Raw genomic sequence first — 72,089 nt, forward strand, 5'->3', positions numbered from 1 at the left:
ATCTCTACTCAAGGCCAGCCTGGTCTACAGATCGAGTTCTAGGACAGCCAGGGCTATATAATGAGACCCTGTCTTGAAAATGCAGATACATACCCAGGGCTGCATAGTGAAACCTGTCTTGAAAAACCAGATAGACAGACCTACTGACTGACCAACCCACCCTACGGAATAGTTAAAATTTCCACTGCCGGGCTGGAGAGATGGCTCAGTGGTTAAGAGCACTGACTGCTCTTCTAGAGGTCCTGAGTTCAAATCCCAGCAACCACATGGTGGCTCACAACCATCTGTAATGAGATCTGATGCCTTCTTCTGGTGTGTTTGAAGAGATATACAGTGTATATATATAATAAATAAATCTTTAAAATTTCCACTGCCAAAAGGCAGTTATGGGTAATTATGTAGTAAATATACCAATACTCCAAAGACAGATTTTCCTCAACTTTTTTTTTTTTTTTCGGGGCTGGGGACCGAACCCAAGGCCTTGCGCTTCCTAGGCAAGCGCTCTACCACTGAGCTAAATCCCCAACCCCTCAACTTTTTAAGAAGAAATTTTCTGGCTAAATAATTAAAAAACCTGTTAATATATTATTAGAATTACTATGGTTATATAGTTATATAACTCAAGTTAGATTAAAAACAATTCACAAAATTTCCAGTATTTTTTTTACACTGGAGTGTAACTAGCATGGAAACAAGGAAACAAGTGCAGATGTGTACTTATTTTTGAGACTACCAAGAAATTCTCTATAAAAGCTGAAGTATAACATAGTACCAAATTTTCATAAAGTACATTGGGTAGAACATTCTAAGGTTTACTATAGGTTTATTACAATTTAATTTACAAAATACATAAGATAAAAATAAGAAAGTTCATTTCACGTATTCTCATCGGTCTCAAAAGCCCTGAAGTTTGCTGAAATAGAAAAATAAAAGCAGTGAGCAACTGCTCCTTTCTTGCTACTTAGTTGAAGTTATGTTTAAAGAGGTCAGTTAATGCATTCACAGTGTTAAAATTCAAGAGGAAACACTAAAAATGTGTCTCATAGCCAGCTTATTCTCCTAAAGAGATTTCTTTATAAAAGTCTGATCAAAAAAGGAAAGATTGCTCCAAGCCAATGCTCAAAAAAGCAAGCATAAGAAACAGAAGCCGAGTGTGATGTGACCCATTCCAGAGGCTGAGGTAAGACTGCAAGTTCAGGCAAGCCTGTGCTACCCTCAGAAATAAAAGAGCTGGGGATAGAGGTAAAATTCTTCCCTAGTACATTCAAGACCCTGAGTTCACTCTATAGCAGAATGAGATGGGGAACTTAGCGAGTTGGGTGGTCGGGTGGAGACATTTTGAGAGCTCTGGGCCAGAGAGTCTGCCTAGATGAGACCCCCCTGCTGGTACCATGTGGCCTGTCAGTGCCCAGTGTGGTGTGGGATGGTGTTCATTTTTTGATATTTCCCACTATAGGGTGGGGTGGGGGTTATGCTTTAAAAACACATACTCCAAAACCTGGGTATAGTGGCACATGCCTATAATCCCAGCTACACAGTAAGACCCTGTCTCCAAAAGAAAGTAGTTTAGGAGCTGGAGAGGTGGCTTAAAACTCTGATGTTTTTGCAGAGGACCAGAGTTCAATTCCCAGCACCCACATCGGGCAGCACACAACTGCCTGTAACTCCAGCTCCAGGACTCTGATGCTGCTTCTGGCACCACTCTTACCTGGTGATCATTTTGTTCTAAGACCTTTGAATCCCACCACTACATACATCCAGCTTCTCTCTCTACTCTGCTGCCCGTTTACCTATGCTTTGAATAGGAAGCATCTTCATGTGTTATCCCTGTGGGAACAAGGCCATCTACACAGCCAGCCAGAGAAGAAAGTCCTTGTCAACATAAACAGCAACCAAGACCAGACACACAAGGAAAATCTAAACCTATCTGTCAAATGTGACGTTCAGCAATACAGACCCAAGAGAAAACCGCAGCTGTGTTTGATGGGCAGGCTTACCTGTCTTCTACTGTCTTACTGGAAGGGTAAAAAACTTTAAATGCAAATCCACTTCTTGGAAAGGAGCCCTTTGAAGACAAAAATACCCATAAGTGACTATTGTATAGAATAATTCCTATTTCTAGAATCACACCTACCTACCTTCCTTCCTTCCTTCCTTTTCTTTTTCTCAAGACAGGATTTGACTGTATAGCCCTGGCTGTCCAGGTACTAGCTCTGTAGATCAGGCTGGCCTCTGCCTTCCAAGAGCTGGGATTAAAGGTGTATGCCACCATAGTCACGCAGAATCACATTTCTTAGTTATAAATTATAAGGCGTGGCGGTAAAATAGAGTAGATGCTAGAGTGTTCTTTATAGAGAAGTTACTATAAAATGTCACAATCTAGTAATTTTTTAAGTTGACATATGCCAACAAATGTCACTGGGAATGATTCAGCATGGTTCTCAGTGTGGAATCAAGTAGTACTATAAAATACTGAACATGCATAGAAGGCGGACTCCTGTTTTAGGAGTCTTCCCTGCCATTCCCTTGAATAACGGGCTGGCAGAATCCCAGTCTGTCCCCCAGTGCCACTGAGCGGTAACTACACCGACTGTCCATGATGAAGAAGCTCTAGGGTTACCACAGAGGCTTTCCTTTTCAGTCATATTTCCAGACTAAAGCAGCTTGAATATTTCAGGGTTCTAGATAAAAATGAAATAGTAAACCACAGCTATCATTTATCATGCTTGGATTCTGGACATTTGAGCTGTTTCTACAAGTCACAATTTTCAAAAGACAAGCAACATCATCAACAAGGCTAAAGAAACTGTTACGGGACCTGAAAGCAATCCCCAAGGAGGAGCTGCAGAGTACATGGCTTCGCTACTTTGAAAAGGAAAGATACTTGTTTGGTTTTACAGTTTGGTATGCTTGTTACTTAAAAACTTACAATACGTTATGATGACATATTGAGAGTTTAAAAATCTCCTATGTATACCAAACTGTATCAGTGTCTGACTATACATTTGATTGAAACAATGACTTTAATCTCTATGAAGTCATGGGAATGTGCTACAGGGTCAAAGAGGTTTAATCCATAAGGAACTTGATGCTGAGCCGTCTTTGGGACACACATGGTGGAAGGGAGAGAACGGATTCTCACTTGATACACAGGCCCCCAAAGGAGACAACTTTTAAAATTAGAGAAAAGAAAGAAAACTTATCCTCTTGACCGCCCACAACATCCTTACAGGGTTTATGCAGAGGCACTCGGTGTTGGTCACGGTGAACGGATCGTACTTGTCTGCAATGACCAGCAGATCGGGCACCGGGTACACTCTCAAAGTGTAGTCATATGCCCAGTAGACGGGGGACACGTAAAGAGGGAGAGGAGCCAGATGTCCCTGAGATAAGACAGTCTTTACGAACTGCAACAGAACACAACAAAGTAAAACAGCTCATCTGTGAAGGGAGAGTGACACAAGTAGTTTTACATTATTGGTTTCCATGAAGACCTAGAATATTTACAAATCAAGGAAGCCTTGAATCAACCATCAATAAACATTCTCTTAGAATGAAATTATCATTTATCGTAACACTGACCCTCCTTTGAGTCAGCTGTGCATATAACAAACTCTACTAATTCAGATCCAAAAGAAGAGCACACAGGCTGAGGCAGGAGATTGACTGCCATCAATCTGAGGACAGCCTGAGCTACAGTGTGAGATCTTGTCTCAAAAACAATTTTTTCAGTTAATAACAATTTGATAGTGCTGGACATGACAGTACATGCCTGTTGCCTAGCTACAGAGGAGGCTAAGAGCGTGTTTGAATAAAAGTGATTTACTTCACTTTCAAACATCTCAGTGACAATTGAAAATTTGGGAACTTTGAATTTACAAAATAAACACTGCATATCCTCCTGATGTTAACACACCATACAAAATATGTAATAAACACAAGAAATATGAACATCTTATAAAAATTATACACATATTCAGAAGTAAAATCTGAGAGCTTTAAGGGAAAACGGGAAGTTTAAACAAGGTTCCTGCTTGGTCTGGCCTACAGCTGTTCTCTAGGTTCTTCAGTAGAAAGCCACAAGTCCTGATATGCAGACAAAACCCAATTACTACCTCAAACCACAAGGAAACATCAAAATGTAAGCACAACAGAGCTTAATAAATGTTCATAAAATGCAAATTTTAAAATGGTTCAGTAAATACAAAAAACAAAAAACAAAACAAAAAAAAAACAAAAAAAAAAAAACAACCCAGAAGAGCTGAAGAGATGGGCTGCCATGAGACCAGAGTTCAGATCCCGCCCCCATGCTAGGCTGCCTGCCCACATGTGTAACTCAGCTCCATGGGACACAGTGCCCTCTTCTGTCCTCTGTGGGCACCTGCACATACACGTGCACAGACATTCTCAAAGATACACACACGCTTAAAACAATATATTTTAAAACCAGACCCGGGGCTGGAGCACTGGCTCAGTGGTTCCCTGTGGCTCTTGCATAAAACCTGGGTTTGATTCCCAGCACCTACATGGAGGCTCCCAACGGTCTGTAATTCCAGTCCCAAGGGATCCAATGCTCTCTTCTGACCTCCACAGGCATCAGGCACACATGGTGCACATACACACATGCAGGGAAAATACCCTTATACACAAATTAATGAAATAACTATAAAACAAAGTAGTTTATCAAAGAAGTCTACTTACATGGGTAGGAATATCCAAACTGCTGCTAGGAAAGCGGACACAGTTTCTACACATTTTATTCACTAAGTCTTCACGGAAGATAATTATTTCTTGTGTACAATACTGAATTCTGAAAGAAAGCGGGTTAAATATCTGACCTTGGGGGAAAATAGATAATTTTAAAGGCAAAGTAATGCAGTATCAAGGAACCCCGCTGGACTTCTCAATGGTCAGTATAGCAGAGACTCAGTCCATCTTTTTTTTTTTTCTTTTTTCTTTTTTCTTTTTTTTGGAGCTGGGGACCGAACCCAGGGCCTTGTGCTTGCTAGGCAAGCGCTCTACCACTGAGCTAAATCCCCAACCCCGACTCAGTCCATCTTATCTTTCCCCAATCTAGTCTTATTTACTAGTTCTCTCCGCCACCGACTCCCCCTCTCTGTTGTCTGTCTCTGGTTTTCTGTCTCTGTTTAAGTATGCGCATGCACAGTGTTAGGGTCTGAACCAAGCCCTTACATTTCCCATGGAAGCAGCTCTACCAGTGCACTGTGCTCCCAGCCCTTCACTCAGTGTTTGATATGTGCCCGACATGATGCAATTGAAGAGTGAACAGAAGAAAAAGAGATTCACTTTGCGTATCTGACAAGGGAGGAGAGCAGAGAAATTAAACAGATGTGATACTGATGTTGGGGAAAAGAGAAAGGTTAAGAGAGATCACACTTGGGAAGGAAGGCTAGGGTACAAAGACAGGATAAAGCAGGGAAGGCTCCTCAGGCAGAGTGAGTGACCTGAGCACCGGTTTGAGTGGACCAGCAGCTAAGATGTGTGGAAGAGGGAGGGGCTCTGTAGGCAGAGGGAAGGGGCACAACACAGGACTAAGACTGGAGCACGCCTTGCAGGCTTGGGGTACAGACACTGTGTGAGGGAAGCAATTAGGAAGTCAAAGCAGTAACGGCACACCTGCAGTCAGGACGTGACTGTCACTGCCAGGGTCTGGCTGTTAGTAGCAGGGGCCCCATCCTTCAAGACAGGAGAGCAACATGATATGCTTTCTTGTGTAAAGAACAGATTACACAGGGGAAGGACAAGAAGCCAGAGACCAGCAGCTAGAGGCTGCTGAGCCAGACTAGAGAAGATCTCAGGTCACAGTGGTGAGAGGTCACCAGATTCAGCTTTTATTCAGAAGATGACAGGGCTACCTCAAAAACCGTGTGTAGGGGAAACCTCTTTGGTTATGGCCTGAGCAATTACAAAGACAGGGGTGCCACGAAATGAGATGGGGTCAGCCCCAGAACAGGTGAGAGATGGGGTTCGGGGCAGGATCAGAGTGTTCATTCATCTACAGGACATCCGGACAGACAGGACACTGGACATCTGGACCCACAAGTATGGCATGTGTGAGGAAGTTGACGATACCGTTGCCAACACAGAGACCATAAAGTCACTACTGGTTAAGAATTTGAATATAGTTAAAATAGTTTTCAAAGCTTGAGGAATCTAAAATGAAATTTAATTTTTAGATCTACACTATAGCAGTCAAATTTCATAAATTAGAAGAGTAGTTTTTAAATGAACTGAAAAGTTTATCACCAAATGATATTTTTGGGTGACTCACCTGCAAGGGTTAGTAGTGAAAACGGAAAATGGGACCCTTTGTCTGAATTCTTGTGTGATGCTTTCAGCAAGGGGCGGCCTAGAAAAACAGCGTGATGTAGGGTGTATTTATAATTTTACACAGTTCTCTTGACTGTCAAAATGAAATGTGAACAAAGATTACCTTGGTAAAATGGAACCAAATCCAGGATCCTCCGGGCCAGGCACAAACACAAAACGGCTACTGCATAACAATTCAACACCAGCCATTAGAATAGCAACATGCAAGTACTGCATAACAATTCAACACCAGCCATTAGAAGTAGCAACATGCAACACCGCCAGAAGCCAAAACTAAGTAGTTGCTTCAACTGAACCATGGGTGTTTTGTTTGAGTAGAGGTCTTGCTATGTAGTCCAGGCTGGCCTTAAATCTGCAATCCTCTTGCCTCTGTCTTCTCAGCACTGCGGTGCCACAATGCCTAGCTAGTTTTTATTTTTTTTTATGCATTTTAATAAACTGTTAAAAGTCTCCAACCTGGGGTTGGGGATTTAGCTCAGTGGTAGAGCATTTGCCTAGCAAGCGCAAGGCCCTAGGTTCGGTCCCCAGCTCCGAAAAAAAGAAAAAAAAAAGTCTCCAACCCAAAACTTTCTATTAATTACAGTGTGGTGTGACCACACACAAGCATGCAAGCACGCAAACACGCACCCACCCACGCATGCGGGCCTGTGTCTGCTATGGCGCACATGTGAAATTCAGAGGAGATCTTGTGGGAGTTGATTTTCTCCTTCACGTGGATGTCAGGAATCAAGCTCAGTGATGAGGCTTGGAGGTGAGCACCTGTGCCCATGGAGCCATCCTGCTAGTCTGGATCAATCTGTCTTTACAGAGGCTCGTGAGGCCTCCTCCGGATAAGCAGCATCACCAAAAACTACGGATAAAGCTATCACTCTCCTTTCTACATCCTGTTTCTCTGTAAACCCAGAGAGTAGTGTAACACACATGGTGAGAGGATTACCCTAGGCTCTCAGGGCTCTCAATCGTTCTCTGTCTCCCTCTTTCTAAGATTTATTTATTTGCTTTCTGTATGAGTGTCCTGTCTGCATGTACACCTGAGTGCCAGAAGATGGCATCAGATCACACTATAGATGGCTGTGAGCTACCAGGCAGTTGCCGGGGATTGAACTCGGATCTCTGGATGAGCAACCAGTTCTTACCTGCTGAGCCATCTCTCCAGCCCACTGACCTTTTCTTTTCTAAAGGCAATTTCTTTGTAATCATTGATATAAACCTCATGGCTTATTTTTTAAAAACACAAAACTATTTTGGATTTAAAAAAAAAAAAGGTGGTCATAGAGACTTTTACCTTTGGTGGATACTTGGGTATTCACATATTATGTCTGCCAAAGATTTTAGGGAATCTGAAAATTATAAAAGACAGTTAATCTAATTTGTGATGTTCATAAAGTTACAGTTGATTAAATACAACCCTAGATCTTTAATAAAATTAAAAATATTATATATAATTTATCAATATAGTTCATATAAATATAGAAACACTCAATTTTTTGTTTTGTTTTTTAAGGCAGGGTTTCTCTGTGTAACCCTGGCTGTCCTGGAACGTATACAGTAAATTGCAGGCTGGTCAGAAACTCAGAGTTCCTCCTGCCTCTGCCACCTAAGTGCTGGGATCGAAGCCATGCACCACCACGGCCAGGATTGGAAACACTCTTAGTAGCAAGATCCTCAATACCTTTCAAAGCCTGGACTTGATTTTTTCCATATGGTGCAGATGAAAAGTTACCGCACAGAATAAAGCAGGTCGGAGGTGCAGGGGAATAACCTAGGGAACAGAAGAACATTACTTTTCAGGGCTGAGAATTTCGTGTTATTTATTTATTTGATTATTACTGAGACAGGATCATATTATGTAGCCCCAGACAGGCTAGAATTCATAGAGATTCACCTGCCTCTGTTTTCCAAGTGATGGGACTAAAGGCAGGTATCAGTCTGGCTGGCTTTAACTATGAAAGCTTCAGTTTGGCTTCGTTTTCCTTTTAAAACAAGGTCTTCCTATGTTGCTCAGATTGACCTCTAATCATGGCTCAATAAATCCCCTATCTAAGATTCCCACAGAGGCCCTCCACGGCAACGTGACATTTAGTTTTAGAACACAATCCCTCAGAACGTTCAAGATAGAAAAAATAGTAATAAGTACCAGAAAACATTACGTGAAGCTTCTCCAGCACTTGCACTTGATCCAACCAAACATCGGACACAATCACAAACATGGCGTCCTTGTTCTCCTCTTCCAGCTGTCTCAGTTTTGCAGAAGCCTTCACTGACGCGTTAGAAGGCCCTCCAAAAAAATTAATATTTCCATAGTACGCCCTATGTAATTATAACACAGTTATCGCCTATACCATAGTCTGTTCATGGAGAAAGCAGAAACACACCAGCTATAGCAACCATGCAACAACACAGTATTCCAGAGATGAATTATGTTGCCTGCAAATTATTTAAAACACACACGCATGAAAACTGTCTGTAGAGGAATATTCAGTTTGCATGCTTCAAAAGCTGTCCTCAGAGCACAGCAGCCACTTCCATTTTAATCAGATCAGCTGTGACTAACTCCAGGAGTGTCAAGGGACCTCCACAGGTCAGGCCTTCAGGCAGTCTTCACAGACTGGGGATGGGGCCGGTTAATAGAACCTCACTGGAGATGCCAGCCCTCTGTCACTGCTGTGTCATCCTGCCCCGCTACAGTCTTGGGAGGTGCCAGCTCATACAGGAGTTAACTGGGGAGGAACAGGAAGAATGGATCCACCCATGCTGTCCTGTCTCGTCCATGCTTGAGTGAGACTTTTAAGTGATGTCACCTGTGATACTGTGAGCTCAGTAAAACCACTGTCCTACCAGGTAGATTTGAGTAGAACTGTTACTTTGCTCTGCCACTGACCCCATCTGGGGTGAATAGGCGTTTGTTCAAGTCTGCTCAAGAAGGGTTAAAGCAACAGTATACTGTGGTGCCAAAGGAACAATTTACATCTGTCCTCGCTTGCTTCCCTACTGGGCCTCAGGCTGGAGCTCCGTGCAACCTCCCCTTCTGTATGAACAAGAGGGCAGTGTGTTACCATCTACCTCACTCGGCTGGAGCCACGGATGCCTGGCAGCACTGCACATTTACAGAGATTTGGACTCCAGAAATGACGAGGGAGGACCTACCATGTACATAGGGACATAAATATAGATCTATACAGCATAGACTCATGACATTTTTGTCTTTATGCCTTTATATTCTATTTTTTTCTTTTCACTTTAAGATATATTTGTGTGTGTGTGTGTGTGTGTGTGTGTGTGTGTGTGTGAGAGAGAGAGAGAGAGAGAGAGGAGGAAGAGAGGAGAGAGAGAGAGGAGGGAGAGAGAGAAGAGAGAGAGAGAGAGAGAGAGAGAGAGAGAGAGAGGGGAGGGGGAGAGAGAGAGGAGAGAGAGAGGGAGAGAGAGAGAGGGAGAGGAGGAGAGAGGGGAGAGAGAGAGAGAGAGAGAGAGAGAGTCAGAGAGAGAGAGAGAAGGGAGAGAGAGAGAGAGAGAGAGAGAGAGAGAGAGAGAGAGAGAGAGAGAGAGAGAAAGTATGCCACACTTGTGAGCATTGGTGTCTGTAAATCTGTGTCCACCCGAGGAGGCCACAAGAGGGCATCGGATCTGCTAAAGCAAGTGAGTTTCCATTGCTTTTTCTCATCTGACACCTTGCAGTGACTGATAAGTTATGTTCATTGCTGCCAATATACAAATTCAAATTCCTGTGTCGTTGAAAGCAGGCACTTTAATACCTTGTGGTGCTAGAGGGCTCAGTGGGAGGAAATCCGAAGGCATTGGCATGAAACACTTGATCTTCAAACCAACCTAAACAAACCAACCAGGTAACAAATCATTACTACCTGCTCAATTATCCTTTTTTGAAAAAGCAAATTCATGTCACATAAAGCAATGAACTAAACTACAAAAATCACCGATCACCCTGAGCTATCTAACTCCAGAGCTATAAACAGTGCAAATTTTATAAGGAAAATGACATTAAACAAGTGTACCAAATCCCAACAAACTCATATTTTAGGGTGGGTAGGGTGCTGGGGGGGGTTCATAGCACAAGCTGAAGAACAGAGAACAGCTACTCAGATGGGGCCTGATTGTGTGTGTGACCCTATATGAAGTGCAGAAGAGTTTTCCAGTTTTACAAGTGCGTGTCAGAGGTTTTCAGTATTCACAGCTTTCTCCCCTGTCTGATCTCAAGGTGCTTTCCCCAGCCCTGAAAGTTCCTCAGCCTGGTTCTGAAGAGTCACCTTCTCACAAGGTCACGTTCTCATGGTGAATACCCTCTGGAATTCCATCTTAAGGTGTCTTCCCCAAGTAGGGACAGTTTTACTGTCAAGCAGGGACGTGAAAAGGGCAAGCACACTCACCTTCGGCCAGCACAAAGCATGCCTCAGTGTATAAGCCGCTGTGGAACTGGTACAGAGCAGCTGAGGAACAATCCAAGTCTATGCCCAGAACGGTAAGAAGGTCGGTAGACAGTCTGAGCCCTAAGGGATCTCTAGCTTTTCACTGATTTACATTTCTCTTAGGGGCTTATGTTGAAGGGAGGAAGTCTTTTTAATTGGAGGGAAAAGTTGAGACATGTAGCCCAGGCTGGCCTCAAAACTCCTAAAACTTCTGCCTCTGCTTCCCAAATGCTAGAATTACAAGTATGGACCCCCGTGCCTGGCCTCAAAAGGACTCTTAATAATAAACTGCAGTGTTCTGAGCTGCCATGAGGGTGCTGGGAATTTAACTCAGATCCTACAGCAGCCAGTGCTCTTAACTGTTGAGCCATCTCTCCAGCCCCATCTCACCCCTTTTTTGGGAGACAGGGTCTCGCTATGTAGCCTGGCTGGCCTGGAGCTCACTATACAGACAAAGTTGACCTTAAATTTACAGAGATCCACCTCTGCCCCTCTGCCCCTCTGCCCCTCTGCCCCTCTGCCCCTCTGCCCCCCAGGCCCCCTGCCCCTTCCCCTGCCTCTGCCCCCGGAGCGCTGGGATTAGAAGTGTGTACCATCCTGGACAGTGTGTATCTAGACAGAATTTTTTTTTTAAGGATATAGCTTTACTAAGGTCCAGCTGTACTGTTCCAGTAGGGTCTTCCAGGAAAAACTTCCCCTAAAACACAATCAAATGAAATATGCTCACATTTGTATAAAAACGAATACTATTACAAATGATTAACATAGTACCTAGTGTGACAACAGGATACATTAGAGAGAAGTGGATCTGCAGATATGACTAATTTCTAGTCCACACTTTTCTGTCTATTTACTGGCAACCTCAGACTAACCACTTACCTGAGACTGGCAGACATTAGGGAACAACTGTTGCAAACCACAGGGTGTCGAGGAAGGCCCCGGCTGGTTACCATTCAGCCTCACCAGGTGCCTTAGGCTAAGAGAATGACCAGAACCTCCAGGCCACCAGGATGTGGTCAGCAGATTGCTTACTTGGAAACCCAGAGTCAGTTCAGGCAGAGGTCAGTGGGGCCGTACCTGGAGGCTATGCAAATCCACACCTGGACAGCCTTCCCACTAACACCGCAGCACCTGGAGCCAGGCGATGGGGTTATTACTGATCATGCTCTCTATGAAAAAGCATTGCCACAGCAACGCATCGCCAGCTCCCGTCCAAAAGCAAAAGACAAAGCCCGCCAATCTTCACTTACCTCTTTCAACTGGGTTATCATTCCAAGGACAATCACGTCACCAACTTTACTCGTACTACCCAGCAAAGTTTCTATTGTTTTAAGCTAAAATAAAACAGAAGAAAAACTTAAAGACTAAAAGCATATTCCAATTTTCTTAAAAGTAAGCATTGAGTATGTACAGCTGCTTTGGCACAGGAAGATTAACCAGCAAGTTTAATTTTAGCCTACGAAAAGCTAGAGTGAGCAGAAATGTAACAAAGACAACATGGGTTCTCATGCCTAAGGAGGCAGGAGGGCTGTGTCTGAGGTCAGCCTGTGAGGTCCAGGACAGACGGGATGGTCTATTAGTGTCTCCTCTTTGTGTGCCCCCACTGAACATTAACTTTTGTTAGTTTCTGGTTTTTGAAACGGAGTCCCATGAAGCCCAGGCCAGCTTTGGACTCACTACAGCACTGAGGATGAGCCTCAGTTCACTCTCCTGCCTCCACCTGCGTGCTGGGATCGCAGGTCCGCACCACCACTCTCAAGCACTAGTCTGAACACTATCCTGTACTGCTGCTCCAGTCTCTAACAGACTCCTCAGCATAATGAATTCTGACCTACCAAGGAAGAGAACCTAATGAACACTGAATGGGGGAGGGGGCCCCTTCAAAATCCATTTAGAGCCACAGGAAAACAGGGAGGCACAGACAGCAGGAGCAAGGGCCATCCCTAAGTGGGATCCTGAGTGTTAGAGAAGAAGACAGACAGACTGACAGTGGCCAGGCAGACTGTTGGAAACTAAAACGACAGTGCTGTCTAGGACTCACCGTGGAAGTTGCACGGGGCGGGGGGGGGGGGGACAGCTTCTCCACTCAACTTCAACAACTCGAGGGCCCATCTGCGTCCTCACATTCACTCTATTGTCTCTTCGGTACATGGGGTGGGGGTGCGGGGTGCAGTATTGAAACCAAAGTTCCTTTAAGTTCTCCCTACAATGGCTATGGCGTGGCACATTTTAGCCCAACTGGTCTGTGCTGCGTGGTGATCAAAAACAGGACAGGAAACAACCAACATTCTGAGCAAGGGCGCGGAGGGTGAGAAGCCACTCAGAAAGCCATGCAGGACTTGGTTTGGAGGCCGGAGACTATGGGTGCTTCCCGGCCCCAGGCACCAAAGTTGGAGCAGTAACTTCCTCTGAAGCGCTACGGAGCCCACATTAGGCACGGCCTCACCAGCAACCATGTAGCGGTGCCTACAAACCAGCTGAATGGGTTCGCAGGCTATTTTCACTTAAATTTCAATGAATTACCCAGGCACAGTGGTGCATGCTTTAATCACAGCACTGAGAGACAGAGGTTTGCCTGTGTTTGGGCCAACCCCGTCTATATAGCAAGTTCCAGGCCAGCCAGGGAACATACTGAGATCTTGTCTCAAGCAAAAAATGAAAAAAAAGTTTTTTGACTGAATTAAAAGTAGCCAGGCAGGTGGGACGAGTCACTGGGGAAAATCATTGCCACCAAACATAATGACAAGGTCCCACACGGTGGAACCAAGAACTAACTCTGACTTCCACATGTGTCACATCACACAAGTACACACTAAAGTAAGTGTACAAAGGAGCAGCCACGAATTGCATTGGTAGATACACCCCTAATTGATTAAGACAACGTGCAAACCTGGAATTTGCTTCCACTTTCGTCGGGGTGTGAGCCTATCACCGGAGGAGTGAACAGTTCATGTCTGTGCGTCCTCTGGAACAAAGAGATCCTTATGAATTACTGAACTAGACATTTAAAAGAAAGATTCTTTACAACACAGAAGACAAGCAACGCCTCCAAGCTCTCACAGTTGGTTATTCTCCACACATCTGAAAACCAGTATTAATAAAACAGCGTGCAAATCCCTGGAGATTCCCCCACTGCAAACCCGGGGCCCAGCTCCAACGCCAACAACCACAGACCTATGGCAGCTCCATATTAGTTCGTTTCTCATCTAACCCTGCAACCCTGTCTGACATAAGAGCTTGAGGAGGGTTTAACTAGGCTCCGGGGTGAGAGCCAGAGTCACGCTAGCCATGAATACTGAAGGAATGGCTGGCCCGGCTGTTTAGCTTGCTGCCTTGCTTTGCTTGTATTCAGACTGACGGATGGTGCTGCCCACGCTGGAGTGGGGATGATAAATCCCTTCATGCCCCTCGAAGTACCCTCACAAACACACCCAGCAGTATTCTCAGCCATGTCTTGCTCCAGTCAGACTCACAGTCACAAGTAACCACCAGTCTGCAACCAAGCCTCAGAAAGCACCCAATCTCGTCAAGACTGACTACCACCCACCACCCCACACAAAGTTTAGTGTGAGTGTGCACAAGGTCGACTGCTAGATGAGGAGCAAGGGACTAGCTAGGACTGTCTGTCCCCTCCCATCACTCACGAACTCTGGGCAGGCGGACGCCCCTTTCCCCTCTGAAGACAGCCCAGGCCCGAAAGATGAAAGCAGAGCCCCATGGGCTGACGCAAGGGTGAGCGAGTGAGAGATGGTCAAGCCTCTACCAGGACCCCAGGACAACAGCACTGTCTGGCTGTTGCCATGGCTACCAGTGGCCATTTCCATCACCCCATAAGGAGAACGTTTTGAAAGGATAATCCTTTTTGCAAAAAAGGTGCACTAGAACCCAAACCTGGCAACACACCAAGGCCAACATGGCTCCCATCTTTTGTCCCCGATGCAGGCGGTGACAAGGTCTAATAAAAGGATAATAATAATAACAACAATAGTAATAATTTTTAAACACTGAGATACAGAAAAGACAGGAGCTTTATGACGTTTATTGTATGAGTAACTAGATCCAGCCAGGCATAAAACCACAGCCCTCTAGTCTTCCTGGTGGCCAAACTGATACATTCCTTCTTCGGTTTAGTCACTTTTGAGTAGTTTTTCACAATCTTAAATTGAAAAAAAAAAAAATGCTTAGCTGAAGAGCTGGAGACACGGCGGCTCAGCTTGGGAATGCTTGCCTGGGGTGCACAAAGCTCTCTCTCAGTTCCGCCCCTAGCACCAGAGGACTTCTGGCCATGGTGGCACATGCCTGTAATCCCAGCACTGCAGAGGCAGAGCAGGAAAATCAGAAGTTCAAGGTCACCCTAAACAGTGAATCTGGGCTAGCCCAAGAAGCTAGAGACACTCTCTGAAAATAAATCTGAAGTAGAATAATGACAGACTCAAATTTGTTTCAGGAAAATAAATACAGTGAAAATGTGAGCAGACTTCAGTTCACATCCGATCTCACAGCTGAGGAACACAAAAGGAAGGGCTAAGTGACTCATTCGAAACACCGTAGGCCGAAATCTATGAGGAGGGCCTGGGGCAGGAAGATCTGGAGTTGGGCTGAGGGAACTTAAGGCCAACGTTACTCACACAAGCAACAGCATGTCTCAGACACGAGTGGGAGGAAAAAAGTGATTGACAGCTAATTGATCACATCTCTGTTAAGAGCAGGAGGCAAACGTTGCAGAGTAAAAACAAACAGAAACCTGTGGTAGGCGGGTCAGTTTGCATAATTGGGTTTCACAGTAAGTTACACTGTTACACAGTAGTTACACTGCTCAGTGGGCTTGGTAAGAAACAAACTGCATCCAACCGGAGACCAAGAGAGGCTGCAGGTGGTAAGCAGCACAACCGTGGTTGTAAGTTGGCAGAACAAATACTGTAAAAACGGCTGTACTACCAAAAACAACATGTACATTCAATACAGTCCCCATCAAAATTCCAATGCCATTCTGGATAGAAACAGAAACAAACAAAAATAAAACCTACAATTCTTATGAAAGCACAAAAGCCCTGACGAGCAAAAGCAATCCTGAGCGAGAACAGTCCCCGATTTCAAGCTATGCTACAGAGCCATAGTAACAAAACCTGCCTGGTACCGGGACAAAAACACACGCCAACCGACAGACCAGAACCCAGGACCCAGAAATAACACAAAGTCACAGCCACCAAATTTTCAAAAGGTGCCAGAAATACACATTGGGGAAAGGAGAGACTCTCTGACAAATGGTGCTGGGAACCTGGGTTCCCACACACAGAACGAAGCCTGGTTTGTGTCTCATCCTGTACAAAGAGTCAGTTCACAATGACTCAAAGACCTTAGTCTAAGAGATGAGCCTTTGAAACTACCAAGAGGAAGCAGGAAAAAAAAAACCACTTCAAGACAGAGACCGAGTTGACAGCTTACTGGGTAGGATGCCAACAGCTCAGGTTACAGTAACCAGATCCAGGAAATGGGACTGTGTCAAAATTAAAGGCTTGGGAGATGGCCGGTGGGTAAGCAGCTGCACAGGCAAGGAGACCTGAGTTCAGATCCCCAGTACCTACCGGAAAAGCTCAGCGTGGCTGTGCACACCAGTAACCCCAATGCTGAGGAAATGGTGGAAATGGACACAGTGGGACCGCTGGGACATGCTGGCCACTACCCCAGCTGGAAAGCAAGCTCCAGATTCAGCGAGAGACACTCGACAGAGAATAAGAGAGACGGCAGAGGAGGACAATGAATGTCCTCTAGGTTTTGCCTGTAGGTGCATGGGGACACACCCTATGCTTGCGTACACACTCAGACAAACACACAAACAAAAAAACACATTCAGAAATAACCAACATCCGCCAAGCGGTGGTGGTGCACACGTTTAATCCCAGCGCTCAGGAGGCAGAGGCGGGCAGATCTCTATGAGATAGAAGCCAACCCGGTCTACAGAGTGAGTTCCAAGCCTGAGCTCAATCCCTGGAACCTATGGAAAAGTGGAAGGGACAACCTACTCCCAAAAGTTGTCCTCCACAAAAGGGCAACGGCATGTGTGGTCCCCAAACATCATACACACAGAGATAGAAATAAATGAAAGTTTAGAAAGGAGAAATGTAAATAAAGCAACATGAGGTTGTGTCTCACCCCAGCTAGGTTGGCTATGGAGAAACCTGAAATAGAGATGACCCCACAGTGACGAGTGCTTCCTGCTCTCCCAGAGGACCTGGCTTCATTTCCCAGCATTCACTAGGTGTTGAGATTTGCTCTTCTGCTATGCATTATTATAATGCTGACACTGGCCTCACGATCTGGTTGCCCGCAGGGACAAGGAGATTCTCATATGGATCCAAGTGACACTATGTAACCTTGTCCCCCAAGTTATGCCTGATTGGTGAACATGCCTACAGCCTAGAGGTGGGCAGCAGAGAATAGGTAGTTTTGGTTCCCAGGCTGGGGGTCTGAGCAGAGACCACGAAGAGAAAAAGGGAGCAGGTGGAGAGAGAAGACAACACCATGGGTCGGGGAGTCATGGAAAAATGGCCATGGGGCTGGCTAATTGGAGTTAAGAGCAGCCCAGAGGAAACACAGTAAGTTATAACTTGGGGTTATGGATGGGGAAGTAAATGCCAATAGCTTAGAGGGTAGATATCTGCCCAGCTCTAGTGAGTTACGGACTTATTATAGATATAAAGGTTGTGTGTCTTTTATCTGGGAACTGAATGGTCAAAGGCAGAATAGAAAACCCCGGTTGAGATTAAGTATTTACTACAACACATAGGCAGCTTACAGCTTCCTCCAACACCTGCTGCAGAAGAGCCAACACGAGCTTCCGACCACTGAGAATATCTACATACATAACGCAGACACCCACAGAGAGACACACGTACACAAATAAAAGTCTTTTTAAAAAGAAACAAATTTCAGTGGTAATGCTAGATAGGAGGAGATGCACAGACACACCCGATGCACTGTGGATGAGAACATCACTCCAGCAACGGAGGGAATCAGTGTGGAGGCTTGACACACAGTAAACTAGAACAAGCTGGGGATGTGGCTCAATGCGAATCAGGCTGGCCTTGGTCCACAGACAGACAGACAGACAGTCATGTGCACACGCACACACACACACACACACACCCCATGTGATCATGCTGCATGAGTCCTGGCATACACTGGAAGGCAGCAAAGCCAGCAGACACACGCAATGGAATATTATTCGGCCACAAAGAACAAACAAACCTCCTCAGATGTGCGGACAGAGCTGGAGAGCATCCTACACTAAATAAACAATCTTGGGAAGGAGGAATCACTGTATGTTCACTCTCACACTCAGAAAGACAAGAAAGTAGACAAGGGATCATGACGGAGAGAAGACGAGAGTGACTGACGGGAAGAGAGGTGAGATCAAAGTACACGTTCATAATGAAACATTTTGTACAATAATAAAAAAAGAAGGAAAGCTTCAAAATGATAGAGGGATTTGAGAGGGGTCTTCCAGAACTGGGGCGTTCACAGTGGGTTTCTGGAGTCAGAAGTACAGCCAGCAGTATAAGCAAAGGGACAGAAACAGAAGAGCAAACAGTTTCCATCTGCCTCCAGCCAAACAGAGCCAAGTACAGAGGAGGCCAAACGTGAATGATGGGAGATCTCAAGCACAGGCCTAAGTATTCCACTCCACAGCCGCAGCCGTCCTCAAAGATGCCCATGCACAGCCATGACAGGGTCAGAGCTGCAGCTCAGGACGACTGCGCGTGACAGAAGCTGCAGAGAACAGGAGTTCTCAGACCTCCTGTGCTCCCACCACACGCCACCACCCCAGGCACCCCTGATCTGAACTCTTGCCTTGCTGGGTCCACCTTCCTTTCTCTCCGGGTCTTTTACTCACAGCCCCAGTTGTTCACTCACTGCGGATGCCTGGTTCACCCTTCTCGGCCCTTCTCCAGATCTCTGCCCTCTGCCCCTGACCTGCATTGATGTATCCACTCTTGACTATGTTGTTGCAGATGACTGGAACACAATCTGCCATAAATCCCTCACCTTATCTGTTTTTGTGGTACTGGGGATTGAGCCTAGGGTCCAATGCATGCCAGGCAAGCCCTGTACCACTGAGCTGTATCCACAGGACTTCCTGATTTCTGTTTTGACACAGGGCCTCCTTATATGCCCAGGCTACTACTGAACTCATTTTATAGTTTGCATAGAACTCCCTGAAACCCTCCCTGGTTCTTCTATTGAATACACTGTATAACTTTAGAGCGCAACAAAATTCCCCCTTGCTTGAAGGGCATGTAGTGTGGGCTTTGGAGAGATGAGCAGACTGAGTCTGAATCCTATCCCAACTCTCTCCATGTGACCTCTCTAGCCTTCAGAATCCTCACTTGTAGAACAGGTTGAGCATCCATGAGTCTATTCGCACTGGTGGACTAGGGAGGTGAATAAATAATGCATGCAAGGTGCTAAACAACGCCTGGCACTTCAACAGAAAGTATTAAGTTCTGGACACGCTCTTCAATATCAGTTAAGGGAAAGGTATTTCATATCTCTGTTCTCTAATACGGTGTCAACCCCAGATCCTGTGAGGGGTCTACAGAAGGACCTTCTTTCCTTTTTCCTTCCTTCCTTCCTTCTTTGGACAGCGTCCTATTACATAGTCCCAATGCTGGCCTGGAACTGGCAGCTATCTCCTACCTCTGCAATCTCACGGATTTGGGATTATACCTATGAGCCACCTAACCCAGCCTTGCATGACCAACTTTAATATATAAAAGTGAATCCTTTAAATAGCCTTGAGATTTCCCAAAGCTCTTTTCCCTCCCCAATTTATTGATGTCCTCCCATTCCCAACTTACCTGGTGTAAAATGGTGTATCGTTCACGGTACAGCTCGGCTTTGTCTCTTGCTGTTCCAAATATGGTTGGTGCAGCATGGTTAGTCATTGATAGACTAGAAAAAAATATATATATATAAAACACAATGTATATGTTTATATAATATATGTAACATAATATACTTTGTGAAAAAATATACAATTGAAATTAATTTAATCGATAAATAAAAAGATGGCCCAGTGGATAAGTACAGTTGTTGCTCTTGCAGAGGGCCTGAGTTTAATTCTCTGGACTCATATGGTAGCTAAAAACAGTCTGTAACCCCAACTCCAGGGGATCCTCTTCTGAACTCCAGGAACACCAGGTACACACATGGTACATACTCAAACATGTAGGCAAACACTCATACACATAAAGTAAATCTTAAAGTCATTTTATATCAATAAATGAAACATGGTACACTTACGGAAGAAACTTTTTTCTTTCTGAATTATATATAAAATGTGGAATATCAAAAGCTCCAATGATATTGAAAATATGTTCTCTGAAAAAACAACCCATAAAACAGTTCTGAACTTTAATTAAACTCAAATATTATAAGCATAATTCATATTATAATCTTTTGTACATAATACCTTGCCCATTTTCCTCAAGCCATGTATCAATTTTTTTTTATTGTGTCACAAATAATAAGAGGATCACGTTTTTAGCGTGACATTCTACTTTCGAGAGATACAAAGGAACGAGGAGTGATGATGCCTCCCCCCCCCAACTGGCACCCCCACCCTACCTCCACTCTCACCTCCCACACCTCCCACTCCACCCGACTCCTACACTCCCTACACTAGAAAGACGAAAGCAGGAAAATCAAAATCCCAAGGCCAGCCTAGCCAGTCTCAAACAACCAACCAGTCAATTATACTTTTGATGTTCAATTTAATTCATTTACAGCACACAGACTATTTAATCAGACTGACTAGAAACACACTATGTCAATAATATACAAATACTATAATCTTACTAGAAAACACAGTGAAGACAAATCACTTGATAATGAGATTTATAACATAGGCTGTCACTGCAAATGAAACATGTAATGACAACTTGTACTGTAGAAGTATTGAGCACTAATTGTTTTCCCATGAAAGTAAGCACTTAGTAACCCTCCACAGGAAGATGTCCGTTTTACCCACGCACATAGTCTCATCAACAGACTGACTGCACTCCTGGACAGCTGCTTCCACTACAGATCGTTCGATCATGTTTGACGACACTGAAAAAGGAAGTTCAAAATAAAACAGGCATGAAGACTCAGGTATGGTAGTTCCCACCTAGAAGCCTAGCACTTAGAATCTACAGGAAGGAAAATCAAGAGTTCAGGTCTATCCCAGGCTACATAGGGAATCTGAGGCCAACTTAAGCTACATGAAACCTTGTCCCAAACCAAGGGATAAAAATTAGTTCTTTGGTTGTATATAGTAGCATACAGCAGTAATCCCAGCACTTTTGTGAAACATATCTCTCTCTCTCTCTCTCTCTTCTCTCTCTCAGTTCTAAGCTAGCCTGGGTTATAAAGCTACATTCTATTCAAAACAAACAAAACAAAAACAACAAATAGAAAGATGGCCCAGGGTCTAAAAGCACCTGTTCTATTCCAATTTTTAGAGATAGGGTTTCAATATGTGGCCACAGCTGGCCTCAAACTCTTAGACCAGGCTGGCCTCACAGAGATCTACCTGCTTCTGCCTCTGCTAGGATTAAAGATGTACCACCACACCAGGCAAAAAACAAACATCTTTATTTGTATAGCAATTCTGAAAATAATAAACACATAAAAAAAAAAAAGCAATTGTAGGATTTTTGCAATAGGTCAAATATCTTTTATTTGAAAATGTTTAACAAAAGAAGAGGTTTGGATTTTTGACTTTTGAAGATTTTTAGAATAATTGTATACTATACATAAATGACATTTTGTAGGGATGGGACCTTTAAGTCCAAATATTTATTATTTATTATTCATGTGTATTTATGTGCGTCAGCATAAATTTTTGTGCACAGCATTCGTGAAGGAGCCCACAGAAGCCAGAAGAAAACATTCAATCCCCTAAATTGAGTTACAGGAGGTTGTGAGCCACCATGTGAGCGCTGGGAACTGAGTCTGGGTCCTCTACAAGGACAGTCAGTGCTCTTAAACACTGAGCCACCCCTCTAGTCCATGAAATTCTTTTCTGGGTTTTTTTTTTTTTTTAAAGATTTATTTATTTATGTATATAAGTAGCTGTCCTCAGACACACCAGAAGAGGGCATCAGGTCCCATTACAGATGGTTTTGAGCCACCATGTAGTTTCTGGGAGTTGAACTCAGAACCTTAGGAAGAGCAGTCAGTGATCTCAACCACTGAGCCATCTCTCCAGCTCTTGATGAACTTTTTTAAAACAGGGCCTCCAAACACAGTTCAGGCTGGCCTCCAGAGTGACTTTAGTACAAACACTTGCCAAAGGCTTGGCTTTTTTATGCTTTATGTATACTTTACACACAGCCTTAAGGAAGGTTCTTGTTACAATACTGTGACTCGTCATAAAAGGTCAAGTGAGAAACTGACCTGAAGACTTGGGAGCATTTCTGATTTTGGATTCCAAGTTTAGTTAAACCCATATACAGAAACTATTAGGTCAGAAAAATCATAAAGGCCACGTGTCGATACCTTATTTTCCTATGGTCAAATACAGTCATAATACCTTATTATCTAATAATGTGCCTCTGTTTTCTAAAGATTGTTTAGGAATATAAACTCAGTTAGCTTCAGTGAGGTTGGAGAAATATAACTTAATCGAGACTACTGTGTTTCACTGTAACGAGAGAAAGAGTAAATAAATGACAGCTCTCTTTAACTGCAGACTTGGTAAATCTACGGACAGTGTCTTTAGTATTTTATAAACTGTATTCCATTAGACAGGTGCTCCACAGCACTGAGATCTACATGCCTGCTTTTTCTGTTTGTTCGGTTTGTGTTTATTGAGATGGTCTCACTGTGTAGCCCTGGCTGGCCTTGAACTCACTATGTAGACCAAGCTAGACTCAAACCCAGAGAGATCTGCCGTCTCTCCAGTGCTAGGATCAGGGTGTACTACACACCCAGCAATATACCCATTTCTTATTGATGGGGAGAAGGACTTTGAGTACCAGCCCAGGGACACAGCCAAACAGGCTAAAGAGTAACACAAACTCAGGCCGGATCAGAAAGTGTCACTGTCTTCAGGAAGAATACCATGTGTGATTTGAAATTAATATATGATGATTAATAATAATCATGACTTCCTAAGCTTTTATTGGAAAGGAATTTATATAGAGTATGTTTAAAATCCCACCTTTAGAAGTGAGAGGAGAACTAATTCTCCTCTGTATCATGGACCACATGACTTTCTACATCACTGAAGATGCTAGCATCCACACCACAAAGAGCTAAAACTCCTGCTGGCAGTGGAAACATTGGTTCATTTCTCATTGCTAGGCCAGTGCCTGTGGTAGCAGACGAAGTATTTAACTGACAGACCAGGAAATGTAGGCCTTCTTTCTTTTCTCTTATTCCCCCAAATACTTAAGAGTATCCAACCTGACAAGCCAGTCACAGGTTTAAAGAGCAAAAGAGACCATTGGGGATCAGACAAGGACCAACAACATGACTCGGCAGGTAAAAGCACTTGCCACAGAATTCTGGTGACATGAATCTGATCCTCAGACCCACATGGTAAAGGAAAGAACCCGCTCCAAAGTTGTTCAACCTCCACATATGTATCGAGGCACATGTGTATACACACACGCAAAATAATAACAACAACAACAACAATAATAAAATTCTTTAAAGGGCAAGAGCAAATTCAACAGTTAAATATAGAAAAGGTGCAGTGACAACTCCACCTCCCCAAGATACTGAATTACAAAAGGAATAGAATATCCTGAGGTCACAACTGAACTGACCCCTTGGGAAAAGATACTACTGTGTGTAGATGTCAGAGCTCTGGACTATGTTAATAATAGAGCCTCAGTTTCCTTTTAGATCTAAATCAGGACACAAAGCTACACAAAGCTCTAACAATCTAAGCATCTTCAGAAAAGGTTACTTACAGGGCTGCTTTTCAACTGCATCGATGATCTTTTCTAGGTTCTCCTCGAGCTCCAATTCAGTGACAGACTGGAGAGCTTCAGTGAGATACTTAGTGGCTTCACTAGTGAGAGGGAAAAAAAAAATGATGAGACCATGAATTTCTCAGCATTCAGAACGTGCCCATTTCCTTCTCCCTTCAAGTGGTTCTCATTTTGCCTACAGTTTCTGAATAAAACCACCCTTCCATCCCTGTGTAATAAAACTGGTGGTGGTAAACTTTTATTCAAATCTTATAAAACTCAAGCTTTATTAAAAATCTAACATCACAAAAAATTCAGTTCTCCCTCTAACACTGAAGTGTCAATGCTTGAAACAGTTAATTAAAAAATAAGTGTACAAGTAAAATAATATATCCCGGCAACCGATCATCGTAAAATACCTTTTTAAAGTATCTACATGAGCTGGACATTTGAGATGATCCTATTATAACTGGAGTGTATGAGACTCAAAGCTGAAACTCTGATTTAAGTTTTTGTTTGTTTTTCTAGACCGAGCTTCTGTGTAGCCCTGGCTGTCCTGGAACTTACAGAGATTCACCTGCCTCTGCCCCCGGAGTGCTGAGATTAATGTTGTGCTGGATTCCTGGCCTACAGTAAATGCAGGCCAAACCATGAGTGCAGTTTTAGTCTCTAACCACAGGGTAATCTGTTACACTGGATAACACACTGTCTTCCCACAGGAAAGCTCTATGGTGTTTTATTCCACACACGGTGCTTTGAAGCTAAAAGATTTTTGAGTCTATGTCTCACTGAGTCAATTAATGAGCTTCCGACGGCTTAATAATAGTACATTTTAAGTGAAAGGAAAAGCTATTTCAATTAATCCTCTCTTCAAATGTCAAGGATAACCAAATTAAATTCATCACTTCTCCCCTACCCGCCCCTCCGGGTATACCCAGGCTGGCTTTTGGACACTACTGGGCAAAACATAAAGTTCACAGTTACGAAAACAAAACACTTAAATTGTCTCAAAAAGGTATACAGACCTCAGCAGGTACTTAAACGTAAAGTGTATTATAAAATATAAATTGTAATAAGAGAGCTCTTAGATATATGTTCATTCTTCAAGACTAAACAGGCACACTATCGCCAGGAAAACCTCCTTTTGGGGCAAATAATTGTAAGCTAGGAAATCTAAAAGAAAAAAACTAAAAACATTTCTCCAAGCAATACGAATCCCACAGAGTGACGGGTTGAGAGACTCATACTCTAGAATATAAATCGCCAGCAGACATGCATATGGATTCACCCAGGTCTCTCCTTTGACAAATCTGTAACTTTCAGAAGTAACATTGTAATGACTCGCATCCTGCAGAGGCGGGGACCTACGCCGATCAGAAGCCAGCAAACCCACATCTCCGCTCAGTTCCGCGCCGCAGCGCAGCTCCGCCCAGACTGGAAGGAACATTTGCACCCGGCGCCAGGGTCGCAGAAAACTAGGGAGGCTCTACAGCCTCGGATGCACCAGATCGACCTCGCCTCTTACGACAGAATGTTCTAGATAGGGCATTGCGGCGGGACAGGTTGCCTCTCGAGACTCACCTCCTGAGCAGCAAGCCCCGAAGCTTGAAAGCTGAGACCGTGCGGCTCCGCAGCCGCTCGGGCGCCATGTTTGTGATTTGGCGCCACCGTCGAAGCCCCGCCCTCCCCGGGAGTGGACACGCCCGCTGCCCCGCCCTCGCCACGCCCTGGCCTTATTCTTGGACTAGTGAAGTGGAGTTTTGTCCCTTCAAACTGCAGGGGCCAAGGTGGAATCTCAGATCCTAGGTCTGAAACATGAAGCTACCCGCGCGCCCACCCTACCCAGGGACTGAAGCAAGAGTGGTCTGGGTGGGAACAAGCTTCCTTTATCCCAAATGCATTTTTGAATACTCAGCTCCCCACACTCTGCTACCCTCTTCTACTTCTCTGACTCTACCAAGCTTCCTTCCTGCACCTAGAATCTTAGCTTCGAGGCCATGAGAGTTGTAGAGCAGGCTTGTTTACCGGTTCTACACAAGCTCTGGAAATATTGTGTCTTCACCGTTTTCCCCAGCAGGTAGGTACTGTCCATCACGCTCATCCAACCACAGTTTTAGTTGAGGGCCTCTCCACAACCTTCTGCCATCAATTAACAGTGCTCCACTTTTTTCATGACATCTTTTTTTTTTTAAACGGGTAGAGTAACAAACCAAAGATTATGAATGGTTGGCTTGAGGTGAATTATCAGTGAGGTGGAGCCGCACTTAAATCGTTATTCTAAGTCCTACAAGCCGACTCAGTAGAGCACATTTTAAAATGTTTGCTCTTGCTGAGAGTGATGGCACATGCCTTTAATCCAAAAACTCAGAAGGCAGAGGCAGGGGATCTCTGTTAACACCCAGGCAACTTATTCTACAGACTGAGTTTCAGTCCAGTCACCGGATCACAGTGAGACCTTATATATAAATACATATATATATACATACATACATACATACATACATACATACTTGTTCTGGTGAGACAAATAAACAATTGACTGTTTATAAGTGAGCATGCAACTTTATAGGATACAAGGAAGCTCTGGGCATAGGGTCACAGGTCTGTAATCTCAGCACTCAGAAGGGGGAGGTTGACCGACCAGGAGGTAAAGGCCATCCTTGAGGTCACAAGTTCAAAGCCTAAGATACCTGAGGCTTAGTGGGAGGGGAGAGGCAAATAAGAAAAGCACAAATGGTTCTACACAGGTATATGCAATTATCTCTGGGGCAAATAGTTAAGATCTTTTTGAAAAACAAAACAGTAAAGAGAAAACATATGTATATTTGCTTGATTTTACATTTCAAAACTTTCGAAAAGTTAAACTAGACAAAAAAAATCCCAACTGTAGTGCTTTGAATGAGAAACGCCCCCATAGGCTCTGGTGTTTAAACACTTGGTTCCCAGTTGGTGGCACTGTTTGGAGAGATTCTGGTGGTGCAGTTGTGCTGGACTAGGTGTGGTGTTTTGAATTAGTTTAGCCAAGGGAGAGGCACTATTAGAAGGTGTGGCCTTGTTGGAGTATAGGTGTGGCCTTTTGAAGGAAGTGTGTCACTGTATGGGTGGGCAATGAGACCCTTCTCCTAGCTGCCTGGAAGCTGGTCTTCTCCTATTTACCTTTAGAACTAGATGTAGAATCCTCAGCTCCTACTGTACCATGTCTGCCTGGACATTGCCATGCTCCCGCCTTGATGATAACAGACTGAACCTCTGAGCCTGTAAGCCAGCCCAATTAAATGTTGTCCTTTATAAGATTTGCCTCGATCATGGTGTCTGTTCTCAGCAGTGAAACCCTAAGTACAATTTGAGATTGCATAACTTCACCCCACTTCCAGCTCATTTTCTCTGGTGTTTGCATTTGAAGATGGGAGCTCTTAGCTTCCTGTTTCTGCCATGTGTTGCCATGATTCAGTGAGTAAACTGAGGACCTGAGTCTAATCCCCAGAGTCTACATAAATCCAGGTATGCTGCTAAGAATCTGTAATCCCAACCTTCTTACAGCCAAATAAAAGATGGAGAGAGTAGGACTTTTGGAAGCTCGTGGACCAGCAGCAGTGAACAACTAAAAGACCCTGTCTGAATCAAATGGAAGTCACACACACACACACACACACACACACACACACACACACACACACACACACACTTAAAAGGATTAAACTTGTCCTGGGTGGCAATTATGCCCACCTCTCTCAGGAGTGTACTTTATGAATTGCTCTACTGCAAGAGGACATTCTGGGGTGAACATATTACTGGGACACACTCTGCAGGCCAGCATTGGAGAGCTTACTGAGAGTGCAAACTGTAAAGGCAGTCATATGTGGTTGGGTGAGACGGAAGCCTGTAAAGTTGCCTATCTTGATTTGCTCTATGAATTTCAAATAGTACAGGTGACCTAGAGGGTTACAGTAAAATCACAGAAACCTTTAAACAGCTAGACAGGGTAAAGATAGATTACCCTTTCAAAAACCAGATGGTTGGGAGTCGGGAGGGAGTGTGGGGGCTGTGAAAAAACAAGAGGACTCCTGGAGAGTTAGAGTGGATTCTGGAAAATTGAGTAAAGAAGTGACCAGTGTACCTCATATCACTCTTTCAACACAGCAGTTAATAAGTGATGCATCTCTCGATATGGCTAATAACCTTTTCCAGTAGTCCTTGAGCATGAATATCCCAAGACTAATTTACATTCACTGGTATGAAGGACAGTTCACCTCCAGACACCTCCACCAAGGTTACCACCTCAGGCACAGTAAAGACAGATTACCACAGCACGGAGGTGTCAGGGGATAGTGACCCAGAATCTTGCTTGGTTATCGTGCCTATTTCCACTAAAAAGGTCATTATATAGATGAAGTGGTGCAAAATGGGGTGTTTTACAGCGTTTTAGAAACATTTGAGAGGCTGGAAGATAGCTCAGCTGATAAAGTGCCGGCCACTCAAACACGAGGACCTGAGTTCAGATCTCTAGCACCCACATAAAAGTTGGGCATGGTGACATACCTGTAGTTTTAGCACTGGGGTGAGGCAGAGACAGATGGATTCCCAGAACTGGCTGGACACACACATGCTGACTCATGCACACACTCACATGCATATTTGCCCGAGGCCAGCTCCAGCATTTCTGTTCTTTTTTTTTTCTTTTTTCTTTTTTCTTTTTTTTGGAGCTGGGGACCGAACCCAGGGCCTTGCAATTTCTAGGCAAGCGCTCTACCACTGAGCTAAATCCCCAACCCCTTCTGTTCTCTTATAAAGGTAGCTGAGTGGAAAGAGTGTAGGTCAGGGAGTGTGCAAGACTTGGTCTTGCAAGATATCAGGGTTGCTTCTATTATAATAATAATGTTTGTTTATCTTAATTTAAGTTGCTTTTGCAACAGTAGCAGGGCCTACCTGTCTGAGTTCCTCTAAAGCCAGAAACTGCAAGTCTCTAGCATTTAGTGCCTCATCATAAAACAGCAGGAGGTTAAGCAAAGTAGCCTTTGTTCATATCTCCATGGCTCAGACTGTGAGCTTATACAACTCCCAGTCTGCTAGTGAAAGTCACAGGAAGAGAAGAGGACACTTTGATAATCTTTATTTCTAAATTCTTCTTCTCCAAAGATTCTCTCCAAAAAAATTCTCTCTCCACTCTTTGTCCTCAGGACTTATACATCTTTCAGAATACATGAGCACATGGTAAAAAGTCCACCTTGAGTTTACATATAAATTCAAATCATGAATTAAATACGGAGTTTACAACAGAGATGTTTACACATGTTCCCTTTAAGACTAGACATTCATTTTCTGTCACTAGCTTTACAGGTTCATGGAAAGTTCTTGTAAGTTATCATTGAAGTTTTGTATAGACAAACCCAGTCAACATTTTGTCTTCTGTCCTTACACCCACAATGAATCATTAGTTCTCTTTTATGACCTTTGGTCAATTGCTGTGCAGCCTCTTGAAATGTGTTCTAAATTGTCTATACCTGCTTTCTATCTCAGAAGCAACTTAACTCATGACATGTGGAGACTGACAGAGTTCTCACTGCAGTTTTCATATCAGAGAAGGCTTTAATAGCAACCCTATTATAAAGTATTTAATAATTACTAATATAATTTTAGGAATTCTTATAGGATTATCATTAAGCAATAAGAAATCATCTATTTGTCTATATAGCATCACTACAAGACAACATATTGTCATTGATCTGCAGAAATCTGCTCAAAAGGGTGGGTGGATACCTAGTGACTGTTATATATATTTAATAATAATAGAAAAGGCATATTAATAGTAGGAATCTAACCTGTAGTCTCTTCAGCCTTGCCCAGAAGGGCTCATCTAGCATGCTTTTACAGTCCATGGTGAAACCACCTTAGGAAGATAACCTGCTAGCTTTCAGCTTCTCGTAGATGGTTTCTGGCACACATTTGCCCATACACACTGTATACATACAAAGTTTTAAAAGTGATACTAAAGAGAAAGGAATCTGGAAGATTAGGTATTCATTTTCTGTCACTAGCTTTACAGGTTCATGAAGAGTTCTTATGATTAAGTTTTCATTGAAGTTTTGTATAAATAAACCCAGTCAATATTTTGTCTTCTGTCCTTGCACCCACAATAAATCATTAGTTCCCTTTTATGACGTTTGGTTAAGGTACCCATTGGTGGCTAACAGTGAGGTTGAGGATGGGTATGGTTATGCACACCTTTAATCCCAGCACTTTGAAGGGAAAGGCAGATGGATCTCTGTGGGTTCAATACCAACCAACTCTGTCTCAAAAACAACTAAACAAACAAAAACTAGCAGCTTGGGGCTGGAGAGATGGCTTACAGGTTAAGAGCACTGACTGCTCTTCCAGAGGTCCTGAGTTCAATTCCCAGCAACCACATGGTGGCTCATAACCATCTGTAATGGGGATCCAATGTCCTTTTCTGTTGAGTCTGAAGACAGCAACTGTGTACTCACATACATAAAATAAAATATAAATTAAAAAAAAACTAGCAGTTTGGAGCTGAAGAAATGGCTCAACAGACTCAAACCCACATGGCAGTTCCTGGAGCCCACATGGTAACTCACAATGATCTATAATTCTAGTTCTGCTCTCCATTGGCACTGCACACACATGGTGCACATGCACATACATACAGGCAAAAACATCCATACACATAAAATAAATCTTTTTAAAAATTATGGTGGCCATGCACACCTTTAATCCCAACACTCAGGAGGCAGAAGCAGGTGGAGGGTCTCTGTGAGTTTGAGGCCATCTTGGTCTATATAATGAGTTTCAGGCAGCCAGAGCTGAATGGACTCTATCTCAAACAAAACAAAACAACAACAAAAGGAATAAAAAAGGAGATAGGAGATCAGTCCCAGTTAGGTGCAGGAGGGGAGGCAGGATTATAAAATTCGTGAAAGTGTTATAGTCTAGTAAGATATGTATGATACCAAAGTTGTTAAGAAAATCATAAATCACCTTTACCTGTGACCGTAAAACAGGTGCAGACATTTGCAGAGCTCCTAAGCCATTGATATGATTTCATTTTCCACTTCACCCAGGTTACCCATCCTTTTAATAACTTGATAAAGGGGGGAGGGGCACCTGTGGAGCTGGGACAGAAAGGCTTGAGAAGTTTTGATCAGGCTCGGTGACCATGTTAGAAGTTAACAGAAGCTCAAACGGTGATATCTGGAAGTTATGGCAAAAGAAATCTGAGCATCAAAAGCAAACAGCTCCAATAAGGTTTTGGTCATGAACATGAGAAGGGGAAAAGCTGGCATATATTTCTAAAACAGAATTGTTAACTGTTTTTAAAGCATCGCAACAGGTGAACCCCATCACCCTTGGTAAAGACAGACTAGCAAAGCACAGGTTGAACTGAAAACTTCTAGGTCTCCTTCTGGGTGGCACAGACACAAACTCTGTGAATTCGTATTCACAACAATGAGGTGTGATATCTGTAATCCTGCCATGAATGCCATGAGGCTATGCTGGGACCAGCGTCCTCTGAAGCCAGTGTACCTTCATCAGTAACTGAGTCACAGCCAAGCCAGGATGGGACCTTCCTCACTCCTGTTAATGCCTGGTACATGAATGACAACAGCAGGGGCACCAGAGAAAAATGGGTGGCTGTAGCAAAAGAAGCCAGTAGGCTAAAAGTAGGGTTGTGTCTCAGTTACTGTGAAGAGACACCATGACCAAGGCAACTCTTACATAAGAAAACATATAAGAGGCTTAATTTTAGAGGCTTAGTCCGTGATCATCAATGAGGAAGCAGACAGGTATGGCGCTGGGGCAGTAGCTGAGAGCTTTATATGCTGGTCTGCAAGGCCCAGACAGTGACACTGGGGACTAGGAATTGAAATATATGAACCTGTGGAGGCCATCACATATGGGCATGGACATAGCTTGTGCAGTGTGGCCGTGGAGTATCCATGCTGGCATATTCAGAGACACATCCACATAGAGACAGAAAACGGACAAGTTCCTGTTGGCTACCATGAGGACAACAGATACAGGGAAAGTATAGTATGGATGTCAGAATCCTGGTACCTTTCTACATAGTAGCCCATAGTTCATTGAGCCTTCCTGGAAATAAAAAGGTATATCCCTTTATTTTTTTTAACATTTTTTTTCCCGGAGCTGAGGACTGAACCCAAGGCTACGACTGAGCTAAATCCCCAACCCCGTATATCCCTTTATTAAAGGACCGTCTGCTTTCAAGTATCCTTGGGAGTCTGCCCACTAGGTTCATATTGACCACAGAGAAACCAGCATAGGCTAGAAAACAGCTCATGCCACTGTCATTCCCATTAAATGTTCCAGTGTGCCGCAACATGTCCAAACATGCAAGGCTTGTTCTCAACTATGGCCATAGCATAAGAATGTCATATTGAGGCAAATACATAAATCTACCCATCCTGTATGGTGTTGGCAAGTAAACCACGTAGGACTTATGCCTGCCAGGGAGGGTTGTTGATATGCCCTTACCTGTGGACTGCTGCACACCTCTTGCAAGTATTTCTAGGAAATAAACATCAGGCAAGGCTGTCAACAAAGGTCTCATCTAACTCAAGGGTGTGTAGAGACATGCTCAGAGCATTGACAGTGATGGGGCACTCATTTCACGAACACTGGTGTGCAGAGCAGGGCTGAGGACAACAGCTCCAATGATACTTCCGCCTACTACAGGGGCTGGGTGGATTGAAAAGAAAAATGTATCACTAAACAGCTGTTAAAGAATTTGAATGAGGAGAGATGGCTCAGTGGTTAAGAGTACTGATTGCTCTTCCAGAGGTCCTGAGTTCAAATCCCAGCAACCACGTGGTGGCTCACAACCATCTATAATGAGATCTGAAGCCCTCTTCTGGTCTGTCTGAAGGCAGCTACAGTGTACTCATATATAATAAATAAATAATTATTAAAAAAAAACGAATTAGAATGAAGGTAATCTGCAAGAGTAGGGCACTCCCAGAAGTCACAGGATATTAAACAAATAAACAAGCAAACATACCAGTGTTGGGCCTGGCCTGCCACCTCACGAATTGTTTGCCAAGGAGGTCCCTGAAGTCTCCCAAACAATACAGACTATTGCTACTGCTATGTGTTGCTCACCAGAATTAGATGGTGTGATGGCTGTTCTTGGTTATCAACCTGACCACATCTGGAATTAACTAAAATCCAAAAATGGAGGGCACACCTGTGAGGGAGTTTTTGCTTAGTTTGAAGTAGGTAGATCCACTTCTAACCCAAATCTTGAGGTAGGAAGACACACCTTTAATCTGGGCACCCCTTCTTCTGGAAGCCTATATAAAGACGAGGAAGGAGGAAGCTATTCTCTTCGCTGTTTGGAACCTTTGGCAGGTCCCTAGAGTGAATCATGGAAGAGATCATTGGAACAAGGCTCTATCATCATCTGGAGACAAGTATTCTCCCTTTGGGAGACAGCTCTTGGCCTGTCTTGACGATGAGCCACCAAGTGACTGTGAGACTTGAGCTGCCCATAATGACCTGGGCATGCATGTTTTCTGACCCACCAAGTCATAAAGTAGGATGTGCACAGCAGCAATCTACTGTCAAATGGAAATTATATATATATGTATATGGAAATTATATACATATATATGGTTATATATATGGTTTGTTATATATGAATATATATGGTTATAAACTTGGTTTTATATATATGATATATATCACTTCCATTTGATAATAGATAGTTCCATGCATATATATATATATATATATATATATATATATATATAATAAAAAATCAGGCCCAAGCACGTGCAAGTTACATGAATAAGTTGCCCAAATATGTATGGTTTCGAATCTTCTTGCCATCTTCTTTCAAGCATGCACCTATAGCCTCATGGAGTGCGCCCTATGGTGACCCTGAAGAGAAGACTATAGGTTAGTTTACTGGCGGTCTGCATGTTATGCAGGCACCACCCAGAAGTGGACAGCTGCAGCATTAGCACCCTTTTCCTGGGACAATCCTGAAAGAAACGAGTGAAGGGAAGTCTTCACAGTGGGCAAAACTATGGGTTATACATGGTTATACAGTTTGTTTGGAAGAAGAGGTGGCCAGATTGTACACTGTTCACTGATTCGTGGGCTGTAGCCAATGGTTGGTTGGTTGTTCAGGGACTTGGGAAGAGCTTGATTGGATAACAGGTAAGAAAGATACTGGGGAGGAAACATGTGGATAGATCTCACCAAAGGGCGAAGAATGTGAAGACACTTGTGCCCCAGGTAAATGCTCATCGAAAGGTGATTTCAGCCAGGGAGGCATTCAATAATCAAGTGGATAGGATGACCCATTTTGTGGACAGTCAACTTCTTTCTCCAGCCATTCCTGTCATTGGCCACTGGGCTCATGAACAAACTGGCTATGGTCGGTTATGCATAGACTCAGCAACGCAGACTTCCACTCACCAAGTATGACCTGGCTGCAGCTGCTGCTGGGTGCTAGATCTGCTATCAGCAGAGACCGACTTTAAGCCCCAGATATTGTGCCATTCTCTGGGATGACCAATCAGTGACCTACCTGGTGGCAGGTTGACCACATTGGACCATTTCACTTTGTTCTTACTGGAGTAGGTACTTATTCTGGTTATAGGTCTGCACATAATGCTTCTCTGCCCAAACCATTATCTGTGGACTTACAGAATGCCTTAGTCACTGTCATAGTATTCCATGCAGGACTGCTTCTGACCAATGAACTCACTTCACAGCCAAAGAAGTGCAACAGTGGGCCTATGATCAGCTGGTGTTTTCATTTTATGGATCCTGAAGCAGCTGGCCTGATATAAAGATGGAATGGTCTTTTCAAGACACCGTTGCAGCACAGATTAGACAGTAGCCTGTTGCCGGGGCAGGGTTCTCCAGAAGGTGGTATATGCTTTGAATCAGAGTCCAATATAAGGTACAGTTTCTCCTATAGCCAGCATCTATGGATCCACAAACCAAGGAGTGGAAAAGGAAATGGTTCTACTTACTATCATCCCAAGTGACCTACTAAGAAAAATTGTGCTTCCTCTTCCTGTAACCTTAATTTCTGTTGGCTTAGAAGGTTTGGTTCCAGAGCTCTGAGTGCCCCTGCCAGGAGTTCCAATAATCATTCCATTGAACTAGAAGTTCAGACATTTTTCTGTCCTTTTGGGGCTTCTGGAGCCCTTAAGCCAACAGGCTAAGAAAGAAATAACAGTGTTACGAGGAGTGGTTGATCCAGATTACCATGGAGAAACTGGATTGCTTCTCTACAATGGAGATAAGAAAAATTGTGCCTGGAGTGCAGGAGATCCCTTAGGGCGTCTCTTGGTGCTACCATGTCCTGTGAGTCAAGTCAATGGGAAACTACACCAGCCTAATCCAGGCAGAATGACAAAGGGCTTAGCTCCATCAGGATTGAAGATATGGGACCTCCTTCAGGAAAAAAAGCTAAAACCTGCTGAGGTTATGCTCAAGGGTGGAGAGGAGGTAGTTATGAATGCCAGCTACAGCTGCATGACCAGTTACAAAACAAAGACTGTAGCAGTTTGTTAAGAATGCATTTGGACAGATGTTTGTGTTTTCTTTCCTAAATTGATTGTGCTGTAACATCACAAAGAAAATATCAAGGGGGGGGTTGGGGATTTAGCTCAATGGTAGGGCGCTTGCCTAGGAAGCACAAGGCCCTGGGTTCGGTCCCCAGCTCCGAAAAAAAAAAAAAGGAAAAAAAAAAAGAAAATATCAAGGGGTTGGGGATTTAGCTCAGTGGTAGAGCGCTTGCCTAGCAAGCACAAGGCCCTGGGTTCGGTCCTCAGCTCCAAAAAAAAAAAAAAAGAAAAGAGAAAATATCAATAGTTATCATACTTAAGTTTGAGATACTAAAAGAATGTCCCTAAAGGGACATTGCCACCTATTCTAAATTTATAGTATGTTTGCGGTTGTCCAAGGAGGTAATGTTAAGCATAATTATGACTTGGTTAAATATCGAATACATTTAGATGGAATGTGGGATAGTTTATATTTAGTCATTATATGGTGTGATTATTATTTTCATTTGGAAATTCATCCCCATATAAGGCGATATGGTTGTGTTAAGTTGACATGGGTTGGGTTTGCGATGGCTACTTTTGGTTGTCAACTTGATTACATCTGGAACGTACTATCATCTGGAATGGAGGCCACACCTGTGAGAGATTATTTTTGTTTGATTTGAACTAGGTGAGTCCACTTTTAGTCCAGATCTTGAGGCAAGAGGATACATACCTTTGATTCAGATTTTGAGGTGAGAAGACACATTTTTTTTTTCCTTTTTCTTTCTTTCGGAGCTGGGGACCGAACCCAGGGCCTTGCGCTTCCTAGGCAAGTGCTCTACCACTGAGCTAAATCCCCAACCCCGAGAAGACAGATTTTTAATCTGGGCCATACTTCCTGCTCGAAGCCTATACACGGAAGAAGGAAGGTTTTGTGCACTGTGTATTCAGATGCTGTTTTCTGTGCCCAGAGATCTGGTGGCAGTTTCCATCAACTCTAATTGGTTAATAAAGTACTGATCAGCCAATAGCTGGGCAAAAGAGAATAGGCAAGATTTGTGGTCCCAGTCAGAAAGAGAGAGAGAGAGAGAGAGAGAGAGAGAGAGAGAGAGAGAGAGAGAGAGAGAAGGTAGGGGAGGAGAATAGGGAGAAAGAAGAAGAGGAGGAAGAGGAGTTGGTGCAGAGGTCATGTGGATGGACCAGACCAGTAGGATTCACCATAAGGTAGTGATGAGAGAGTGGACATGAGGACACACACACACACAGACAGACGGACCAGAGCAAGCCAGGGAAGACCAGACGGCAAGTAATAATCCATCTGTCGGAGTAGTAGCAGCCTAGTTGGGTTAGACTAGCTCAGCCCCTGCCCAGCTCAGGCTTGTTAGTAGAAACACTGGGTCTCTGTGTCATTTATTCAGGAGCTAAAATAGGCTAGAGCGTGCATAGAAATGCCCTTCAGTTTTTAACAGGCAAAGGGGGTGTAAGGAAAAAAAAAAAAAAAAAAACAAGAATTACTTTTGCAGAAGCCTTTGTTTTTTGGCCTGGTTGCCCTTTCCTTGCTAGCAAGGCCATTCCCGCACAGGCTTTAGAGCCTACTCCTTCAGGATCCAGCACACAAAGACCCGCTGAGACAGCCATCCTTGTGGGCTAAGCAACTACTGGATTCTTGTACTTCTGGTTTACAGCCAGCCAGCCATTGTTGGATTGGCTGGGCTGTGGCCTGTAAATCATTTTAATAAATCCCTTTTCAATATATATGTAGAGACTCATCCTATAATTGTTATTCTCGAGAGCACAGATTAATACAGACGGCAAGTCTACTGCCAAAGACACTTATGTCTTTGTGGAAGAATATGGAAGACTCAGACGGACTGCACTGGCCCTTCCTCCTGGCTAACTTTCACAGCTGCTGGCAAGCACTATGCAGGCTGCTGGGGGAGAATTGTAACCAATGGTCCCACCATGCTGGGGATCCTGAAGTACCAACCGGTCAGGCCTGCTGTTCCCACTGGTGAGGAAACTATTATGGGTACAACCAATTCTTTTCTGATTGGATTTGTGGACAATTTCACAAGAGGGAATTGGCCCCTGGTTCTGTAAACCGAGTCAAAAGCCCCCATGGCTGGGGAGACCATAGATTTTTCGAAAGCTGCTGCTGCTGCTGCTCTTCTGCTAAATGCTATTGTGTCTGTCAAACTGCCTCCTGACTGTTTGTGTTTATATCCCTCCACTAGTGTAGCTGTCATCTTTGGTCAGTGAAGTTTCTGTTTTACAATGGGCAGTAAACCAGTCAAAGTGCTGTTGACTGTCCAGCCCTAAAGGGACATCCTACCCAAGCCTCAGGGAACATCCTGGAAGTGGGAGGAGGAGATAGCAAGAGGTGGAGGGTTGTAGAACAGTCATCACTGGGATTAAGTGTTGGGGGAGGGGCTCCCTGCCGCTGTGGACTTAAAGGCAGTTAACAGTTGCAAGGACCTGGGAGTTCTCATGGTCCCACCCCCAGCTTTTGGAGGCAGTTGACAGTTGCTAGGCAGAAACATTTTATTCAGTGGAATAGCTATGCTCTTGTAACTGTAATTAAACTCATTGGTTCTTCAAGGAAGACTTGAATGGAATTGTTTCTTTGATCTGCTGAATGTTCCTCTCCCCAGAGAAAATTTATACAAGTGGGAAAGGCTAGATACAGAGAGCTGTGTAGACAGTAATGTTTCCTTTTGTGTTAAGGGGGATTTGTGCCTTTGTTCCCACATCTATTATACAAAGAAATAATAGAAGAAAAACACTCAGTGCCTCAGGCACCAACACGTTCTGAGGTTGATTAGTACTGAAGAACACGTGAAGGGAAAAGAAAACCACAAACACCCAGACACCACAAAAGCAAAAAACCTCAGATGTGACTTCCAACCTAACACATAAATAACATGGTGTTAAAAGCACCTGGAGACTGAAGCAGGAGGATTCTACCGCCAAAAAAAAAAAAAAAAAAAAAAAGCCAGGAGGCTGCTCATGTCAATAAGCTGGCAGGTCGGGTTCATAAGCCCAGTACATGGCACAGAAGAGAGAAATAAGCTCACTTCACAAACGCCATGGAGCTGGAGAGATGGCTCAGGGGTTAATAGTATTTTTGTTCTTGGAGAGGACCCAGGTTTGATTCCCAGCACCCACATCTCACAACTGCCCATAACTCCAGGTCCAGGATATACACGACACAAATAATACATACATTACATACATATACACACGCAAGAGCCAAACACTCACACACAAACTAATCTAGAAAGAAAGAAAGAAAGAAAGAAAGAAAGAAGGAAGGAAGGAAGGAAGGAAGGAAGGAAGGAAGGAAGGAAGGAAGGAAAGAAAGAAAGAAAGTCATGCGAAACCATTCCTGATTAATAAAGACCAGTCAGTGGCTGCAGAGAGGCTTCAGGGAGAGAGCTCAGTGAATCCTCGGAGCGCCAGTGTTCGCCGGGAGCCAGCAGACCCGGGTCCCAGGCTGCGGCCGCGCAGACGCGCAGGTTTCTCGGTTCCGCCTCCGCCAATCTGGACCCTCCTCGCGTTCCGTTCGCGCGTGCGAGCCGGCGCGGAGCTGGCTGGGCCCGGAGGGCGGATGGCGGACTCGCAGGCGTTCTGCGTGGCGGAGGAGCGCAGCGGCCACTGCGCTGTGGTGGACGGACACTTCCTCTACGTGTGGGGGGGCTACGTGGTAAGGGGAAGGGGCGGGCGCTGGGGCGGCGCGGGAGCGGCGGCTGGGGGATGACAGCCAGGGACGCAGCACTCCCACAGGCTCCCAGGCGAGCCTCCTGCCGTGCTGTCCACATCGCTCCCGGTCCCAAAGCCACCAAAACCAGTTCCAGGGTGCGTGACACCTCCATGGCTCAGGACTGGAGAGGACCCCAGAACGCCGTGCCGTGTTATTTGGTATCATTGCCACCTTGCTACTCAGAATACGGAACTCACCAAGCAGTTAAATTTATCAGCCATTTTTAGTGGCATTTCTTTGCTAATTAAATACTTCTGGAGTCTTAAAATAGATTCGTATTCGCAACACTCCACCACAGAGTTTTGTGGTTGAAAATTCGTATTACCATGGCGGTTGGAATGTGTGTTTGTTTTGTTTCTATGATCATAGGATGAGAACAAGGATTATCGAGTCGGAAAAATAATTCAGGTGTACCTGCCCACCCCGTTTGTTTACAGATTAGAAAAAAATAAGCCCTACGGAATGCCTACTGCAAATAGAAGATACATCTTCTGACTTCCTCAGTGCCCTTATATGATAGACCTGTAACGCAACGAAATAAAGTGCATACTGTGTGTGTTAAGAATTCTCAGGTCTGAGTGGGTTTTTGTTGTTTTGTGTGCTTATTCCTAATTTAGTGCAGTAGAAGTAAAAAAAAAATAGTTTTTGAGTGCCAACTATATCTGGCATGTCCCTGGGAACTCTTATATCCTAATCAATAGGATTATAGACTAGGATCTAATCTGTAATGTTAATTTTTTAGATTTATGTACATGAATGTTTTGCCCATATCTATGTCTGTGCATCGTGTGTGTGTGTGTGTGTGTGTGTCTGTGTGTGTGTCTATGTGTGTCCGTGTGTGTCTGTGTGTGCTTGCCGTCCGTGGAGGTCAGAAGAGGGTGTTAGGAACTGGCATTACAGACTGTAGTGAACCACTAGTGTGTGCTGGGAATCTAGCCCAGGTCCTCTGCAAGAGCAGCCAGTGCTTTTAACTACAGAGCCATCTCTCCTGCCTCACAGCTGTATTTTATAAAAAGATAGGCACCGACCCTTTGGTGGGCATCTGCCACTAGCAACTGCTCTCTGAAGCTTCATTTTGCTTTGTTATTTGAGACATGACTGCAGCTCATACAGTCTGGCCTGGAGTTTCATGTGTAGCCAAAGGTCTCAAGTACCATAGGTTGGCCTTGAACGCCTCAACCTCATTCTCTGGCTTCCACCCCGAGTGTTGGAATTGAATTAGTTCTTGTTTTTTTTTTTTTTTTTGTCTTTTGTTTTTTTGGTTTTTGTTTTTGGTTTTTTAATGAAAAACTAGTACTAGTACATACAATTTTTTAATGTTTTTAAGTTCTGCCACTTGGAGATACAGACTTACCAAACTTTATCTGCTGTGTTTATATTCGGTTGTGTTGATAGTGGTGTCCCAGGGCAGCACAAGACATCGGGTCAGAAATAATAGTAACCTTCTAGTGTCTCACCTTTGCATGGACTCACTTTAACTCCATAAATGAAATAGATCAGTGCGGAATTCTTTGGGACCATAAAGGAAATGTCTGAATGTTTTCAATCTTATTTTACTCTTGAAAATTGTAGTGGGTGAGGGTCCAGTTCTCCAGGGGGCAGCTACAGAAAATTTCCTTTCCAACTACTTGTTATTCCAAATAGCAGAGACGCTACAAGGACAGCCTTTTAATATACAACACAGACTTAAGCCCTGAGTCTACTACTTTTTTTTTTTTTTCGGAGCTGGGGACCGAACCCAGGGCCTTGCGCTTTCTAGGCAAGCGCTCTACCACTGAGCTAAATCCCAAACCCCGAGTCTACTACTTTTTAAATCATCAGCAGGTCTGAGCAGAAGTGTTTCAGGTAGAAGTGGAAGGGGGAAAAAGGTAGGAGGCAGAAAAGACAGCTTTCCCTCTCTCCAGAAAAAGCAGGACCCTTCCAACAGGCTAGAAGGGCCTCTTGAGCAGGAGTGGCTGAAAGGCCCTGGAAGCTGGAGGGATTCCTGCAGTGAGTGGTTAAGAGTATGCTGATATTGTCTGTTTTCTATCGCAAACAACTTTCCTCATTAATACGAACTGCGTGTGTGTGTGTGTGTGTGTGTGTGTGTGTGTGTGTGTGTGTGTGTGTAAGTTGACAGAGCTGTGAAGTACTTCCTGTTCAAGCGAGTTTTAAAGAACAGCATATTTGAAACTAGTCTCCAGAGACCAATGTAATTGGCAATAGAATATTCTTTTGTTCTCTGTCCTCTCTACCTTTTTCAAATTTCTGACATCCATACAGGTGCCAGAGCTGCTGGCAGGATGGTCAAATGTGAGCAGTTTCCCCAGATGGTTCAAAAGATAGTCTAGTGTGTTATATATGGAAGATTGGTTTAGGAAATGTTGGGAAAGAGTGAAGAGGGCCGTAGAACCAGATACCAAAGTATATCACAGCTCTAAAGTAACTCAGTGATCTTGACCCAATAGGTAGGTAGCACCTTAGACTAAGAAAGCGATGGCAGAAACAGCCAGGCATATGAGACTGTTTTTGTTTGTAAAAGAACTGTTTCGAATCTAGACCATCAGGTATTCAATAAATGGATCTAGGATAGTTGGAGGGAAATTATGTTAGAGCCTTAGGACTGACAAGTTAAATACAGGGAAACTAAACTTCACCATGGGGAGAAAAGCAGGACTATTTTGAAATCTTGGGTTGGGAAAGGAAAATCTGAGTTAGATAAATATAAAGGAAAAATTGGCAGATCAACCTTGTGGGGGCGGGGGGACAACTACTTTTAAAAAAGCATCACAAAATGAGAAACCTAAGGGCAAATGAGGAAATGCTGGTTATTTGTGTGACAGACTGAACTCCTGCAAAAGCCAAGGGCAGGAGAGAAGCATAAGAGAGCTTCAGGGACATGGAGGGTGGAGTCCTTGCCTAGTGCACAGAAGCCTTAGTGTGCAGGAGGTGGGGGTGGGAGGATCAGATGTTTAAGGACATCCTTGGCTATATAGAGAGTTAAAAGCCAGCCTGGGCCAGAGACTGTCAAAAAAAACCCCTTTTTTTAAAAGTAGAAATAAAACAGGAGTAAAAACATAAAACTGCAGGACCCACCTGTAGAGGAATGTGACACAGGCCATGATCCTGGCGTAGGAGGCTTACACCTCAGTGCTGTCAGTCTGCAGGCAGTTCTGCAGTATGGCCTCAGAGCTCGCTCCCACATAGCCCAGATCCTGGTTCTCCAGGCTCCCTGATGACCCATGAATTACTTAGTAGTCATTTCTAAAATTGTGTGAGGTGTTCGTTTGTTTGAGACAGGGTCTTTCTGTAGCTCTGGCTGTTCTGGAACTCACAGAGATTCACCTGCCTCTGCCTCCCAAGTGCTGGGATTAAAGGTGTGCGCCCTATGCCCAGCTAACTTTTATAGGTTTAAACTTTGACGTGTATACACCAAGGAACACATAATATATCACTTAGAGACAAACACACTCACCCTCCAGATTAAGAAACAGGGCCAGGGAGATGTCTCAACCGGTCAGGGTGCTTGATGGCTTGAGGCCAAGCTTGGTGACCTGAGTTTGCTCTGTGGAACCGATATGGTAGAAGGAGATAGCCAGCTCCACACGTTGTCTTCTGATCTCCACTGATGTATCTTAGTATATGCATACCCTCCCTCAATCACACACACACACACACACACACACACACACACACACACACACACGAAAAAATTTCAGAATTATCACTATTACTTTCAAAGTTTCTTGTTTATCCTGGTTGAAGTCATTGCTCCTCCACTCCCAGAGAGTATTGATCCCTGTTTGTTGATTTGTTTGTTTGTTTGTTTTTGGCTATATAGTACAGCATGCTAATATGGATATTAAGATAAACTGCCTTTGAGTGGCAGATTCCTTTACAGCACCTTTAGATCTATAAGACAACCTATAGAATTTACAATGTGAAAAATGAAGACTGTTTAGAATAGATATGAGGAGGAGAGCCAGTGGGTTTTTTTTTCATTGTGTGTGTGTGTGTGTGTGAGTGCATGCATACGTGTGTATCTCTCTGTATTTACATCTGCATATGTGTGTATCTGTGTGTATATATCTGTATGTGGGTATTTGTGTGTATCTGTGTGTGTGTGTGTGTGTGTGTGTGCATGCACACGCACACATGCAAGTGCTCCAGGAGTCCAGAAGAGAGTTCTTACAGAGGACCCAAGTTCAGCTTGCTGTACCCACTTTAAATAGCAATGTAAGAACATTTATGCTCTTAACTGCTGAGTCATCTCTCCAGCCCATGAGGTATTTTCCCCTTAATTCTTGTGACACCACTCCTCTGGCATCTAAAGGAGTTTTACATTTCCTTTGGACACCACTAAGCCTTGAAACACTCTTGCAGACAAATTTGGTGCTATGTGAATTCTGCCACACTGTCAGCACTGATACGGCTCCTGGCCTGACTGTCCCATAACTGTTGACTCCATTCTTTAATGTTTGTTACAAATCTTATAGGGCTGCTTCTGAGTATTTAGGTTCTATTACTGTCTCTTGTTTTGTTTTGTTTTTTTTTTAATGTAATAACTTTTTGCTTTTGATTTTATGTATCCCAGGCTGCCCAAACTTGTTATGTAGTCAAGGATAACCTTGATCCTTGATTCTCTTAACTCTGTCTTTTGAATGCTGGGATCACAGGTAAGCGCTCTATGCTTAATTTATGTGGTACTGTGAACAACCAAGGCTTTGTGTAAACTCAGGAAGCTCACCAACTGAGCACAGTCACAGTGCCCTTCTGTTTTAAAACTGTATATTCTGCCTTCCTAGTTGTGTTAGCCCTTGGTGTCCACCATCTTACCAGATCATCCCTATCTTGACTTTCTTCTTTGTCACTTTTTAATAGTTTTATCACATGTCTGTCTATAAAAGGTACAGTATTTGATTTGAGAATTACAGCATACTTTTCCTTTAAGATGTCCTTGTCACTTTCAGACTTATGCATTGTTTTTTAAACTCAGTTTTACTTGTTCTCTTTATTTTAATTTAAAAAATTGAGGAGTATATATGTATATAAGTATGTGCGTGCATGTTTTGTGTATGTATATATGTGTGTGTATGTGCATGTCTGCTCTGTGTGTGTATATATATATGTGTGTGTGTATGTATGTGCATGTCTGCTGTAGGTATGTATATATGTGTGTATGTATGTATGTGCGTGTCTGTTATGTATGTGGGTACCTACAGAGGACATCAGATCCCCTGAGGCAGGAGTATCAGTTGGTTTTGAGTCACCCAAATGCCTGTGATGCATGCTGGGTGAACTCTGGTCCTCTGCGAGAACAGCCAATGCCCTTAACCACTGAGCCATCTCTCCAACCCCTATTTATGTATGCATTGTTTAATCATTCAGAGTACACTTGTGTGGCTGATCCTGTTGTCCTCCAGTTCATCAGTGCCTATGCTGAACACATCATTAGGTATCTCCAAATATCTGTGAAACACACAGCAAGTCATCCTTAGATCCGTTCCTCTGCAGTGTGTCCGCAGTGTTGTGCAAGCTCACTGTCACTTACCCTGGTCACCGGTGTCCTTGTGTTTCTCTTGTACTCAGCGGTGTGCACTGAGCATGTCTGTCTCATGTGTACTCTCTCCAGGGCATGGACACCGTTGGGCCACTTGGCAGGAAGCTGACTTGGAGGTTTCAGACTATTGACAAGATATGTGGATTGGTTTACATCTCCACCAGCCTCCTCATCCTTCCATCCTCAACAGCATTTGGCACCGTCCGCCCTAACCTTCCCGCCAGCACAGCAAGCCAGGGTGGCATGTTCCCCTGCACTTTTAGTTCTCCTCTCCCAGATTAATGATGTTTGCATTCTACTTTCTAATTTTTCTTTGGTGTGATGTGTGTCTGTGAGTGCAGGGACATGTGTGCTGTGGAGGACCACTTTGTGGAGTCCACGCTCTCGCTCTCCACCTTGGTTTTGAGGGCGGGCACCCTTGCTTCTGCCGTGCTGCATGCTGCTGCAGACTCAGGCAGAGCTGGTGCTCACGTCCTGCACAGTTCTCTTGGCTCCGCCTCCCATCTCTGGGGCCTGAGCTGGGGTTTCCAGGCTGGTGTGGTAAGTGCTTTTACCCACAGTGCCATCTTGATGGTCAAGGTAACTTGATAAAGTTTGAATTTGTTCTCAGTTTGTGGCCTATTTATATTTTCTCCTTTGTGAAAATACAGGTCTATATATTTTTCTGTTGGGTTGTATTTTTGTCTTGGTTTTTAATATTTACAGAAAAATGTCATTTCAGTTTGGAGTTTATTTTTGCACTGTCTTAATCATTTTTTCCTTGGCCAGAGTTTTATATGCTATAATTTAATATAAATTTAATTTTGCTTTTTCCTCAGAGTTTTGTGTTTTCCGTATCTTCTGCCATTATTATTTTCTAAGCATTCTTTAGTTTTGCCTTTCATGTTTAAATGATTCCTTAGCTGATGTTTGGTGTTGCTCTGGTTTAACATGTGGGAGTTTGGATAGGCAGAGAGGGTGTTAAAGAGTCTCATGTTAGCACACACTGCTGTCAAACCAGCTGTGTAGCAAGGGAACACCTTCAACTCTTGATCCTCCTGCCCCTCCAGTGCTGGGACTGCTGCCACTCCCAGCTTTGTGGTAGAGGTGGTATTTTGGTATTTTGTAGTTCTCTTTTTAAGGGTGTGTATAAGGGTGTGTGTGTGTGTGTGTGTGTGTGTGTGTGTGTGTGTGTGTGTGTGTGTGTGTGTGCAGAGAAGAGAGAGAGAGAGAGAGAGAGAGAGAGAGAGAGAGAGAGAACCAGTACCCAAAAAGTACCCAAAAAGACTAGGGGAGTCAGGTCCCCTGGTTGTGAGTGACCAATGTGGGTGCTAGGAATGTCCTCTGCAAACACCCTGTGTGCTCTTAACCCCTGGACCATATCTCCAACCCTGTGATAGAGGTTTTACTTTTGTTTACCTACCTAAAGCTAGAAGTCTGTTCAAGTATCTTTTTCCTTCTAGATACATTTGATATGGTTCTCCTTGCCTCAGTATTAGCCATTTCATTTAGGTCTTCGCGTGTATTGGAATAAACATAACTTATTTATAATCCCCTCTACTAATCTCTCTCTCTTTATGTGTGTGTGTATCTAGATCTAGATCTAGATCTAGATATAAAACTATACATGTGTCCTCCTTTCTGCTCTTAAAATTGCCTGTTGGTGCCTCCCATTCTCCCTAGAATAATCTTATCAGAGACTTATCAGCCTTCTGAAGAATAAGCTCAATTTCCTGGATCCTTTGTACTTTATTTTTCTTTGTTATTAATATCTGGTGGGATTTATATGGTGGATTTTGTTTGTTTTCTGTTTTCTTTTTTTTCAGACAGAGTCTTACTCTGTAGGTCTGGCTGCCTGAAACTCCACATATAGTCAGGCTGGCCTTAAACTGGTAGTCATCCTCCTGCCTCTGCCTAGGAAGTCTGAGCTACCAGGCGTGAGCTCCTCACCACCAGCTCATTATGTTTCAGTTCCTGAACTTCTGGTGTTTTGCTTTCCCCCAGGACTGAGAGTTGAACCTAGGACCTTGCTAGCAAGCCCTCATTACTGAGTTCTGTGTCAGGCTCTCACTTTAGTTATTATTTGGGGACAGTGTGTCACGCTAGTCCTGCTGCCCATGAATTCACTCCATAGCCCAGGCAGGCCTTGAACTGACCATCTTCCTACCTCAGCTTCTCCAGTAGCTAAGGTTACAGACTACTCCACCAGGCCCAATGCTCTTCAACTTCTGAAGGGGAATTCTTAGGTTACTCCTTTTGAATGTGTTAATATAAATACCTGAGACCATACATTTTCTTATAAGTGCCTCTGTAGTGACAAATTTGGTTGGGTAAATAATATTTTATCATTTTACAATTCTATATTATTTTTTTGGCTTTGATATTTTGAGACAGGATTAATAAATCCAGGCACAGGGTTACTACTCACCTCAATGGTTTATGTTCCAGAATGAAAAAAACACACACACACAGACTTTATATTTTAATATGCCTTAAGCAGCACAGTAGCTGGGCCACTGCCTACCCTCCATGCTGTTAGAATCCACCACCCACCAATAACTCCAAGTTACTGCTTACTAATTTCTGTATTCCATCTTGACTGTCCTTGACTCAATTGAGCAGTCCTCTGGGCCGCTGTCTCTTATTGGCTTTGCTTCCCCTCCTGCACGTTATCACCCTGCCATGGTAGCCTGTGTCTCCTCTCCTCCACACTGTCCTAAGTGGCAGATCTCCTCCCCTCCTGCTTCCTCTTGGTCCCAAGCCTAGGAACTCTAAATCCCGCCTCTCTCTTTTTCCCCCAGCTATTGGCTGTTGGCATCTTTATTTACAGTCAGATTTAATCTAGGGACAGATTCCCAGAAGCTACATGCAGACCCTCTCTTGCAAGCAGTTTTAGGGGACCCAAATAGCATTAGAACACAAGCTACATTCTCTCTGTAGACCAGGCTGGCCTTGAACTCAGAGATTAGCCTGCCTCTGCCTCCTGAGTGCTGGGATTAAAGGTGTGTCCCATCACTGCCAGACATATTTGATACTTTTCATTGTTTATTGAACCTAGAGCTTACATAAGGAAACATTCTACATTTCTAAACTTAATAGTATTCTTTTTAGCATTTATTTGGTTATTTTAAATTATATGTGTCTGTGAGAGAGATATGGGCACTTGACTACAAGTGCCAGTGGCGTCAGATTCCCTAAGCTGGAGTTACAAGTCCTCTGGAAAAGCAGTGTGTGTTCTTAGCTGCAGGGCTGCATCTGCAGCCTCAAACACAGTGCTCTGGTAATAATTCTGTCTTATTAGCTTCTAATATAACGGTGTCCCACTGAGGAAGTGTGACGTGCAGCTACCTCACAGTTCCTCTGAACAGGGTTAGGCTTTCTCTAGCGCCCAGCCATGGTCATCTCTCATAGATATTCTGTTCACTCTTGTTTTTTCATTATTTACTTATTCACTTTGCATCCTAATACGCGGCCCCCCTCTCCTCCCAGTCTCCCTCTCCAACCCCCACCCCCTCCCCTTCTCCTCTGGGAAGTGGGAAGTCCCCACTGGGCAGCCCCCTACCCTGGCACATCAAGTCTCTGCAGGACTAGACACATCCTCTCCCACTGAGGCAGACCAGGCAGCCTAGTTAGGGGAATGGGATTCACAGACAGGTAGGCAACAGATTCAGGGGCGGCCACACTCCAGCTGCTGGGGGACCTGCATCAATACCAATCTGTTCATTTGCTACATGAGTGGGGGATGTGTGTGCCAGGTCTAGTCCATGCTTTCTTTGGTTGGTGGTTCAGTCTCTGGGAGCCTCCAAAGCTCTAGGTTAGTTGACTCTTTTGGTCTTCCTGTGGAGTCCCTGTCGTCTTCAGGTCCCTCAATCCTCCCCCCAACTCCTCCACAGGACTCCCCAAGCTCCATCTGTTTGGCTTTGCATCTCTGCATATGTTTCAATTGGCTGCTTGGCAGAGAAGCCTCTCAGAGAACAGTTGTGCTAGGCTCCTGTCTGCAAGCACAACAGAATATAACAGTGTCAGGGATTGGTGCCCATGGGATGGGTCTCAAGTCGGGCAGTCATTGGTTGGCCATTCCCTCCGTCTCTGCTCTGCCTTTGTCTCTGCACATCTTGCTTTGGTCAAAGGCATTGTGGGTGGGTTGCTGTCCTTATCCCCCACTGGGAATCCTGTCTGGCTGCAGGCAGTGGCCTCTTCAGGCTCCATATCCCCCACTGTTAAGAGTCCCAGTAGAGACACCCCATAGAGTCCCTGGGGCCTTCCCTCCACTCCAGTCCAGGTCTGTGGCACAGCCTAGAGACCCCTCCCTCCGATTTCCTTTCTCTTTCCCCTGCTCTCCCTACACCTGGTCCCCACCTTCCCCTCCCCGTTCCCTCTCCCACCCAGTTCACTCCCTCCATCCACTTCCCCTTCTGAGAAAAGTTCAAGCATCCTCCCTTAGCCCGCCTTGGTTTCTTCGGGTCTGTGGATTGTAGTGTGGGTATCCTGTACTTTCTGGCTAATATCCACTTATCAGTGAATACGTACCATGCATGTCCTTTTAGGTCTGGGTTACCTCGCCCAGGATGATATTTTCTAGGTTCATCCATTTGCCTGCAAAATTAATTATGTTCTTGTTTTTAATAGACAAATAGTATTCCATTGTGTAAATGAATCACATTTTCTGGATAATTCCTCACTTGGGGGACATCTGGGTTGTTTCCAGTTTCTGGCCGTTATGAATAAAGCTGCTATGAACATAGTTTAGCAGGTGTCCTTGTGGAGTGTCTTTTGGATATATGCCCAGGAGTGGTATATGTGGGTCTTCAGGAAGGAACATACATTGATCTCCATGTGCGCATCTTACCAGCTTTGCTGGTCGTATTGTTCACTTTTCCTGCGCCCTTATTATCTTATCTCTTGTTTGATTGGATTTAATGCTTATTTTTCTTTCAGTTCCAGTGATCAGAACACGTCTTGTGTAAGTGGGGCAAGCACCCACCACCGGTCGGGCTCTAGCTATCTGTTCTGTCAGTCACTGTAATCAATACTGAAATTCTCCATTTTATAATTTGTTAGATTTTCTCTGTGGCCGAGGAGTCAGGTTTTGCTTCATATGTCTTTTGGGGTTACCTTGAGGTACATATGAGTTTAAGATTATCTTATACTCCTGGTCCATTAAGTACTTTACTATTCTGTATGTCTCTTCCTAATGGAGCTGCTCACCTGTGGCTTACCTCCAGTGTTCATGCAGCCGCACAGCTTCCTTGTAGTTGTATTTGTGTGACATTTCCTTTTCTATCCTATAATGGACATAGGGTTGTTCTGTTTTATGTAAAAGGCATGCAGCTAGGTCTCAGTTTTATCCAGCGTGTTATTAATTTTGTCTAGGGTTTTGCCATCTGTCTCACCTTGTAGCTGAGACTGGCTTCAAACCTAAGATCCTCCTGCCCTGTTACCCAGGAATTACAGCCCTATACCACCCTAATTCTGATATACTATTTTTTCTTTTTGTTTTTGAGACTGGGTTTCTCTGTGTAGCCCTGGCTGTCCTAGAACTTGCTCTGTAGGCCAGGTTGCCTCAAACTCCAAGATCCATCTGCCTCTGCCCTCCAAGTATTGGGAATAAAGGCGTGTGCCACCACACTTTGCCAATTTTATTTTTCCAAGACAGGGTCTTACGGTATATTCCTGACTGTCCTGGCATGCTATGTACACCAGGCTGGCCTTGGACTTAGAGAGACCAGAGATCTCCTAAGCTGGAAGTAAAAGCACCACACTGGCCTGGAGACTTTACCATGAGTGTGTTGTGTTTTCGCCTCTCTGCTGTTTCTCATTCTCCTTCCTTAACTCTCTTAATTTGAGAATTGTTTCAGAAGACTTTGTTTGTTTTCAATTTCTTTTTGTTGGTTTAAGTCACTCTGTAGCTACCTTACTTATTTTAGCATAAAATTCAGCACAACATAAATTTAACATAAAATTTAAAGTTAAAATGTACATTTATTTGTTTATTTATTTGTATGTGTCTGTGTTACAGGTGGTGGGTGTAATTGCCAGCACAAACATGTGAGGGTCAGAGGAAAGTGTGCAGGATTATTAGTTCTCTTCTTCTACCCTGAGGATTCCCAGAGATGAATTTCAGGTCCTGAGCTTGGCTGCAAGCTCCTTTACTTGCTAAGCCAAGGTTCTCAGCTTTCCCAATGCTATTTCATAACTGTAATTTTGCTACAGTTATGAATCATAATGTGAATATCTAGTGTGTAGGATAGCTGATATGTAACCCCTGTGAAAGCGTCATTCAACCCCCAAAGGAATCACAACTCACAGGTTAAGAACCACTGCAGCAAGCTTTCTCGTTAGCCCTCAAAGTTAAATTTTAAGTTAAAAGTTCAAGCACCAGGCCGGATTGCAGCAAGTTGGCTGTTAGAACACTTGTTTAGCGCACATTAAAGCCCCAGATCCAGAAGCCACTGGAGTGTGACGATGAGAATGAGGAGTGTTGTAAAAATGGCGTCCACTACAGATCACTTAGTGTGGACGGTTTGTTCCTTTTTTTTTTTTCCAGGATGGGGGCAGAGAAATGGATAGAGGGTATTCAAGAGAGCAATTCGTTTTTGAGGGATGAGTTGAATCATGCTGGATGTTCTTAGGAGAGATGTGGTGGAGAGGGAAACTTGATGGGGAAGAGAAGTAATTGGCTTGAAGAGGCATCTGTGGTTAAGAGTACTTCCTGCTCCTCAAGGGGCTGGGTTTGGGTTCCAGCAGCCACACCCGGCATTTCACACCACCTGTACCTCTAAGGGATCCCATGCCTCTGGCCTCCATGTGACCATGCACAGACATGCACATAATTATCTTAAGCTCCATTTAAGAAGGTAGGATGCAGGGGTGATGGCTCTGAGCAGTTAGATCCAACTTTTATTTGTGCTTCTGTATCACCCTGAGAAGAGAAGGATTAGTCACATTGATTACTCTGCTAAAGTGAAGGTGCAGTCCCCTCTCCAGGAACGAATCTGCTTAGCTAGCTCTCCAGCATAAATTCCATTTGCCTTTTACATACAAGGGCACTTGCTGAGGCTCTGGGAAATTAACTATAACAAGCAGACGTGACGTGACCTCTGCTCCCATGGTGTCGGTGGTGAGTTACAGGCCAACTGAGCATCAAAACAAATAAACAAAAACCAAAGAAATACATTCTTTTCAACATCCTGGGGTAAATAATCACAGAAGTTTCACAGGTGCCACCAGGACTGGGACTCAGTAGAGTAAAACAGCCTTGAGAGGTAGTGTGGTGCACACAGTAGGCACTTGATTGTCCAGTCTTTTGTGACACGTAATCTCCATGTTCTGCTGGGTCTTTCAGTGGTTTTGGTTTTTGTGTTCTGTGTGAAAGTTTAGCTACTCTTTTCTTGAGATTCATATATTTCTGATTTTATTGTAAACATTTATTTCAGCCTGTCTCACCCCAGGAGACTGTTACAGTGCAATTGGAAATGGTAATCGTGTGCATTCTTTATTTCTAGTCTATTGAGGACAATGAGGTGTATTTGCCGAACGATGAGATTTGGACCTATGATGTTGATAGTGGGCTGTGGTAAGTAATTCTAAGTTTCAAAATGTTAAGTCTTCTAACTCACAGAGGCCTTAAGGACTACAGGGAATTCACAAGCATCCTTTGAACATTCTACAATATTTCTGATGTGCCCCCTCCTTCTTTCTCTGTGGTTCATTCTCTGGGTCTGCCCCTACTGCCCTCCCTTCTGCATTCAGTGTCTCTCATCATCTGATCATCTCTCTGAAGACTGTTTTACTCAGCTGACTCCCAGGTATGCTGGCACGTGTGGAATTTGTTGAGTATCACACACACATACTCTCACACACACACACACACACACACACACACACACACACTCCATGCAGGATAAAAAATCTTTATTGTGGCTCTCTTTATATTTTTGTTTATTTATTGGTTGCTTTTTTTTTGTAGGTAAGGCCTTCCTTTGTAACCCATTGAGGCCCACAGCTCTCTGTCTGCCTGCCTCAGTTTGCCCAGCGTTGGGTTACAGGCGTGTGCCACTGCACCTGGCTATGATTATGCTTTCTTATGGTTGGCAGTGATGCTTTTCCTGGGAAGAGACTGAGGGGAGCTTTTATGTGTCTTCCGGGAAGCTAAGCGCTTCTCTATGGTCCTTGTTTCAGGAAAATGCACCTGATGGAAGGGGAGCTCCCTCCCTCCATGTCCGGAAGCTGCGGAGCGTGCATCAACGGAAGGCTCTATGTTTTTGGAGGCTATGACGACAAAGGATACAGCAACCGAGTAATCCTTTCCTTTAATTCAGGCGTGTAGCCAACATGTAATCCTTAATGTGTCATTTCATCCTACATGTTTGCAAAGAGTGTTAAAAGAAGATAACAGGAGTACAGCCTAAGTTTGTAGTCACTAGGCTTAAAAGACAAGAGAACAGAACGCCATGTTCTTTCTCGTGTCCCCACCCCCACCGCAATTACCCACAGGCAAGAGCAGAAGGGGCCAAGTCTGCCGCAGTGTGTTTCACACATCATGTTTCTGGAGTATGTCTGATTTTCATCAATTCTTAATTTAGGTTTTCTAATAGGCGAAATATTTATCAGAAATAAAAGTAGTGTTAGTTCTTGGATGGCAGACTCCTGAAACAGATTTTGTTTCAGATGCCCAGCTCCTAATAGTACTCTCCTCTTTTAAAAGCTTTACTTTGTTGATTTACGCACAAGAGATGGAACTTACATCTGGGAAAAAATCACCAAGTTTGAGGGACAGCCACCCACACCACGTGACAAGCTCTCCTGCTGGGTGTATAAAGACAGGTAAGGCAGCAACTGAACTTTACTGTCCTTTGGCGAGAACGGAGGCGACTCCATGTTCTCTGGTAACTGTAGGTTTGTTTTGGTGTCAGAGGCAACAGCAGCCCTAAAACTGCTAAGAGCCAAGTCATACGAATGTACATGGAAGAAATGCTATTGGATAATACTCCTCCTTGAATCGTTTGTTAAGTCTCTAGGTCATTAACGACTTGACAAAAAAAAAAAATGAACCTCTAATAAAATGTGCACAATGAACCTGGTGGTGCTGGCACACCTCTGATCCCAGCACTTGAGAGGCAGAGGTAGTCGAATCTTTGTGAGTTTGAGGCCAGAGCTAGTTCTAGGACACAGAGAAACCTGTCTCAAAAAACCAAAACCAACCAACCAAAGTATTCAAGGAAAAGCCAGCTTCCTTCAGCTACCAAATCCACCTTGACTTCCTGTTTGCCCCATCACAAAGAGCCCCACAGTCTGTATTTCTCTTTGTCGTGGCACAGCTCCCACTGCCTTCCGGGCCTCTTGTAAAGCTCTAAGCCTCAGTAGCTCCTGGTAGGCTGATTCCTCCAAACCCCTCATGACTCCAGTGCAGCGGGTCCAGGCCTTCCTTCCCGGTGCTTGCCCTGTAGGTTTGCAGCTGTGTTCCCCTTCGTTCCATCTGATCAGACGGCTTCACACGAGCGGGCAAACAACTGCTGCTAATTATACCACAAGCCCCTAGTCCAGCTTTTGGTGACAACACTGACCTTTCCCCCAAGACTGCTGAAAGTCAGGATGTGTGTCCGTGACCCTGAGGCCGACTTTCCTCTGACTGATTTACCATCCCAGCCTCTGTCCCCTTGTGTCAGCTTGGTGGTTTTTCTTTCCGAGTCCCCCTGTACCTAGTTTGTGCTCCCTCCTGCCCTTGTAGGAGGCATGAGGACAAGAGTCTCTCCTACTGGAGGTTCATTACCTGCTGGAGTCATTTCCTTTATGGCTCCTTGTTCTAGTCTCTGGTTTTTGTTTTAAACTACAACTGCTTAGTTATTTGGCTTGTTTACGTAGTTAGGGTAAGAGAAGGAATATCTTTCAAATTCCTTTTGTGTGTGTGACTTTTGAGGCAGAGTCTCACTCTGGAGCTGGCCTAGAACTCCTTATGAAGCCCAGGCTGACTTGAGCACTCATGAGAACCCCAATTCTTAGCTTCCTGAGTGTAGGTATTGCAGGCCTGACCCACGGTGCCCGGCTATTTCAACTATCTGCGAACAAGCTGGGATCCAGACTGAATGTGTGTCCTTCTCATGTGTTTTTTAGATTAATATATTTCGGTGGTTATGGGTACAGGAGGCACAGTGAGCTTCAAGAATGTTTTGATGTCCATGATGCATCTTGGGTAAGGAAGAAATCACTTTTTAATTCTGCATCCTCTTAAGCTTCAGGATAAGAAATCTAATCATTCTTATGTTAAATGCTCCTGATTTGCTGTAATTAACACCCCCAAACCCCCTGCATTTTATTCTTTTAGACTTGTGTACGTTGGCAGATGTCCTCTCACTCAGTGTGTTGGCCTTTGTGCTTACGCCTTAGCTTTGTCAGTAGTCGCTTGGTTTCTGACAGAAAAGCAGAGGCTTTAGCACAGCTTGGGGAAATTTGTCTCTATTTGACCACAGTGTCTGCTGCAGGCACACATCTCCATGAAGGTGAGCCTACAGAGTTCTCATAGCTCAGCCCAAGCTCTGGAGAGCAGTGGGAGAGTTGGCAGTGCTCCTCTCGTCCTGGCTCATTCTACTAGTCAGAGAATTAAAAAGACATAAATTATAAAAATATTTTTCTAAGACAGGCTCTTGCTCTGCAGTCCAGGCTGCCCTGGAACTCACTATGTAGTTCAGGCTGGTCTGGAACCCATGGTGCTCTCTGCCTGCCTCAGCCTCTGAAGTGCTGGGATGATGGGTATAAAACATACCCAGTTTAAAAAATGGAGTCTTTTAAGAGATTACTCTCACTGGGTGGTGGTGGTGGTGCACACCTTTAGTCCTGGCACTTGGGAGGCAGAGGTAGGAAGATCTCTGTGAGTTTGAGTCCAGCCTGGTCTACATAGTTTCAGGACAGGCAAGGATACACAGAGAAACCCTATCTCAAAAACCCCAAAACAAAAAGATTTCTCATGCTGCAGAGGGACCTAGATACTTCAGTCCTGCCTTCTAGTTCAGGTCATGATTGTACATTTTGTTTTACTTAAGGCTTCTTTTTCTTCTATTTTTATTAAATTGGGTATTTCTTATTTACATTTCAAATGTTATTCCCTTTCCTGGTTTCCTGTTCATCAGACCCCTAACCCCTCTCCATCCCCTTCTATATGGGTGTTCCCCTTCCCATCCACCCCCCATTACCAGCCCCATAACAATCCCCTACACTGGGGGTCCAACCTTGGCAGGACCAATGGCTTCCTCTTCCACTGGTGCCCCAACAAGGCTATACCTACCTATGAGGTTGGAGTCCAGGGTCAGTCCATGTATAGTCTTTGGGTAGTGGTTTAGTCCCTGGAAGCTCTGGTCAGTTGGCATTGTTGTTCTTATGGGGTCGCAAGCCCCTTCAGCTCTTTCAATCCTGTCTCTAATTCCTCCAACGGGGGTCCCGTTCTCAGGCCAGTGGTTTGCTGCTGGCATTCGCCTATGTATTTGACATGCTCTGGCTGTGTCTCTCAGGAGAGATCTATATCAGGCTCCTGTCAGCATGCACTTCTTAGCTCCATCAATCTTATCTAGTTTTGGTGGCTGTATATATATGGGCCACATGTGGGGCAGGCTCTGAATGATTGTTCCTTCAGTTTCTGCTCTAAACTTTGTCTCCCTATCCCCTCCTATGGATATTTTTGTTCCCCTTTTAAAGGAGTGAAGCATCTGTATTTTATTTTGGTTATCCTTCTTGAATTTCATGTGGTCTGTGTATTTCATCTTGGGTAATTCGAGCATTTGGGCTAATATCCACTTATCAATGAGTGCGTACCATGTGTCTTTTTTCTGTGACTATGTTACCTCACTCAGGATGATATTTTCCAGTTCCATCCATTTGCCTATGAATTTCATAAAGTCATTGTTTTTGATAGCTGAGTAGTACTCCATTGTGTAGATGTACCACATTTTCTGTATCCATTCCTCTGCTGAAGGGCATCTGGGTTCTTTCTAGCTTCTGGCTATTATAAATAAGGCTGCTATGAACATAGTGGAGCACGTGTCTTTGTTGTATGTTGGGGCATCTTTTGGGTATATGCCCAAGAGAGGTATAGCTGGGTCCTCAGGTAGTGCAATGTCCAATTTTCTGAGGAACCTCCAGACTGATTTCCAGAGAGGTTGTAGCCATTTGCAATCCCACCAACAATGGAGGAGTGTTCCTCTTTCTCCACATCCTCGCCGGCATCTGCTGTCGCCTGAGTTTTTGATCTTAGACATTCTAACTGGTGTGAGGTAGAATCTCAGGGTTGTTTTGATTTGCATTTCCCTGATGACTAATGTTGTTGAACATTTCTTTAGATGCTTCTCATCCATTCAATATTCCTCAGCTGTGAATTCTTTGTTTAGCTCTGTAGCCCATTTTTAAATAGGGTTATTTGGCTCCCTGCAGTCTAACTTCATGAGTTCTTTGTATATTTTGGATATAAGCCCTCTATCAGTTGTAGGATTGGTAAAGATCTTTTCCCAATCTGTTGGTTGCCGTTTTGTCCTAACAACAATGTCCTTTGCCTTACAGAAGCTTTGCAGTTTTTTGAGGTCCCATTTGTTGATTCTTGATCTTAGAACATAAACCACTGGTGTTCTGTTCAGGACATTTTCTCCAGTGCCCATGTGTTCAAGATGCTTCCCCACTTTTTCTTCTATTAGTTTGAGTGTATCTGGTTTGATGTGGAGGTCCTTGATCCACTTGGACTCACTGCCCCGCATCTACCACTCCGCCCCACCCCCCTTAGAACTTTTTTCAGTATAGGAGACAATAGCCCTATAGTTTATTATAGTGAAGATAAGATGTGAAATAGGTTTGAAAATATAAATATTCATTCTGTTCCTTGCAACTGAAGAAGTAGCAAGGGAGTCCTAGTGCTGGAGGTGGGTAGCACTGTGGCCTGGGACAGCCTGGTCCGCTGTGAGGAGTGCTGTGTGACTGACTTTACCACTGTGGTGATGCTGAACCACCTGTGTGTGGTGCCTGTAACTCTGTCAGTTAGTATGTGGCATAAGTATGTTGACATTTTAGCTACAAACTCTTAGCTGTTTGTTTCTGTTTTAGGAAGAACAGATATTCTGGGGGTGGCACAATGACGTCCATGTGTTTGACACAAAGACGAGGACTTGGTCTCAACCAGAAATTAAAGTAAGCGCTACTAAGTTACCTGGAGGTCTGTGGAGCAGAAGCCCTTCTTCTCCCTCCGCTCTGCTCTCCTCCCCAGCCCTCTCATCTCTCCAGCTCTCCTTTTCTTAATAAACTCTTTTCTGTTTTGGTGTGTGTGTAACAGGGGATGTTATTTTTATATTCATTGATATTATAAAAATCTCTTTTCTTTCTAGGTTACTTGATTTTAATTGAGGTTGCAATTGCATGTAAAATAGCTCGCCCTCCCTCCTTCCCTCCCTCCCTCTCTCCCTCCCTCTATCCCTCCCTCCGCTGCCCTTATGTTCTGAGAGGGTCTCACTATGTAGACTACTCTGGCATATAATTTTCAGTCTTCCGACCTCTATGTCCCCGGCGCTAGGTTACAGGTTTGCCACCACACCCAGCTGAATAAGCTCCCTTAAAAACTACTGTTTTTGAGTCATGTATCCTACAAATAATATTTTCTAGAAAAAGAATTTTAAAGAGGAGTCATTATTGTTTTTTGTTTTCATTTTTGAGAAAGAGTCTCGTGTGGCTTAGGTAAACTAGCCTTGCACTCCTGCCGCTACCTCCCTGGCTCTGGTGTTATAGTCACCAGGTTCAGCCTCAACAGTCATTCTTTTCCTGTGTCTGTGTGAATTACCACAGTTCTTCTTAAAACTCCTTTTAAAACAGAGCCCATGCGTCCCCCTCCCTTCCTCCTTCCTCCTTCCTTCCTTCCTTCCTTCCTTCCTTCCTTCACTCCTGAGATCAAGCCAGCAGCCGTGTAAGTACTGGCCTAGCACTCTCCCTGAGCTGTGCCCCTGACTCAACGCCTGTGTTTTATGTAAGCCATGTGCAATTCTAGTGTGACAAAACGCATCTTCAGTGTTATTCACTAGAAACCAAACACACACTCAGACGAATGTAAACAGTAGGAAGAAGAGAAAGCAAACAGAATCAGCATCTTTTCAAGATTTGTTTTTATTTTATGGGTTTGGGTGTTTTGCCTGCATGTATGTACAGGCAACATGTGTGTGAATTGCCCAAGGAGGCTGGAGGGAGGAGTTGGTTCCCTGGAACTGGAATTATAGGAGGTCATGAGCTGACAAGTGGGTGATGGGAACCGAACCCAGTCTTCTGCAGAAGCAGCCAGTGCTCCTGACCATTGAGCATCCCTCCAGCCCTGGGAATCAAATTTAAAAAAAGGTTTTCTCTTAATTTAACTATTACAGAGGTAAAAGTTAATTCATTATTACAACTAGATTTCAGTTATTCAAGTGAGCCTGAAACATCAGAACTTCGCTCAAGATAAAGTAGAAAGAAGGATTTTTTTGCTCTAAGTAATTTAGGAAAAAGGCAACAAATAAACAAAGCAAAACAACAAGAACAGCAACAGTAAAGCAACCTCCGAAATCCAAGGAAGGGTTTTGTTTAGGAAAGATAAGGGCTTCTTTGGTTTGGCTTAAGCTGTCAGCAATGTTTTGTGAATTTGAGGGTTTTGGGGACCATAAGTAAATTCTTAGAGTCTCTGAGACGCAGTATTAAATCTGTAGTGTAGGCTGAGGGGAGAGGAGAGGAAATTTATTTATTTATCTAAATCTTTATGTTTCAGGCTGAACTTTATGAACTTTGACCTCGTTGGGTAGTGGGCATTTGAGGGCGGAGGGAGCGTTTTTTCTTAAAGAAGCTATTTGTGGTTATGGCACAGGATGTGGCTGGTGCAGCCGTTTCACGTCTGTCTTCTGTTCTGATCTCTGCTTGCAGGGTGGAGTTCCACCACAGCCACGAGCCGCGCATTCATGTGCAGTTCTGGGAAATAAGGGTTATGTCTTTGGCGGACGCGTTTTGGTCAGTGTTTTCAATGGAAATGGTATTCTCGTGTGTGATGTTTATGAACGCTTGTCGTCTGACTCTATGGAGCATCCGAGCATTCAGCTAGCCTAGAGATTATGCCCCACATAGTGCTAAGTTTTCCTTTCTCCTGTTCCCGAGAGACCCTCCACACTCTGTCATGGATGACTGTTAATTGTGTTTAATGAGGGAAACCTTTCACGTGAGTGCAGCGTCAGCAAAGTTTAATTTCTCACCATCCAAGAGCTGTTAGTTTAAACCCATCTCGTTTCCCTCAACACATTAATGTGGAAGTTCCATGTTAATTTCCTTGATGCTTAGAATTGATTTCCAGTGTTTAAGCTTCCAGGGCTAAGTAGAGTAGGGCAATCTGTGCTTAATCTGGACTTGTTAGAGCTAACATTTTACTCCATAAAAGAGCTAGAACCCTGTCCAATTATCCTGCTTTTATTTCAGCAAACCAGGATGAATGACTTACACTATCTGAACCTAGATACCTGGGTCTGGTCTGGAAGGTGAGTCTGAAATCTGCATTCCAGTTTGTAGGGCTGTGTGGGCTGGTGTGCAGAGTGTCATAATCCAAGCTTGGGTCTCTAAAACTGAGTTATTTTTTCTTTAGATTATATATCTAAACAAGAAATATGAAATTTAAATTTCTGTCCTTCCTTCCTTCCTAAACAGCATATCACCGAGTAGCTCAGGCTGGCCTTGAACTCTGGTTGTCTTACCACAGCCTTTCAAGGGAGAGTGTTATAGGTACTACAGTATGCTAAATGGAGTTTATGTAGAATATAAAACACAAAGGTAGGAAGAGTTGAAAACTCTCGTGTGAGAGTATGGCTTTGTAGTAAGTGTTCTTCTGAGACTGCTCACGGAAGAGAGGGGCCGAATGTAGTCGTCTCACACGCTACAATGAAATGGATAAACATCACACTCTGTCTATGGCTCATTATACTGGCTAGCAACCTAACATACTTAGGTATTAATTTGGACATCCTGTAATGCAATGGAATCAGAGCTATATATTATTATAAAGTATAAATATTAAAAATAAAACCATGAGGACTGGGGAAATAGTTCAACCAGGAGTTGCTTGTTTATGTCCTCAGAACCCATATAAAAAGCCAGACATGTTGTCTGCTTCAAGTCAGTACTGGGGAGGCAGAGAGATGGATTCTTGGAGTTATTGGCCAGCCAGCGTTGGGCTCAGCAAGTTCTAGGCTGGTGAGAGACCCTGTCTCAAACAGACAGACAAACAGTAAATTTTAAAAATGATGTAGACAAAAAAAAAAAAAAAAGATGTAGACAGCTCCTGAGGCACAGCATCTGTTACTGACCTTGTCTTACACACACACACACACACACACACACACACACACACACACACACACACACACTCACACACATACACACACACCACAAACACACACAGCCCTCACACACACACACACCCCCCCCTCTCAAACACACCACACCCACTCTATCCAAGCCCGCCCCCCACCCACCCCCCCACACACAACCCACACACACACCACACACACTCACACAACACACACACACACACACACACACACCACACACACACACACACTCACAAAACACACACACACACACACACACACACACACACACACACACACACACACACACACACACACACACACACACACCATACCACACACACACACACACCACACCACACACACATACACACACACACACACACACACACACACACCAAACTCACACACACACACACACACACACACCACACACACACACACCACACACACACCACACCACACACACCACACACACACACACACACCACACCACACACACACCACACACACACACACACACACACACACACACACACACACACCACACACACACACACACACAGACACACACACCACACACACACACACTTACACACACTCACCCCCCCCACACACTCACACACTCACACCCTACCCACACTCACACACATACACACACATACAGACACAGACACACACAGACACACACACACACACCACACCACACACTTACACACACATACATTCACACATACACGCACACACTCACACACAGACACGGACACACACACCACACCACACACATACACACACACACAACTGTGAATAGTCAGACATGGTGGTACACCAATGTAATCTCACTTGTTCACTTGTAAACTCAAGAGAGTGAAGCAGGAAGATAGTGAGTTTGGGGTTAGCCTTGGCTACATAACAAATTTGAGACCTGACTGGGGTACATAGTAATACCCTATCTTAAAAACAAGCAAAACCTCTAAAATAAAATCAAAAGTGTGAGAAGAAAAAAATAGCTATTTATTCTTAAAATTTTGGCATTATTAGGGATTATGTAAACCTGAGTGTGGTAAGTTAAAAAGACTGCTTCATAAAACCAGCTAAAAATTAAACTATTCTCTACCAAAAAATGCACTTGAAATGTTAAAAGACAAGTTGGAAAATGCAAACCAAATGTAAATTTGTAGTGTCTTTTTTTTTTTTTTTAAATTTTTTTTTTTCCCCGGAGCTGGGGACCGAACCCAGGGCCTTGCGCTTCCTAGGCAAGCGCTCTACCACTGAGCTAAATCCCCAACCCTGTAGTGTCTTTTAAAAAGGCAAAGGTGAAGTCAAAGGTCTACAAGAACTTAGGAACTAAAGCAAAGACAGCCCAGTAGGAAGTGGAAGGGCACAGCTGAGCAGGTCACAGGAGGGGTGACCAGAGGCCACCATGCTAGGCTGTGACAGCACACTTGGTAGACGGTCCTGAAAGGTAGTCTACCGTGTGCTTGCTATGGACAATGGGGCCAGTGGACGCCTTTTCCCCAGCACTCAGGAGGCAGAGGCAGGCAGATCTCTGTGAGTCTGAGGCCAGGCTGGTCTACAGAGTAAATCTGAACATATGATTTATAACTAAGTATCTTCCTTCCTCCCTTCCTTCCTTCTTCTATCCCTACATCCTATTTCCCTTCCTTTCCGCTCTCCTCTCCCTTTCTTTCCTAGCGAGAATTCTGTATGTCGCTCCAGCTGACCTTGGAGTCACTGGATAGCCCAAGCGAACCTCAAATGCATGGTCTTATTTCAGCCTGTGGGTGCTGGGATTACCAGCGTGCACCTCCACTCCCAGCTCAGCCTTTTCTTTAAGATGGGAGGTGACTGTATGGAGAGTACATGGCCCATGGGGCCAAGGCAGGAGCGTGGTGACCCAGAGGCCAGCCTGGCTACTGATGAGACTATCTTGGAAGATCAAAAATCTTTCATTTCGATTAACTCAAAGTTGGATTTTAATTTTTTTTTTCCCTTGCTACAGGATTTCTGTTAATGGAGAAAGCCCCAAACACCGGTCCTGGCACACTTTAACAGCAATCGCGGACGATAAGCTTTTCCTATTTGGTGGACTAAGTGCAGATAATATTCCACTAAGTAAGTCCATGCGCTTTAGCATACACTCTTTACCTCCTTCACCCAGCACCCGGGCGCCAGGCATCTGGGGAAGGATGCATATGCTGGGGGCCGTGGGAGCCAAGTGTGGTAGTGGCCTGAGGGGGCCTCTTTTTTTTTTTTCCGGAGCTGGGGGCGGAACCCAGGGCCTTGTTCTTTGTTGGCAAGCGCTCTACCACTGAGCTAAATCCCCAACCCCCTGAGGGGGCCTCTTAAGGGAAGGGATGGTTAAAAACTGTTTACATTGTTCCTGTTAATGTATACGAGAGTGTCTTAGTCAGGGCTTCTCTTCCTGCATAAACATCATGGCCACGAAGAAAGTTGGGGAAAAAAGGGTTTATTTAGCTTACACTTCCACATTGCTGTTCATCACCAAAGGAAGTCAGGACTGGAAGCAGGAGCTGATGCAGAGGCCATGGAGAGATGTTTCTTACTGGCTTGCTTCCCCTGGCTTGCTCAGCTTGCCCTCTTATAGAGCCCAGGACTACCAGCCCAGGGATGGCACCACCCACAAGGGGTTGGGCCCTCCCACCTTGACCGCTAGTTGAGAAAATGCCTTACAGTTGGGTCTCATAGACGCATTTCCTCAAAGGAGACTCCTTTCTCTGTGATAACTCTAGCTTGTGTCAAAGTTTTGACACACAGCACCAGCCAGTGCAGTATATATGCATAGATGTCTATAGCACATGTGTAGAAGACATGTGAGAGGTGGTCCTCTCCTTCTACCTCGGGGGTCCCAGGGATCAGCCTCAAGTCATCATGCTGGGCCCTGCTGAGCCCTCATCTCGCTGACCCCATTGTCTTAGATTGTTTGTTCATTTGACTTTGTTTAATTGAAAAATGGATTGACATTTTTTGAAAAATTTATTTTTTATGTATAGTTGTTTTGCCAGCATATATGTTTGTGTGTCATGTGTATGCACTGTCCACGCAGGCCAGAAGAGAGTATTGAATTCCTTGGAACTAGAGTTACTGGCGGTTGTGAGCAGTCTTGTGGGTACTGGGAGTCGAACCTGGGTTCTTTGCAGGAGCAGCGGTATTCTTAACTACCAAGTCATGACTTCTCCAGTTTCTTGTTTTGTGTTGTAGACACAGTGTCTGCCTGTGTTGCTTTGGTCATCCTGGAACTCGCTCTGTAGACCAGGCTGGGCTCAAACTCAGATCTGCATGCCCCTGCCTCTGGAGCACTAGGATTAAAGATGTGCCCACCACACCTGGTTCATTTTTGATTAATTGTACTTTGTATTTATACTGAAGTCATTCTTTTCTCCCTGTATCCCTAGCTATATGCTTGCACTGTGACTTGATATGACGAGTTATATGGGTTATAGCTCAATAGTAGAGTTTTGCTTTGTATGTGCAAGGTCATGGCCTTAGGACAGGAGAAAGAGAAAAATTAAAGCTCCTTTCCATTCCCACATCCTGTGATTCTGTGTCCTGTTTTTTGTGTAGATGCTTGTTGTAAGCTAGACTAACGGACCACCTTCCCTGAGGCTGGAAACGCAGCAGTGGAGGGCCGGTTTCTTCTTTCTGTTTTAGAACTACAAAGTGTTCATCAGGGTCTGTAACTCCTCTGCTGGTATTTGTTTGTTTACATTTATTTATTCACTTATGTACATATTGAGAGTGTGTGTGTGTGTGTGTGTCCCATTGACATGTCAGAGTCATAGAACAGCTTGTGGGAGCCAGATATCTCCTGCCATTTTGTGGCCTTCTGGGATATTGTGGCAGCAGGGCGGGGCATACGAATGACCAAAAATGTGTATGGCTGAGGCTGACATGTTAAATTATTTTCTCAACCAAAAATTTTTCCATGTTATTTATTTATTTATTTATTTATTTATTTATTTATTTATTTATTTAGTGTGTGTGTGTGTGTGTGTGTGTGTGTGTGTGTTTATGTGTGTATGCGCACACATGCCAGAACCTGGGTGTAGAAATGAGGGGACAATTTTCAAAAGTCACTTCTCTTCCTCGTCCATGTAAATCCATGCTCCGGTCTTTGCAGCAGGTTCCTGCGAGCCATCTTGTGGGTGGGCAGATGTGTGAGTACAGATGTTTTTCATTTAGAAATTTCACGTATTAAAATTATTTATAATATTTGCAGTAGAGAGCCTGGAGAATTCAGTTGGAGGAGTGTTTGCAGTGCTAGTATGAGCCCCTGAACTCCGATCCTGGGCACCCACATTGAAAGCTGGGTGCAGGAAAGTGCTTGTACTCCCAGTCCCAGTGAGACAGGAGAACTCCTGGACCCCCTTCCAGGCACTCTAGCCTGTCAGTGGCCTCGGAGGTCAGTGAGAGAGGTCCTTGTAAACGAGTGGACAGCCAGCTGAGAAAGACCAGTGTGGACCTCTCGCCCCGGGTCTGTTGTAGTGAATCAGAAAGCAGCTTAAGTTTCAATACAAGAATTTTGAGTGTCAGTAATCTTCTATCACCAAACGCCAGGGGAAGTTCTGAGTAGGATTATTAATTATCCTTAGAGATTTTTGTTCTCCAGTTTGTGAGAGTTTGTTTGTTTGTTCCTTTGTTTGTTTTTGTTCTTTGAGGCATGACATCTTAGCCCAGAGTGGCCTAAAACTCATTATATAACCAGCACGACCTTAATTCTGATCCTCAGGCCTCTGTACCTCCTAAGTGCTGGGGTTACGGGCATACACCGATATGCCGAAATTGTTAATTAAATTGGGAATATAATAAGACTGACATTTGTACATTTCAATAGAGATTCATATCATAACATATCATATAGTTAATTGATATCATATAGTTAATTGATATCATATAATCATTAATCATATAATTTTTTTTTTTTTCGGAGCTGGGGACCGAACCCAGGGCCTTGCGCTCGCTAGGCAAGCGCTCTACCACTGAGCTAAATCCCCAACCCCCATTAATCATATAATTACTATTGTATAGTGTTTCTAAATTCATACCTGCTTTTTAAAAAAAATTCTATGTATATGGAAGTTTTGCCTATGTGTATGTCTGTGCATAACATGTGCAGTGTCCACAGACACCAGAAGAAGGCGTCAGACCTCTCAGAACTGTAGTTACAGATGGGTGCTGTGGGTGCTGGGAATGGAACCCGGGTCCTCTGCAAGAGCAGTCAGTGCTCTTCATCTCGGAGCCGGCTCTCCAGACTCATGGCTGCTGTTTCTGGTCATTAGCAATGGCACAGAGTGAGCGAACTCTCCCTTCATTGCAGAGGAAGATGAAGCTTTGTTTGCATGGGTACCGTGACACTCTGTTTTGTTGCACAGCCATAGCATTGTAACTGTATGAGAAGTGTCCACACCGCTTCGCAGTGTGTATTAACATGTCTGTGGAGAGAATGATACAAGGACTTAACAATTCAACATGAAGGACATAGAGGCAGACTGCACATGTGGCAAAGTCTGTTTCTTTTTGTCTCTTCCTCCTTCCTATACCTCTCACCTTTCTTTTTTTTTTTTTTTTGGTGCTGAGACTGAACCAGGGCCTCATCAGTCAAGTACAGATTTTACTAAAAGCCACAACCTTGATAGCTGTTTGTTTCTAGGATGGGGCAGGGGGGTCCTCATATTGTAAATGTTTAAATGTTTATGATGTTTATGACAGTGTTTAAAATGTTTGTGAAAAATATGCAAACTCACCCAAGATAACGATACAAATTAAGATGATAAACCTTGAAAAAATTAAAATTATATCCCAAAGGCCTAATCCTAACTTCCAAACTGTCCTAATATTGCAGGTGATGGCTGGATTCATAATATAATAACAAACTGTTGGAAACAACTTAGACATTTACCTTACACCAGGCCCAGGTAAGCCCCAAAGTAAAACAGTTGAGAGCTTTTAAAGCATTAGGATTTAGAACAGAGTACATAGGGTTTGTAAGGAAACAATAAACAATGGAAAGTTACTTCTCAAATCAGCTTCATGTGTAATTAACTAAATTAATTAGTTTGATTATGTATATTGGAAATGATTTATCTACTTTTTATCCATAGTTGCACAATTGAAAATGTTACTTTTAGCTAAATATGTTTGCCTAGTAAGTATAAAAAAGCACAAAGTAATTTAAAACCTGTTATAATATCAATTTTTAATGTTACTATTTTTAATAAATAGACAGGGATTAGGGTTAGCTTTAATCATGATTGTTTTTAGAAGACATTTAAAGCAATTTATTGGGTTATTGGTGTTCATGTTACTGTAGAGACATGATTTCTTTTCCTTATCAACAATCTGAGCAGGGCATGATGGTCCTTTCTTGTTATCCCAGCCTTTGGGAAACACAGGCAGGAAGATCCAGACCTTATGGCCATTGTCGTCTATATAGTGAGTTTAGGCTAGCCTGGGCTACATAAAACCTTGACTCAAAATAAACAGCAGTGTGATATATTCATTAATGTGACTATTTTTTAAATGCTATTTATTTGATGTATATTATAGAATAAATATTGTAGAAACAATATGCTATTATTTGAAGAAAACCAAATACTGCCATAATCATTTTTCAGATTTAATTGACTAGTATAATGACTATGTCCACATAGGAGTTTCAGATGCAGCATGCCACAGGGGCATCTGCAGATAGCACACTGTCTCCCGCCCTGTATTTCAGAAGTGACCTTGTTTTAGATTGTTGTGTTAGTGTAACAACTTAAGATGTGTCTCTCTGTTTTTAAACAAATGACAATGACAGCTTATTTCAGGAAAAGTCCTAAGTATTCCTATGTACATTGATACATAAGTCTATACTATTACTGGTTAGAAACCACCATAGCTGCATATGCTACTCTTATATTTTATGTCTAGAACTTTATTAGAATATATTAACGTGTGTAGCTCTTTTGAAAGATATTTGCTTAATTCACAGAGTTTTTTTATTAAGACAGCTTTCAAGTTCAGCTGCTGCTTAGTTTTTGACTTTACAAAGTCACTGAGGACTTGCAACGCATGTCCTCATCTGGGACAGGAGGGGACTCCTGCTCTCTTCTAGGGTTTCTTTTTCCGGTTTTATAAATACATTAATTATGGATGACAGTGATAGTAAATATGTTTAATTTCAAGTTTTCTGACTTCCATTTCAAGTCTTATAAGTAACTAGAGCAGAACTGTTATCTTACTGTTAGTTAGAACTAGAGCTGTGTGCCACGCTGTCTTTTGCCTGAGCTGACCTGTCCTGTCCATGCTCTGTTAGAATGTTCAGGTCATAAGTGTAGAGCAGCTGAGAGGACAGAAGTGTCAGTCTGTAGAGAACGTCAGGTTGCAAGCTAGATGCCACCAAAATCAAGGCAGGAGAGGCTTTCCAGTGCTCCTCGGAGATGAAGCCCAGGTCCGAGTTTCCCTCAGGCAGATAAGACAGAGGCAGATCTGCCTTCAGGTATGAGGTGGAGGAGACCAGATGGGGTAGAGCTGACTGTAAGGAGAACTCTGCGTGTGTGTGGTTTGAATGAAAGTGACGAGTGAAAACACATACAGTGTGAAGTGACAGCTGCCAGTCTCCTCTTCGTGTGCTAGGGTCCTTGGACCCAGCACTGTTGACATTTTCAAGAGAACAGCCAGCTGTTGCTCGATGCCCTGTGCACTGAGGTGCCTAGAAGTGTCCTGCTTGAGATTCACCGTCCTGTGATGAAGCAGGGAAGGGAGACAGACACCACTGCTCCAGGCCTCACTGCATGCAAACCTATGCCTGATTATGTGACCCTCTGTAGAGCTGTCAGGAATGACTGTATCTGTAAAGAAGTCATAGAAAGTGCTGGCCTGTAGAACCCTAAGTTCTGTCAGATCCCCTTAAATACTGACAGCATTACCCATAATTCCTATGGCTTCTCTCCCAGAAATTAACCCATTCCTTCCCATGAGTGAGAACAGTATTTTTTTGTCTCCTGTGCCTAACTTCTCTAATCCCGTACCCAAACCCTTGACATTATCTGGGATCTTGCTGACAATATATACCAGTCTACACTCCAGCAGGTGATTTGAAGAACTGGGCAGAGTTCACCAAACAGCATATCTCATGCTTCATCCTGGGTCACGAGTGCATTGGTCATTGAGTGTGTGTGGAATTGAAGAAAGTGTGCAGAGTCCTACTGTTTGCACTTGTGGGGTATAAGTAAAAGGGATAAATGTATAAAAGTAAAGCATTCAATTGTAAATACATGTTAATATTGTTGTTTTGGGTGACTGTTGCTTCTGTAATTTGTTCTGTTAAGAAAAGCACCTTAAATCAGGATGCCAGGCAGGGAGTTGAGGGCAGCCTGGAATGTAGAGTGAGTTCCAGGCCAGCCTAGAACACATGAAACCCTGCCTCAACAGAAGCTAGGCATGTGCACACCTGCAATCCAGTGCTTGGGAGGCAGAGGCAAGCAAGTTCCAGGTCAGCCTGGTCTACATAGAAAGACTCCCAACCCCTATAAAAAAGAAAAAAAGGACTCTCTTAAAGTCAAAATAATGACTTGTAAAATTCTATGTTTATCTTAGAAAATTGAGAATTTACCTACACAGTTTTTCTAAGAGCTAGAGCCTGTGGAATTATTGAACTTTATAAAACAATAAATTGTTTTGGTTAATAATGCGAAATTTGAGATAGATGTGAACTACCTATCCATTTCCCAGAGAACACTAGATGCTCTACTCATTAATGAGATAATTTGTATATTTAATGACTGAATAAATTAATCTTCTTATGTATTTGTTTTTTCATATCAAAAGTTTTGGAGTGCGTACTGGGTGCAGAATACCATACTGGGCATTTTTGGAAGGGGACATTAGAATATTCAAGTTGCAGTGGTGTGCTGGTGTGATGGTTACAACCACTCCTAAGGCAGGAGCACCTAATGTGTACCATTTGCTGAGTTCCAAGGTGTAGAAACTCCCACCATGACTGATACCAAGCTACCAACGTGATGTCACTGGCCCTGAAGCTGGAAGGAGATTCGCAAAAATCAGCTTCAAATAGCCAGTGCCCAGTTCCAGCACACCATGGGGGCCGTTTGTGAGCTCACAGACTCAGGCTAGTAGGGCGCTAGAAGACAACATCCAATAGCAGATAGAGCACAGCTCATCTTCAGATGTCAGTTAGGACAGTGTAAGGTGAGCCAGTCAATGTCAAGGGTCTGAGCAGAACCAGTTTTCATGGGTGATGGAGCCTCAGTTCCTGGGGCTGAGCCTGTGAAGGAGTAACTTAACCTAAGGACTAGAAAAGGTCAAAAAGGCCTGGAGTTCTTATATCTTAAGGTGGGTAGAGTTGGGGTAAAGGAAGGGCTCATCTGAGGAAAGGCAAAACCTGAGCTTTGTAGGGAGAAATAGTTGTTGATCAAAAATATTAGGCCAGAAAAACCAACTCTTGTAGCAGAGCTATGCCCTGATCAGGAAGTTCCCAAGGCAACAGTGGGTTATAACAATTTACCATAGGACAAGACATGGAGCTCAGTGGGAGAGGGATTCCCACATACACAGGCCTTGGGTTCAGCCCCTAGCACTGAAACAAAACAAAACAAAACAAAACCACTCACAGATCTGCAGTACATTCCAGAATAGTTAGAAGAGACAAACCTGGAGACAGTTCCTGACACAGGGCTCATAAATGTTTGAGGGACAGAAGTGCTGGTTGCCCAGTTTAACCCCTGCATGCTCGGGCCAGGCCATTTCACTGTGCCCTGTGTGTGTGTGTGTGTGTGTGTGTGTGTGTGTGTGTGTGTGTGTGTGTGTGTGCGCAGATGTTAAGTACCACTTAAAACTTTTTGAATTTAAAAAGTAGGGGGAGATGATAGATGGAAAAAACCCGAGGAACTCATTATGGTATTCTGTACCCAGAGTGATGGGTTTGAGGTAGAAACACAAGGGGGATTTCATGTGTTTGTCAGTTGATAGGGCCCAGAGCAGGAAAGAAAGGGCAAAGGTGACAGGAAGTGACATAGAGGCCCCCAAAAGAGTTGGGACAGGTGCCCATCGCACCTGAGGGGTTGATCCTTTTAAACTCATTTCAAGGATAATGTGTGTCAGATAAAGGGCTGAGCAAAGCTGGGATCCAAGACAGGATTACTAGTAATTCTCTCTAAGTGGAACATGACATGGGGAACTTGAGAGAACCCATTAAACAGATAGCTTTCAGCATGTGTGCTTGGGAATTGCGTTCTGTCTGTGCACTCCCTTCCCTCACAGTGTCTCACTCTGCTTATACTTTTCCGTCATAGGTTATGGCATACAGCCTGTTTGGGAAAAGAAAACGAAATAATGGTATTTGGTGGGAGCAAAGACAACTTACTTTTCTTGGATACAGTAAGCAAATCTTATATTTAAACACTTCCTCTAAGTGATTGTGATACGCAAACAGCTGCTCAGCAGTATTGTTGCTATGGTAACTGCAAAGCACAGAAGGACCAGAAGTGTTGTCTGCAAGGACCATCCTTCCCAGTCAGAGGCTTGTGATGCATGTCGGGATACCTCAGGTTTACAGACCAAGGTCAATCTGTTGATTCCACTAGCTGAATAATTTTAACAGGCCTTCTCTTTCCAGTGCTGGAGCTCGAACCTAGTATCTTACACTCACATACACATTGGGCTAGCACTCAACCTCCAAGTCCCTTTCCTTTTTCTCTCAGCATCACCACAATATGAGTACTTGAAGTTTAAATGTATTAAAATGTGTACACAAAAAGAATGCATTATCATAGTAATAATCACCCAGAAAATTAATTTTTAAAATTATTTTTGTTGTTGTTTTGAGATAGGGTCTCATTACATAGCTCTGGCTGTCCTGTAACTCACTGTCTAGACCAGGCTGGCCTCAAATTCACAGAGATCCACTCACCTCTGCCTTCTTAATGCTGGGATCAGAAGGTGTGTAGTTTCCTAGTGGAAGAGACAGGACTTGACCCTTCTAAGCCTCACTAACTTCTCCCTGGAAGAGACGGTTCTGTTTCTTTTTGTTTGATGGGGTTTTGCTGCTGCTTCCCCATCTGTTTTGAGTTTAAATGTTGCACTTTTTTTTAAAGATTTATTTATTTATTTTGTATTTGAGTACACTGTAGCTGTCTTCAGACACACCAGAAGAGGGCATCAGATCTCATTATAGATG

At 43.8% G+C, this 72,089-nt stretch overlaps 2 protein-coding genes across 2 annotated transcripts in view; one reads left to right on the plus strand and one right to left on the minus strand.

Annotated features, from left to right (window-relative positions):
- Window positions 1-816: 816 nt before the first annotated feature.
- Pole2 (DNA polymerase epsilon 2, accessory subunit) lies at window positions 817-25,391 on the minus strand. The gene is made up of 19 exons (XM_032907854.1): window positions 25,316-25,391; window positions 23,735-23,835; window positions 20,807-20,882; window positions 20,076-20,153; window positions 19,631-19,724; window positions 13,663-13,737; window positions 12,023-12,106; window positions 11,413-11,469; window positions 10,734-10,782; window positions 10,104-10,176; window positions 8,489-8,661; window positions 8,024-8,113; window positions 7,637-7,691; window positions 6,455-6,514; window positions 6,293-6,370; window positions 4,702-4,810; window positions 3,231-3,407; window positions 1,998-2,065; window positions 817-913 (listed from the first exon to the last, which is right to left on the minus strand). Exons 1-19 carry the CDS (start codon window positions 25,381-25,383, stop codon window positions 895-897), a joined length of 1,584 nt encoding a protein of 527 aa, XP_032763745.1. The 5' UTR covers window positions 25,384-25,391; the 3' UTR covers window positions 817-894.
- Window positions 25,392-38,740: 13,349 nt separating this feature from the next.
- Window positions 38,741-72,089, plus strand: part of Klhdc1 (kelch domain containing 1) — a 46,511-nt gene continuing 13,162 nt past the window's right edge. Inside the window, exons 1-11 of the mRNA XM_032907855.1 lie at window positions 38,741-38,977; window positions 52,058-52,128; window positions 52,734-52,851; window positions 53,260-53,378; window positions 54,666-54,744; window positions 57,633-57,716; window positions 59,463-59,546; window positions 60,006-60,064; window positions 62,892-63,004; window positions 66,753-66,825; window positions 71,206-71,290. Coding sequence (XP_032763746.1) covers window positions 38,882-38,977; window positions 52,058-52,128; window positions 52,734-52,851; window positions 53,260-53,378; window positions 54,666-54,744; window positions 57,633-57,716; window positions 59,463-59,546; window positions 60,006-60,064; window positions 62,892-63,004; window positions 66,753-66,825; window positions 71,206-71,290 — 981 coding nt within the window. The 5' untranslated portion in view covers window positions 38,741-38,881. The remainder of the gene's footprint in view (window positions 38,978-52,057; window positions 52,129-52,733; window positions 52,852-53,259; window positions 53,379-54,665; window positions 54,745-57,632; window positions 57,717-59,462; window positions 59,547-60,005; window positions 60,065-62,891; window positions 63,005-66,752; window positions 66,826-71,205; window positions 71,291-72,089) is intronic.

Source organism: Rattus rattus, chromosome 7 (assembly GCF_011064425.1).
Source record: "Rattus rattus isolate New Zealand chromosome 7, Rrattus_CSIRO_v1, whole genome shotgun sequence".
NCBI lineage: Eukaryota > Metazoa > Chordata > Mammalia > Rodentia > Muridae > Rattus > Rattus rattus.

Coding starts and splice junctions, on each gene's coding strand:
- Pole2 (XM_032907854.1), bottom strand. CDS start 25,383: ATGGCGCCCGAGCGGCTGCGGAGCCGCACGGTCTCAGCTTTCAAGCTT. Junction 19,725..20,075: donor GAAAGAAAAAAGTTTCTTCC/GTAAGTGTACCA, acceptor ATTTTTTTCTAG/TCTATCAATGACTAACCATG. Junction 10,177..10,733: donor ATGCTTTGTGCTGGCCGAAG/GTGAGTGTGCTT, acceptor TGGTTTGTTTAG/GTTGGTTTGAAGATCAAGTG.